We start from the raw sequence: 71768 nt of genomic DNA on the forward strand, positions 1-71768 counted from the left end.
CTTCTCCTGGGCTATTGCTGTCACCTTCTAACTGAGTTCCCTGCCTCTACTCTGAGCCACACTCCACACTGTTGCTGCAGTGGTCTTTCTGTGGCACACATATAATTATGATGCTGCCCTCAAAAGTTTTCACGTTCCCCACATGATAAGGTACATACTCTTCACCAAGGCAGGCAGAGCTCCCTTTGATCTGGACACTGTCCAGCTCTCCAGCTTTCTCTCTTACTTCACTCTTCTAACCTCTTCACTCAGCACATGGTATCATGTACCTGCTCTGTGCCAGGTGCCATGTAGGTGCTGGAGATAAAGCACCTCACACAAAGCATCTATAAAATGAAAACAATGATGATATTGTAGGGAAGGCTTAACTTTACCTCTACCCATCTTACATTTCATCTGTGATTCTTGTTTATTTATATATTAGAGAGAGAGAGACAGAGAGAGAGAATCTTAAGCAGACTCCATGTTCAGCACGAAGCCCAACTCAGAGCTCGATCCCACCACCCTGGGATCATGACCTGAGCTGAAACCAAGAGTTGGACACTCAACTGACTGAGCTACCCTCGAGCCCCTCAGCTGCAATTTTTAAACAAAAAGATTAACAAGAGATAAACAGTTTATTAACATGTGCAGCACACACCACACAGGAGAAAACTGAACAAAAAGTAACTCAAAGCAGTGGCTTAGAAATTTGGCTTCTCTAGCATCTTCAACAAAGAACTGTACATCTTTGGAGAAATGAGAGGACAAAGGAAAGCAGTGTTAGGGGGCGGAGCAGCCTGTGACAGATAAGTATATGGGAGGGAACCAATGGAGTAAGATTTATTTGCAGGTTCCTCTGGGGCCACCTCTGGGCTGATCAGAGCCTGTCTCCAGTAAAAGGAGAATTTATATCTTGGTCTCCAGTAAAAGGAGAATTTATATCTTGCCTTGAGGCAGAAAAAGAGGAGTTTTTATCTGAGTTTTTTTCTTCTTAATTGCCTTTAGCTCAAAATAATTTTTATATCAGAAAGGCCTATTTGGGGGTGACATATTCTGGTTTCCTTCAATGTCAACTTCATACTATTGTATTGGAACATGGTGTCTGGTCCATTGAGCACCCAATAAATATTAGCTGCTATAAAAATGATAATGACAATGGTAGGAAGGGAGAGTAAAATGATACAGGTGCTGTGGTGGTTTCTCACAAAGTTGAACTTTTACCACATGGCCCAGCAATTCCACACCCACATGTATAGGCAAGAGAAATGAAAATATATCCACACAGAAACCTGCACCCATGTTTATAGCAGTATTATTTGTAACAGCCCAAAGCAGCAACAACCCAAATGTCCATCAAGAGATGAATGGATAAACAGATTATGGCATATACACACAAAGGAATAACAGCTGTAAGAAGGGCTGAAGTTCTGAAACCTGCTACATTGTGGATGAACCTCAAAAACATTATCCATCAGATACTCGAGGGGTGAGTTTGGGTTTATAGAAAACAACCATCTAACAGTTGATCCCCAGTTAATGTCGGGGAACACAGACTTAAAGTACTAGGATCTGGGTGAAGAAGAAAGTGTTCCCCCAAACCAGCCAGTATGAGAAGAGGATCAAGCAAGTGCTGGGGAGGATGGTGAGTGGGTGCGGACAGGGCAGAATGATTCTTGTCTTCCCTGCTCAGAAAGTGGGGAGCATGGGGAGAGAAGGGGTAGGGCAGTGCTGGGGCTGCCAGGGTGCATGATCCGTGCTCTGGGGAGGGGCCCTGAAGCCAAGGCAGTGAGTGAATACTAAGACTCAGAACAAAGGGTATTAGGAAGAATGAGGGGCCATGATTTAGAGACCTGGGGAGAAACAAGGCAATTGTAAGGAAGACTTCAGGTATGAGAAATGCAGAGACAGTGTGCCATGTGAGGCTGAACTGAAATGGTCTATGTGGTTTGCTAGAATCTGCACCTTATTAGGTGCAGGCAAGCTCCATGAGCCAAAGGTCTTGACAGTCCACATGGAGATGATAGACAGTAGGGTGTCTTATAGGGAGAAGGTGGGGCCGTAGGAGGAAGCCACCAGACTCCCTTACTCAGAGTGTATCTCTCAGTTTTCCAGCCCCTACTGTCCACAGGGCATTCCTCCTTTGGGTTCCTGCAGCCTATGGCACCTGCTTCAGTGTTATCTTGGCCTTCTCTCCCCGTTGACGAGGAACATCTTGAGAGCAAAGGTTGTGGTTTGGTCACTACAATGTGGGCAGGAAGCATTCCTTCTCTGCTCATTTGGTAGAATAGAATCTGATTGTTTAGGGAAGAGGCCCATAGTGTTCCTGACTTGCCTGGTGGGGAGAGGAAGTAGAAATCACTTCTATCCTCTAGAAGAGCAGTATATAAGTCCTGGGAGAGGTCAAAGGGTCTTTTCCTTACCTCCAAGCTCCTGCATTTTTGCACACAATGGTACATTCTGGTGGGAAGACTGGAAAGTCTTTTCTTGGGCAATGGGATGTTTGAGATGCAAAGGGATAAGGGCATGTAAGGAGACTTGATATGTGATGACAAGAGAAGGGATGAGAAAGAGTTCAGCTTGCCGGACCCATTGCACAGACAGGCCAGGCCACGCCAAAGGCATCAGTAGCAGTGAGGTTGTCATAAGGGAGTCTTCACCTGGCTGGATCTCTGCTGCTCCTGAGAGGCCCTGTGCCATCCATCTGTAGTTCAGGGCTGTGCTCAATGGTCTGGTTGAAATAGTCAGTGTTATAGATGCATTGTGGCTTCACCTCTGGATTCTATGTTCCCAGAGGGCAGATACCACCTGCTCTTCAAACTGATGCTACTTGCCTGATAGGGCTTTTCAGACAAATTCTTCAGCTTTCCATGTTAACTCTGCTTATGACTATTCATCCATACATGAAATCCAGGAAGGTATTCAGAACCTGCACAGACTTGCTGAACATATTCCCAGCTCTCTATTGTCTTTGTTGTCTTTCTGTAGCTCAAATATCTGCAGTGGTCTGTATCGTTGCTACCCAAAGCAAGGTTTGAGGACTGGCAGCACTGACATCACCTGGTAGCTTGTTAGAAATGAAGAATCTCAGGCTCCATCCAGACTACCGACCCAGAATCTGCATTTCAACAAGATCCTTGGGTGCTCTGTGTGCACACTGAGTTGCGGGAAGTTTGGAAGTCTGATTGACACGAGACTGAGGTTAGTATAAGTCCTCAGCTGAATGCACATCATTCACTGGTCCTCTAAAGGAATATTCACTCTGCAATATCCTGGTCTAAATCAGCTTGGTGCCCTTAAAAGCTTTCTCCTAACATATGTGCTCTGGCTCTTCGTCTCAAACTTCATTCTTATTTTTGAACACAGAAATATATCCAGTATGTAATTTTCCCATAACCGATTTCTCCAAAGATGCTGCCTTTATTTCCCATTTTTTCTGTGTCCCACAGCCAATCCCATGTCCTGAAATTCCGGAATGCTAATTCCAAATCAGAGCCCAAAGTCCATTTCTTGGCCTGGGAAGAAGTTTGGGAAGCCTTCAGAACATGCCATGTGCATTAATTCACACTTCCGTATCTTTGCTCAGTTGAGGTCCCTTATGGAAGTTCTTTCACCCCTAGGCCCATGCTTTCAAGGTCTAGCACAAGCCCCACAACTTGCCTAAAGCTAGAGACATCGAAAGTATCAACGTCACAGTGTGTGCTCCTTCCAACTCTAAGATCACTTATCTGTATGATCTGGGCACTAATCCAAAAAATCTTTGCATTATTGTGACAACTGGTCTATAAGTTTAGTAAGAACCAACATGGTTTTCTTTCTTAACTTTAAAATGTGAAATAATTTTAGACCGACAGAAAAGCTGTCGAAATAGTAAGAGGAGAGCTCCCTTATATCCTTCATCCCACTTCCCCTAATGCTAAGATCTTCCATAACCATGTGCAATGATCAAACCTGCAGAATTAACTTTGGCACAATACTATTAATGAAACTACAAGCCTTATTAAGAGATATTTCCCTATTTTTCCCACAAATGTTATTTTCCTGTTCCAGGATCCAATGCAAGATCCCATCTGAATTTAGTTGTCATATGTCCTTAGTCTCTGTCAGGCTGGAAACAATGCTTCTGTCTTTTCTTTTCTCTCTCATACTTGACACTTTTGAAGATTTCTGGTCAATTATTTTGTAGAATGTTCTTCAATTTGATTTTGGTGTTTTCTCGAGGCTAGATTGAGGCTTTGAATTTTTGGCAAAAATAAAAGAAGTGATGTTGTGTTCTTCTCATTTACGTCAGGGAACATGATATCAATATGTCTTATTACTGGTGATCTTAGCCCTGATCACTTGGTTAAGGTGGTGTCTGCTGAGTTTCTCCAATGTAAATTTACTATTTGTCCCTTTGTAATTAATAAATATTGGAAGAGATACTTTGAGATAATATAAGTATCCTTTTCTCAACCATATGCCCTCTAATTTTAATATCCATTGGTAGATATGCCTGCAAAAAATATTCCTGTGGCACACACCATCTACATATCCATAAACACTCAGTTGTGTGAGATAAGTAAGCCCCTATTTAAACCATTGCAATAGGGCTTTCTATTAACTAAACCTTCTTTGAACTTTCTAACAGGGCCCATTATAAAAGGGTTTTAATCTGACAAATGGCACAAATCAACATAACAGTCCTTCCTTCCTTCCTTCCTCTGTCTATCCATCCATCTATCCATACACCCATACAATATTCCTTTTTCTTTTTGTAAAAAAGATTGAAGTGCCAATACTCATATTTCTCCCAGTTATTTCCTAACTAATGCCCCCTACTCCCTGTTCTGTTTGAATTGTCATGTGAACTTGCTGTTATGGCCAAGCACATAAGCCAAGATGGAAACCTTAATTTCTTTGAGCAGATGGTTGTCAAAATCAGTCTGAAAAAATAGGTGCCAAATTGTTTGCTGGAATGTGCTATCACAGAAAATGACCGTCATGGACATCTGTTGTTTTTGCCATCTCAGTATCCCTCATTTCTCCTTCAGGTTGCAGCACCCATATTTCCTTCACAGCATCTGACCTCCCATGTTCTTAGCCCATGCAGTTTAGTGAAGTCAGCTTACTGGCTGGTACCAAACATAAACACATGTCCTAGGCCAGTACAGAGTGTGCCCTCCCTCTGGCTATAGCAGTTAGCTGACACATTGGCATCTGGCTCTGGATCTAGTTGGGCAGTCAAAATCTCCTCCAAGATCCTTGATGGAATTAACAAATAAACTCACTACATGGGGCACCTGGGTGGCTCAGTCCAACAAGCATCCAACTCTTGATTTTGACTCAAGTCATGATCTCATGGTTGTGAGATCAAGCCCCAAGTTGGGCCCTGTGCTGGGTGTGGAGCCTGCTTACGATTTTCTCTCTCGCTCTCCCTCTGCCTGTTCCCCTGTTCGAGTGCCTCCCCCCACAAAAAAAAAAAAAAACACACAAAAAAACCCACCTCACTCTTTCTGCTCCCTACCGGGTACCTATGAGAGTGGGACCTAAGCTGTAACTTCCACTGGACATCTTTGCCACCACGTGGGGGAAGGACACTGATAGTGAGGCCAGCACAACAGAAGACAGTGAGGTAGTTGAGGGGGGATATTCCACATGATGTTAATTGATGGCTTGGATCTAGCTTGTTCTGAACCAGAGCCACCTCAGGACTTTCCAGGTGCATGAGATCATCAATTGCCTTTCATTGTTTAAGGAAGCTTGAGTTGAGTTTCTGTTACATGTGAAAGCATGTGCTCAGGGCTCTTCAGGATTCAAAGATGATCCAGATGTGGCCCATGCACTCAAGGAGCCCTCAACCTAGCAGAGAACATGAGATTAGTGCACACATACACACAGGAAAGAAGGCCCATGCCCTCAGCGTGATCCACACATGGGAAGCTTGGCTGCAGTACCAGAGTGAAGTGGGTGATGGACACCAGGTGGGGACAATCTGGAGAACTGAAGAGAAGAAGGATCATATTCCCAGCAGAGACAAAGACTTGTGCTAGGGGCCAGCTGTGGAAAGTGTAGAAAGCTCAGTGTGTATTTTGAAGTTCTGTAGGTCACCCATAGTGACAGAAGGGCAGAGGTTAGGTTAAAAAGTAAGATGTGGGGGACATAAAAACAACAACCAAAGAAAATATTTGTTTGAAAGAAATTGTGGGGGCTTTGATTGGCAGTCTGTGGGATTTGACTGGCAGCAGGAAGGTAGAGAGCGAAGTGTAGATGATTGCGTTGGCAGCCATGAATGGAGTTGGAGGGGATGAGCTGGAAGGTGAGGAGGCCAATGCAATTGTCCAGCTGGACCTCAGTGCAGGGCTGGGAAGGACCAGATGGAAAAAGAAGGCTGGAGGTGGATGGAATCCCTGCCTCTGAGAACATTCTGCAGAGCAGCTTTGGCCATATTTGCTCAAGAATCTTCCTTGTGGTATCATTTGAAAGCCATATTTTTTGTTTTATGCTAAACATTGTCAGAAGGAGCAGTGGCAGATTCATCCTGACCGTGAGCCAACTGGCCTGGCATACACACTTTTAATGGCATTCCAGACCTCAAGGCCTGGCAGATTCTCTCAGAGCCCTGCCCCTGCACTAGCTCCTGCCTTACACAGAGTCAGGAGGGAGCATCTCTCTTCTTACTTGGTGACCTTCCCAGCAGAAAAGGTCCAGAATGACACTCCAACACTCCCTCTCATGAGGCATGTACAGCTTGACCTGCTTAGAGATGCCACTGCATTGGCTTCAGACTCACTGCCATTCTGATCACACCTGTAATCCTCTTCTCTTGGCCCCTCACTCCCAGACCTTGAGCAAGTCCTGCCAGCACCACCAATGCTGACCCTGGTCCAAGTCACCACCATCACCCACATGCATTATTGTAGTGGTCTCTCCAGTCTCCCTGTGTCTTAATTTTGTTCCTCGACGGTATGTAGTCCACAAAGCTTCTAGAACAATCCTTTAATATCGCAAACCAGATCCTGTCTGTAATCCATCTTCTTAAAACCTCCTGATGTCTTCCTGCCTGATTCAGGATGAAATCCTAAATCCCTACAATGCCCTAAAGACTCTACATGATCTGGCCCTTGGTTACCTCCTCAACTTTATTTCCTACCACTCCCCCATTCTTTTGAGCTTTTACACTGGCTACTCTCCCTGCCCTGCTGACTGCTCTCTTTGTCTTCATGGCCCATAATATGCCTCATCATGATAAAAGCTTGCCTCTGTCAGGAGAGGCTAAGTTATGCTGTAGTAACAAACTACTTCTACATCTCGGTGGCTCAAAAACAATGCGATATTCCTCATTTACCAGGCATGTCTGTTGTGGGTTGGCAGAGTGGCTCTGTCCATCATAGTTACCCCACGCTGACAGAACAACCACCATCTTGAATGTTTCTGGTTGCCATCCTGGAGGAAAAGAGACTCTTGAGTGTTTCATAACAGGATTTGTTTTTTTAATTTAAAATTTTTTAATGTTTATTTTTGAGAGAGAGAGAGAGACAGACAGAACGTGAGCAGGGGAGAGGTAGAGAGAGAGGGAGACATGGAATCCAAAGCAGGCTCCAGTCTCTGAGCTGTCAGCACAGAGCCCAATGCAGGGCTTGAACTCACAAACTATGAGGTCATGGCCTGATCCAAAGTCAGATTCTTAACTGACTGAGCCACCCAGGTGCCCCTCATAACAGCATTAGGCTCAAAAGAAATATATGCCACTTCTGCTCACGCTCTTTGGTCAGTCACTGGCTTCAGTCAACCACAGGGGAACCCAAATATGTAATCTTACCACATAACCAGGAGTGGAAGGGATGCATAATTATTTGGCGAACAGCCCTAATGAAGACCACAGTAGCTGATTTATTTTCTGTGTGTGTAGCATGAATTAGAAGCCCTCGGTGTATCTCCCAGCCCAGGAATTGTGAGCTATGGCAGGGTTGGCCAGACAGGGTTAGGATAGAGGGTGGGAGGACGGTGAGGACAGGGGAGGAGTCCTGGTCACTTCAGCTCAAGCTCAAGGAGGAATGAGAACGTGGCTGAGTTGGGCTGCTTACTGAGTCAGTCCAATTGACGCATTCAGGAAAATGTGGTGGCCATTTGTTAGGTCCTTTAGGCCAAAAGTGCCTTATCCTGATGGTGGGCTGGAAAGATCCCCCTGCACAGAAATAACACCATCTGACATCTGCAATTCTTCCATTAAAGAAACATTCCTTTGCTTCTAGAACTATTTGTCAAATTTTGTCCAGTAGAACACTTCTATTAGAGGTGTCACCAAATGTTCCTTGGTCTAATAAGATTGTGAGTTGCTGGGTTAAACAAAATTATACAGGTTTTCCTCTGCAGGCCTTCTCAGGGCCTGTTTAATATGCTAATATGTATTATCTCTTTCTGAGATGGAACCAAAATATGCAGCATCTCCCCATATTTTTAAAATTAAGAAGCCCTTATATGCATGAATGCCTCCTTAGAGTTCAACTGGGCAGTTTGGGAAGTGTTGGTCTGGAAGCCTTTTTGGTCCTGGTGAGTCCCCTGTGGAAAGTAGCTGTCTTTGGAGGGCTTTTTATGGGAGAATAAAAATGGGACAGACAAGGCTTTGAGAGAATGAGGCTCAGACCAGGGTTTGGGGAGACAGGGATCTGAAAGGGTGAGATCAGGCGTGGAGGTCAATGTGATCCTTTCCCGAGGGTGGATGCAGAGCTGGAGCCCAGCAGAGGGAGAGCTCTCTGTCCCTCCACCCTTCACCACACCTAGCCTCACTCTTTCCTTCCCTCTCATGCCCAGGAAGGATCATTAGTCCTACTTTCCAAAGCTCTGGCCTTGACCCTTCTCCACCTTCCAAGCCAAAAGTACACCAGACTGTTTCGACTCTTGTTGGCTTCACTACCAGCTCTCAAGTCCCTTCTGTGTGGAATGTCCTCTCTTCCCCCAACTCTAATCTGGAAAATTCTTACTCATCCTTTAATAGTACACTGAGGCATCCACCTCCTGGAAGCTATCCCTGATACCTCCCCGCCCCACCCCCAACCTCTGCAAACGATTCTGGATGTATGGTCCATCCTTGAAGCTCCTGTAGCACTATGTTTTCCTTATCATTGTCCTCATCATGTATTTTATACTTTATTTCTGCTCCTCTGATCTGGGGGCCCCTTGAAGGCTTTATCTTAATATGTTTTTATCTTTATATCCTCCCCTGATAGGAGATAGGTGCTTAATAATTAATTGAATGAATGAAACCCAGGCACATAGCCAGACGTGGGTTAAAATTCCTTACATACACCACTTTAAAGAATTTCCCTACTTAAAATAATCTATTCCACGTGTTTAACAACCTCATCCTTATTTGTCATGGGTCAACTCTGCTGGCTGTCTGGTTTCTTGGAGCCTTATATCTTCTCTCTGACTTTCTCGCCTTCTGTCTGACCAGTTCTTCCCTCCACTGTCGTCTCCTTGCTGCCAGTGTGCTCAGGGCTGCCTAACTCAACGTTGTCTTCTCCAAGGGGGTCAATGAGTCTTGGAATGTTGCTGGCCTGCCCTTATATTTGTTTCCCTGAGTAGGATGCAAATGCAAATATCCTGAGAAGACAATCTAACCTGAAGAGTGGGAAGAACGTTTTCATGATTGTTGTTGTGAAGACTGAATGAGATAATATATATAAAAGTTCTTACCAGGCACTCGTTATGATGTTCACAATGAGGGTGAACGATAGGGTGAGAAAGGGAAACCCGGAGGGAAAGTGTAAGCAGAGGCCACGGCACGTCGTCTGTTATTAGCGGTGCGCTCAGGGCTGTGTTACTTTTGTGAATCCCAGGTGCTTTTCCCTTTGTGGGCCCCTTCTCCGTCAAAAATATTAAAAATTATATAACCACATTGCTTTATAAAGAGGATTATAATCCAGACTGGATTTGTAATTATATGTTCAATACTATTCAATTTTTCTTCTGGTTTAAAAAATGTTAAAATTGATATTTAAGTAAAAGGGCCTCTAAAAATCTTGTGGCCCCTAGCCGAGGTGTCTGCTGTGCCTAATGGCCAAGTCAGCCCTGAACACCCCTCCCCCCTGCCCCCCCTCCCCCTGTTGCTCACGGCTCCTTGAATGTACAGTGCCCTTCCGTCCTTTTGGGTCGCACTGTTCCTTTAGCCTGGGATGTGTGTCCCTCATCCCACCCCCAGCCCTTGCCCTTGTTCACCTGACAGATTCTTGCTCATCCTCAAAGCTCAGCTCAAATGTCACTTCCTCTTGCCAGGGGTAGCAAGCTAAAATACAGGGTGCCCAGCTGAATTTCAGATAAGTGAGTAACCATTTTAATATAAGGATGTCCCAAATATCGCAAGTCCCAAATCTTGCATAAAGACATAGTCATATTGAGAAATTGCACATGTTTATCTGAAATTCAAATGACCTGGCTTCCCTGCTCTCTAACTGTCCCTGATTCATTTTCCTTTCAGGTTTTCTCCTCACCTGCTGCTGGCAGGGCATTCCAGCACTCTCTGTGCACCTGTCCCCACACATCCTCCACCGTCTGCATTCTCATCACTGTTACCCTCACCTGCCTCGGGGCCAGGATGTGACGGTGCATGGCTTGCCGCACATGAGTAAATGGGCACTTTCCCTTTATTACCCCAACTAGCTATTTATGTTCAGGGATGACTTGGCAGTATTTGGTGTTAATTTCATTCAGGATGTGATGGGACCAAAGTTGAGTTAACTGTTGCATGCGATCACAGTAACCATTCTGTTAGCAAAGCTGTGTCCCAAGAAGACACTCTGGGTTCAGACAGTTCATTACCTGATGGAAAAAAGCACCAGAGCCTGTGGCTGACACCCACATCCCCTCCTTGCCCTCGTGCTCTGAGGTGGACAGTGTGGGGTCTTGGGCTCCCTCCTCCCTGAGATTCCAGGGTCAGATAGCAAATCAGCCTCCACCCAAGTGCGACTTTGCATGTGAAGGGAAGGCAGCTGTGCTTTCTGTTTTTGAGACCTAATAGGTTCAGGAAATTCTGATTTTCCACCTTTACCTTGAGAATGGATTGATTCCTCAAAAAGTTCTCTTAAACCTTTGCTTCACTCAGCGCTGGCCACACAGGAGGAAATCAGTGTGGGCTGCTCACACGAGACTGTTGGAGCCTGGTGACGGGGCTCCTAGTGCAGTGTGCCCACACTGTTCTCGGCCGCAAGAATTCAGAGCCTGGAGCCCCACAAAAGCAGTGTTCCCTCTGAGGACCATTGCAAGGGGGAATCAATCCCTCCAGACCACAGAGCAGCCAAAGCACTTGTGGTTCAAAACAACTCGAGCCCGGTGAGGATTTTCAGTAAGCACGGTGAAAGTTCTCTTTTTTATGGCTAGGAATTTCCCAGCTTTCAACACATTTTCCCTGACATGGGAGAAACTCATTTCACATTCTCCCTTTGGAAAGGAAATTTCCAGCGCTGACCACTGGTTAATCATGTTGAGCAAGAAACCACAGTATCTACATTGTGTGTGTGTGTGTGTGTGTGTGTGTGTGTGTGTGTGTGTGTAAGTGTCCTTCCTGTGGGAGCCTTTTCCTGATGCTTACAGGAGTAGGCAAAACAGCCAAGGTAGTTTCAAGGGCTGGTGGGCAGGTGCTCTGACAAAGACAACAAGGGAGCAGTCAGTGCCATGGCCACACCCACCTGGGAAGTTCCATACACCACGCCCCTCCTGGACTGTTACAGTGCTTATTGGTCTAATCAAGGCTCTGATAAGTTCTACACTTCTCTTTTTAACTTTAAAAAACTGTTTGGTGTTATTATCTCAATGTTTTCCAAACGTATCTCCAACGTTTTCCAAATCAGAGAACTGCCCCATCCTCCTTTTGTTTTTGAAGAGCATCTCAGCCAATTAGCCATCCTGGGAGCAGACTTAGGGGAAATGACTCTAAAAAGGGAGCAGAAGCAAGTGAGAGTTTACAATCTTTGCATTCCCTTTGCAAGTCACTAACTTCATACCAGAGTTTGGCTCACAGAAAGCGTGGCTGGCCTCAGCACTGCCCTGGGAAAAGGACTCCAAACACTGGAGCCCACAGTGGGGCCTGGAGACACTGTGGCATCTCGGGCAGGGGACCAATGAGTGTCAGGAAGGGAAGGGCATTTCGGGCAAAGCCTGGCACTGCTCAGAATGCTGTCTGTTGGAAAATCCAAGCTGGCAGACACTTAGAATGAGTTTTAAGAGTGTCAGTTTTGTTTGGGGTTTAAAACAGCACACAAGGCTACCTTTCAATAGTCACAAGGCCACCTGTGACATAACACAGGGCGTGTGTCATCTGAGGGGGAGGAAGCATGCTCTCATCCCCAACCCAGGGCTGTGGCATTTCCTCTCTTTGGTGCATTTAGCTTCAGAATACACGAAGCTCCAGCTCCAGGGACTCTGCTACCTTGTCATACAGAACAAAGGTGGATGGTCACCCAAAGTTGTGCAGCACGGTGGCTCCATCCTCTTTTCCTGGTTCAAGGTTTTGTCAAGACGTTCCTTATTTGCAGGCACTATCTGTTTCTTAAGTCCTGCCTCAGTGTCACCTCTGATTAAAGCAGGTCCCTTTTCTTTTTCTATTATCATAGCCTGTTTGTATTCTTTATAGCATTTATCATTGCTTGGATCACTACATATTTTTACTGTTTTGAACATTGTCAGTCTCCACTACCATAAAATACCAACTGCACGAGGGCAAAGATGTTTGGTTTTGGCCACTTTGGGATGGCTGGTGCCTCGAATAGTGCCTGGCAGAGTGGAGGCACAGCTAAATATTTGTTGAATAAGCGAAGAACAACTTGGCAAGTGTTTTCTCCCTTGGGTGGTGATTGGTTGTGGAGAGCTGATGGGCAAGGCCAATGACCAACCAGTGGGCTGTGTGGTGGTGAAGGGGATGGCCTTCTAGCCAGGGGCCTGGCTGATAATAAGTGCATGGGACGACTGTGCATCCTAGCTGCGGTCCACCCGCATGAGCAAGTACAAAGGACAGGGAGCAATAGAAATGAGTTTTTATTTGTAAAAAGTTACAAAATGATATTGTACAAAAATAAAGTCTGTAGAGAACTTTGGTTGTATAACACAAACGACTGGGACAGATCAGAGAAGTTGGAACTTCCAAAGAAGTGCACTCCTTACCGAATCAGATGGTAATCGCAATGATATAGAAAAATCACAAACTTTACCCTTTTGTGGATTTGGAGTGATTTGTTTCAGTTAAAACTTGCTCGTGGTGTGTAGGTGATGCTGGGAACGAGCTGTCAGCATCCACGATATCCTAGGGTGCCTGCGGGCAGGGACTCTCCGTGGGAACTGGGATAGTGGGGAGTATGGAAAACCGAGCCTGACACCTGGGGACACTAGCCACCAAATCTGCCCGGATTCTCTGAATCAGAGGATGGATCCTGGGGCTGCATCAAATCGTGCCTCATGAATGACCAGGCGGCCAGGTCTGTCACGAGTTTTGAGCAGGCTGTTCTTCACAAGGTCTCGGCTCTGACCCTAGGAGAGGGTGGGAGGGAGGTCCTTTCCCTTTATTTCCAAGTCATGCAAGTGGAGCAGAAAGGACAGCGAAGGACAGAATGAGGGAGAACTTGGGTTTTCGGGGGCTTGGGAGAAGGGATATCTGGTAAATGCCATCTCTTGGTTACTTTGTAAAATTAACATGATTATTTGAGGGAGGCCAGTAGGTCATTTGATCGCTAAATCTGTCATACTCTGGGGCTAATCGCCACTCAGGTAGTGATCAATGATTTCCTTGATAAAAATTCCTTTTGTGACACATGCAACAAACGCTCATACAGGGCCAGGGCTGCCAGGCAAACACCTCCGGGACTCGTCTGAGACGCCGCTCCCGTCCTATGCCCCCAGCCCCCAGAGGCTTCCAGCACACAGGGCGTGCATGTTGTGGGCAGGAGACTTGGTGCGTGTATGTGGCTGGGCTGGACACGTGTTCCTCGTCCTCCCTTCTGAGCCACCTTCTTCTGACAGGGACGGCAACTGTTGCCCCACAAGGTCACGGCCAAGGGGCTTTTCGGTCAACCAGGTGGATGCCATTTCTGGAAGGCCGGCTTGCACTGGGCTTCAGCACGTCTCTTTAGAAGATGGTGGGTGGATGGGAGGATGGAGGAACAGTGCCTACGAGTCCGGGCAGGACCCTGGTTACCTGACAGGAGTTTTATTTTACTTTTAGGTCAACACTGAATCCAGGACTACCTACTAAAAGGACTTTAACTTTTCCTATATACGGTATGCGTATCACAGATAGATATATGTGGAAGGGAGTGACAGCTTACGTACAACAGGAAGGGGAGCGTGTGGTGTGTCTGCTCAGTGAGGGAGCAGTGACGAAATGAGGCCGGCGCGGAGGGCCTCTGCACGCTGCTCCTGGGAAGGGGGCCTGTCAGAAGTGCTCCTTCTGACACATTCCTTTTTCTCAAAAATAAAAACAGGGAAGATGCTGAAACTGGGGAGATTAATGAGGGCTTTTCTTAAAAAGGTAAAGTAAGTGATTTTTGCCTGGCGAAAAACTTATTAATACTTTGGAAAGCATGGACCCTTGTTCCCAATTTAAAATTTCCTTTGTCACCTTTCTTTGCATTTTGCGAGCACATATACTTTGGCACCTTTAAGAAGAAACTTTAATAAATAAGGGAAAAAAAAAGAGAAACTCATTAGTGAATGGTAATAAATAACAATAACTTAAATCTCAATAAATATCTTCTCTATATTTCTGTATCTGAAACAGATGCATTGCATCGAGTAGCTTCTCTGGTCACTGGTGACCACGCATGAACGGAGCTGGGGTGTATGTAACATCTGTCTCTCTGTAAACCGACAGGCCCAGCGGGTCTCCCTGCCCCGGTGCGGCAGGGGGGGCCTTCCCCACTCTGCTCTCCTGCAAGAATGCTGCCGAGAACCACAACTGGCTTCCTGTTTCCAAGGACATAAAGGAAATGGCTTCAGGTTTGGTTGGAGTCACGAGGACCGCCTTTCTGGTTCCTAGCCAGCTTCTTCCCACCCCATGCACCAGGTTCAAAATCAATCACCGACCCTTCACAAAAACACTGGCTGCAGTGAACCTCGGGCCTCAACTTCCCAATTCAAAGGCAACGATCTCTTGTGTCTTTGCTGCTGCTGCTGTTTCTCCTTCCTCCCCTGGGGTATGTCTCCGCCGAGTGACAGAAAAACAAACCTTTCTCGCTTTCAGCAGTGAAACCTTAATGACAAGGAGTGACACCAGGATCACCATTTCCCCAGGTGTCTCCAGACGTGTGAGAATAAACCACAGGAGATACACTGGTTTGGTTTCAAGTGCATCCGCAACTGTGCCCGTGACCGGTGGTGGTGGGCTGTATCAGATGAAGGGAAACGCCCCGCCAGGGACACCAGCCCTGAGCTTCTGGTGACGTCGGCTGCCGGCCGGAGAGGCCGGATGGCTGTTTTCTCTCCCGTCTATTTCTCTGTAGCTGGATCTCCCTCTACCAGGCTCCCCCAATGGCTGCCTTCCTCCTCCTCCTCCTTCTCTCTCCTCCTCCTCCTCCGTCTCCTTGGTCCTCATCTTCCGTTCTGGGCAAACATTTCCTGGGAACCTTGGTCCCTTTCTTTGCACTGTAGCAGGAATGCAATACACAGCGGTCTCTGGAGCCCGAGTCAGATACATCCACACCTTTTAGCGGAATGCTTTCTTAGAATATGGTAAACCAGGTTGTCATCTAGAAACGACAGGTCGTCATCATAGGCGATGGGTCTGCAACATGCCTGCCCTACTTTGTCACTCACCAGCCTTCTATTTTTGGATAAGTTTTTTAATATTTTGTCGTACATTGTCTCCGCTGCATCACAGGAGCCGCTGCAGTATCTAAAAATCAGTTCCTCCTTGGTTTCGTAGCCCAAACCCAGGTCGGTGACGTTTAAATGTATCGCAGTTAAGACACAACCCCGATTTCTGCCCCTCTGGCCTCGCCGACCTTTCCCTCTGGAATTCTCCGGGTTCGCGGCCGCTGCCTGCCGATTCCGCTCCCTTCTAGGTGGCACGGCCATTTGTTTCTCCGGTGACCTTTTCAGTCTTCTGATGGTGGCTTGAATAAAATCCATGACGTCGTCAAACTGATCAGGATAATCCTCTGGCATATTTGCTGTTCAACAAGGAAACAGAAAAGGCCACATGAGATGACAGTGATCCTTTCAAGCAGTCTGCTACATCAAAGTGCCTCCGAAAGTCAGCCAGGATGGGACCCACAGAGAAGCCACCAGCCAGTCAGGCTACGTGACCACTGTCCTCTCCTGACAACAGAGGCTAGAACGCACCCAAGGCTCCACGAAGGAAACGTATCCAATTAATAGGGGAGACTAGCACTGGAGGGTGACTCACTTCCTTGCAGAAAACACATCCTTAGCAGCGCATCTTTCATTTGAATAACATCTGCCGTGTGGAACAAGTCTGTATTGAGGTTGCTGGGAGCAGGCTGATCCTTGAAGGCCATTTTTCGTGGCTGCTAATATGAGCTAGAGTAGTGGCTCTCACATTTGGGCGTGGATGAGAAGGTGCGGGGACTCTTGCTGAAATGCAGATTACCGGCCCTACCCTGGGTGGAAGGCGTGGGAGGGGGCCAAAGAATCTCCATTTTTAGTTAGTTCTGATGTAGGTGACCCACAGACCATAGTTGGAGAAGCCCTGTCTTAGAGGGTGAGGATCGGGAAGGATCCTCCAACACTGCTACTTGCATCTGCAATACTGACTGCTCTTCCCTTGAACCCATCCCGACTCACACCTCTGCACGGCTGAGTGGAACCAGAACCATTTTGATAGAACAAATGAAAAGCTCATGGATTCAACTATATTATATGTTAAAACTTCCTTTAAAAACTTCCTGAGAAACAGGCTACTTATCACTGACAAAGAGACTACCGTTTCCTCAGACCAGCATGACTTAAAAAAAAAAAATACAGTAGGAGAGACTGGATGGCTCAGTCTGTTAGGCATCTGACTTTGGCTCTGGTCATGATCTCACAGTTTGTGAGTTCAAGCCCCGCACTGGACTTTGTGCTGACAGCTCAGAGCCTGGAGCCTGCTTCAGATTCTGTGTCTCCCTCCCTCTCTCTGCACCTCCCCTGCTCACACTCTGTCTGTCTCTCTCAAAAATAAATAAATTTTTTAAAAATTTAAAAAATACAGTAATACCGTAAGAAGACATTTAAACGTATCATCATTCAGTGAGATGAGATGCTGGTTGTGGAGAGAGGCAGCCTGACCCCGGGGTGGGGCTCAGCCTCTGCGGCCCTGCCCACGGCCTTTGGATGCACACAGGACAAGAGATTTGCTCTTTAGGGAGATCACATGGAGGAATGGGGAGGCAATGCTTCTCAGATATCGGAGACCTTTGGGTAAAAGCATGAATTCCCAATTCCTTAGTATTTTCTGCTGTTGTAGCATTTGCTTTGGCTGAGCAGGTTAGAGAAGATGAGCTACTGGAACAATTAAATGCATTTCTAAAAGAAGAAAGCCATTCAGACCCCTGGTGATGAAAGGTCCTAGAGCTTTTATGCTCCCTCCATATCAATTCTAGGTCATTGAGCCTGTTTAAGGTTATACATGGCTTTGAAAAATATACCTCAAAATAGTCGTTCACAAGAGTGAACGTGTTTTGCCAAGACCATGGTAAAGCACACAAGGTTACGTTGTGCTAACTCATGGCACACTTCTTCATGAACTGATTGTTAAAACAAATATCAGGTATCCTATTGTATAAACAAAATCCAGCAAAGGCAACTTAACTACGTCTATCTATTGATTGTTTGGTCAACTGAGAGATCTATATTGATAGATACTGATCTATTGAGGTTATATTATATATGTATATGTATATATATTCTAGGATACATAATAATGAAGAGAGTGGAGATGGTGTGGAATCCCCAGAACACCTCATTGTCTGACATCTAAAATTTGGCTTTAGATGTTTTTGCCAAAACATCTAAATGTAACGCCTTCATGCCAGCCTTAGCCTTCAGTCTATTTTCCATTCAGCAGCCAGAGTGATGGTCCTAAAACTGTTAATGCAGGTCATGTCCCTCTCTGTTCCAAACTCTCCAGCGGCTCCCCATTTCTCGTGGAGTAAAAGCCAAAGTCCGCACTGGCCTAAGGCCCTATCTGACCTGGCCACCCCTTCTCCTCCAGCCTTTGTTATGTCTGACCTTATCTTCTACTTCTCTTTTCCTTTTTGCCGCTCCTCCAGCTTCCCTGGCCGCCATCCCGTTCCTCACACGCAGGGTTTCTCAATTTTAGCCCTACTGACATTTTGGGAAAGATCATTCTTTGCTATGGGAGGCTGTCCTCCTGTGTTGTAAGTACTGAGCAGTATTCCCGGCCTCTACCCAGGAGGTGCCAGTAGTAACCCCGCACCCTTCCCTACACATCGCCTAATGTCCCGGGGGAGAACCATCGTGGGCTGAGAACCACAGATCAGACACAAGCAGGAGCTCAGGGCCTCTCTGCTGGCTCTTCCCTCTCTGCGTGTACCACTGCTTCTGCACAGCACCCACTGGCTGATTCCCACATCCCCTTCAAATCTCTGCTCAAATGTCATCACCACCAAGTCCTAGCTGACCTCCCTGTTTAAAATGCAATCTGTCCCCAAGCCCAAATTCAGACCCTCCCACCTTGCTCCCCCCACCACCATACCAACACACTGTAGGACTTATTTCTTATGTTTTTTTAAAATGTATTGTCTGTTTCCTCTGATAGAAAGTCAAGTCCAGGAGGCAGGGGCCTTTGCTTGGTTTGTTCACCAATGAATTCCAAGTGCTTAAAATAGGATCTAGGCCCTCCATACTTTTTGAATGAATTAGAGCACTTTAAAGCATAGAAGAAGGAGTCCTTAATTTTTCAAGGGGACACTTGGACTTCAGCTGAGAATGACACCATTATGAAATAAAAGGCTCCAAAGGAAACAGACACTGTCACACAGGAAGCCGTGATGATGCCCCGAGTGGCAGCATCATTTTCCACCTGAGAGGTAAATATCCACCTGCAAGCCGACTTTCCTTTCCAGATTCCTGAAGCCCTCAAGTGCTATCTCTCAATGTCCACCTCATCCTGAGTCTGGGAAACGGCTCATGCTCCGTGGGAGGGACACCTTCTCAAGATGTCTGGTGTGGAAGGGTATACTCTTGAGTTTGCCACTTCCTCTGAACCACTTTCTAACTGGACTTCCTTAGGAAGTTTTCTCTTCTTAAAACACAAAAGCCTTGAAATCATCCTGGTTTAAAGAAATGAGCTACTTATTTTGAAAAAGGAGCTGCTTATGCTATTTGTGATTTTTTTCAATAATAAGCTGTGAAGAAGAAATTAGATTTAGTTGTGCTCAGTTTCAAAAAACCATGCTTGTACAGGAATCTGAACTTCTAAAATTGATATATTAGGGGTGATTAATCAAAGTACAAAAAAGTCTTCATGTTCCCCCAAAGACTCTCTGTTTTACAAAAGGACTCACATGAGGGTGCCCCTTCCCAACCCCAGGCTCCATTCAAGAATTCCTGAATGGGTCAGTAACTTAAGAACTGGGGGAACACAGAAAGTTAAAATCACTTAGGAATCAACTGAAGGTTAATCAAAAATGAGGATGAAACATTACTAAAATTTTAACCTAAACTCATGGGAAAACATTTGAGTTGTAAAAGTTCACTTTACACTGCTTTAGAGACTTATTAATTTATGCAACAATAAATTACATAATTTTATATTACTGGAGTTATAATAACAATTTGAATCAGTATATATAATGTTCTTATTTATTGCCTGATACTTTCAAAGTTCCCCGAAAACCTTTTCTGTCCTTTTTACGACATTTTGACTGCATGGCTTTGTCCACGGGTTTTGCTTGCCAGATAAAATGCAGAGTACCTAGTTAAATGTGAATTTCAGATAAATAGCAGATAAATTTTTAGGATAAGCAGTCCTAAATAATGTTTGCGACATACTTTGTGATGAGAACACTTAGTCCGTTGATTTGAAATTCCATCTGGCTTTTTCAGGGTGATGTGTGTAGCAGTGCGAATGTACCAATCACCCATTGTTTTGGACGATGTGGTGAGTAGATCATTGATCCTGAATTAAAAGGCTTCCAGGAACATGGGAAGTAGTCAATGAATGTTCAATGTTACACCAAAGGGTGTATAGCTAATAAGAATTTGTCATTTGATGGAAAAATCTCCCTCATACCTTCAATATTTATTGAAGCCCCAGGTTCATGCCAGAGGCAATTCTTATCAAATTGAAGGTTTCCCCCCACTTCTCTTTTTTCTTTCTTGAAAAATAGAGCAAAAAATAAATATTTATTCTGCAAGTCTTACATGGATATGAATTTTAGAAACCAGAAAAGAGTAACATTATATTTTCCAAACCACAGAGCAAATAGGCCTGTCTCTTCCAACTAAATTACTCATTCCAGGCCTGTTGATGCTGACTGAGTTCACTTATAGAGGGCACCTTCATTTATCAACACTAGGCATTTTGGAGGTCTAAGGAGCCATACGCCTCACTGCGCCCATCCTCAGAAATTCTGCAGAGCCTCGAACACGGCCCCGGCAGACCCACAGCTGCCTGTATCTTCCAAGAATTCATGGAGCTGAGGGGAAAGAGAGGGGCTGGGTTTTGGATTAGTTCCCTAGATTGAAACTTAATGGCATATCACTTCCTCCATCCTATAAAGGCCTTGGCAGAATGTCCGCTATACAAATAGCCCTTGTTAGTATTAACTTTGATAGTAAAGTACTTGCAAACCACAAAAGAGGAGCGTCATTTTTTTAAAAACTAGGTCAAACACTTGCTCATTTCCCAGACACACTTGGAGGATGTATCTGGGAAAAACACGTCCATCTAAAAGCTAACGTCTTTGAAAAATCAAGATGTTCAAATGCACTTAAGCGATCCTTTAATATGTAGCCACATATTCTGGCATTATTCTCTTTAAAATACTTTAACTTTGATGTGGCCTTTGTATAAACAGTGTTGTATTTAAACAAATGAGACCTTGTACTGGGACATAATTCTGGGAATAAACCATTCACAGCGAGACTTTGCCTCCCCAGATTATGGGGAAAATATAGTAAAGTCACCTCAGGAACAAAGGTCTGGGATATTGTCTGTTTTTTTAAAGGCAATTGAGGTTTTACAGAAACAACAGTGAGGCCTCAGAATACTCCTTGTGATAGCCTAACTAAAAAGTACAGAATTCAAAATAGTATCTTAGATGAGTAGGCATTGAATGGACAAAGCAATGTCCTAAATGTTAGATTTCTCTTAAAAACACTACGGGTTATTAACTATATTTTAATCAAAGAGGTCATTTTATATTCCTGTCAGGTTGTCCCCCCTCCACCCCCTCCCCAGGGGTCTAAACCAGCCTTCATTCAGCCTGTCTTGAACCCATGGGCCCCAAAGGGAGGCAGCATGAAGTTGTCTATGAAGCAGTGAGGAGAAAAGGCCTCACCCAGAGTAGGAGTGGGCTCTGAGGACGGAGGGAAGGTCTCTGAGGCTCTGAGAGTTCCCAGCTAAAGGGGGCTGGAACCTAGAAACCACAGTACTTCCTCTTAGAGGAACTGTCTTCCAGGCCAAGTAAGCCTCAGGGATGCGGGGGCCCCAACTAGTTCTCGCTCTGGGGAGGACCAGCTTCCGTACGTCGCTGTAAAGCATCCGGCACCTATGGGCTAGAAGGCCAAGGCCACACAGGTCCAAAGGGGCGAGCTGCTGCTTTGGCCAAGGACACACAGATGGGGGGATGCATCTGGACCCAGTGCCTGAATGGCTTTACTCCGGGTGGTGCCCTGTTCCAGTGTGAGGCCATGCAAAGCCAAAGCTGGGGCTGTGGAGTGCTGGACAGCCTGTCCTCACACGTGAGCCTCCCCTGAAAGACTGTCCACAGATGGGACGCAAGGGGAAAAAACCCTGGGGGTGGGAGGATTTAACCTGATAGTCTTTACCTGCCTGTACCCCTGGTAAAGTATGGACTGCTCTGCAGACCAAGCGTGTGTACGTAAAACAGAAGTTCCACCTATCCGCACACGTGTATACATACATCCCTGTGTGTACGCACATGCACACGCATGTTTATATGAAAAGAATCAGTCTGGTTGATTAACTTCTCAAGAAAATTCCCAACTAATGTCATTCTTTAGAATACATTATTTTTACTTGTCTTTAAAAAATTTTTTTAAATATTTATTCATTTTTGAGAGAAAGAGAGAGAGCAAGCAAGAGCCTGCAAAGCGGAGTAGGGGCCGAGAGAGAGGGAAGAGAGAGGACCCAAGCAGGCTCCACACTGTCAGGACAGAGCCCCATGTGGGGCTCGAACTCACGAACTGTGAGATCATGACCTGAGCCAAAGTCGGACGCTTAACCAACTTAGTCACCCAGGCGTCCCTATTTTTACTTTTCAATAAGAAACAAACCTGATTTTCGTCACTAATACTGAAATATTATAAGAACTACATGGTGAAATCTTACCTTTAAAATTCCTCACATTACAAAATTTCATCATTCTGCATTTAAAGAACAACTTCCTTGATGCATTTAAAAAATCTTACCGATATAAAGGTGGGATAGAGCCTACTTTCACACAACGTTAACTTTAAGGCCAACAACATCTCTGCAAGGTTAAAGCAGGGATTGCATATTATCTGACTTTATAGATCAGGAAACTGAAGCTCAGAGAAGAGGACAAAAAAAAAAAAAAAAGCCCACATGCCTCATAAATGTGGACTCAGTTTAGTTTTAAAGTGCAAGGTATGCTGATTTCACCTGTACACATTTACCAAATTCAGATCGGGAAGGGAGAAACGGACTTTGGTAGGAAAATCCAGTATGAACTGAGTTACATGAAGATGAAGGAGATTCTAAAGTTCGGCGGCCCTGGGCCACAGAACATAGTAGGCTGTCCCTGAAGAGGGAAAAGCCATGCCTTTCAGGGACATCTCCCACGCCTTGGTTCTTGCATATCACTCCAAGGCAGATCTGGCAATTCCCCAGTGAAAACCGGAAAACCAGCAGCCAAGGGCGGTGGCATGGCAGATTCAGACAGAGAGGCCCCATCTCCGGAAGCTTCTCAAACTCACTCTGGCACCAAATGAGGAGGCTCTCGCTTCAGAGCTAGAGAGAACAGAGCCTGGAATTCCAGTCTGGGGTCAGTCCCTGACCAGCCTCTGACCTTGAACTAGTCGTTTAGCCCTCCTGAGGTTAATGAGAACTTCTCTGTCCACCCTTTCCCCAGGTGCTAAAACCTGAGATGAGGAATTCGTTTTCGGTCAACCCTGTCAGGGAGAAGCCCCCCTCTGGCTGATGCCTCCAGACCACTCTGCTCAGGGCCCCACAAAACCTTGTGGGAGGTATTTTACAAGACCAGTGCTCTCACCCCTGAGCTGTGGGGCCTTTTCCTTCCACGGAAGGTATTTTAGGTTCTAGTTCTCAACCTTCAGCTTACCTCTTGCCTAAAGAGGCAAACTGCCTCCTCTCGTGGGAGGCATCCTTACACCTCAGTCTCTATCTGTAAAAGTAGGGATGGAGGCGATGACCTCTGAGAGGACACAGTTCACCAGTATGCCATCACCCTTCTGTCTCCATCACCTGACAGTCAAACAGTAATCTTGCCGTTTTCTTAAAATCTCATTTTTATCCATTTCTGTTTTCGCTGCTTCAAGTGCATTTGGGTCCTACCCGGCTGATGATTCCAAGGCTAGAATTGCCCACGGTGACTGCTACCAAATGCATCATGGACCCAGCTTGTCTTAGAAGCTGTTGAGTGTTGTTCTTATCTGCCCCTCAGTGACCTCTGAAATGTGTGTGTGGTGTTAGTCCACGAGAATGTTCCAGTGCTCTGGAAAGTTCTACAGAGTTTTGTCATCTACTATTTATAAGTGTTACTTTTATTCACTTATTTGAATTAATTAAAAATAAAAAGTCTACAGGTCACGAAGCACCAGAATGCTGATGCATCTCACAGTGTGGAACGACCACCCGTGCTTTCCTATACAGGGCAAGCATTCACCCGGTGTGAGCCAGGCCATTCTCGTCATTGGCTACTCTTGGGTTACCTTCAAGAGGGGTCTGGGGCAGCTCTTTCCCTAAGAATAATCAGCACTTGAGGCAACTTACTAAGTCGTTGTGACTACTGCCAGAGCTACCAGTGCATTCTCTCCGTGACCCGTGGTTTGTTGACAAGAGAGCATGACGTGGGTTTATTTGAAAAGTATTTGTGTTATAAAAACACCAGTGTTTTGTTGTTTAAAAAAAGCATTTCTGGACCCTCTCAAAGCAGAAGAAAAAGACCAACTAGAATGCAAACCATATCAGAATAAAGGAAAAGGAGACTTGGGTACACTTTTAAAAGCCGCTTTGCTCATCAAAAAGCCATTTGATTTACTGTCTCCACCTACTTTGACCAGCATTGCACACAAGTATTAGTTATACTATCTTGAATTTTTATCTTACAACTTAACTAAGAAAACTTGTCCTGAGTGTAATGGAAATTATTCCATGAATACAAATAGCCAAAAAACCTCACTCAGGAGGAGACAGACAGTATATTCATTTTGCTATTCAGATTCTGATTGCCCTGTTCTGATTTCCACCTATGTGGTCCACCCTTTTATTATAGTTATGTTAATAATTTTACAGTAATACAGCATGGCTCCACTGGGGGGAAAATGTCCATTCTCCTGCTTTTAAGTCACAAACACACCCCACAGGGTGTCCGTTTGTTAACTAATCCATGAACACCTGGTGTGAGCTAAAAGCACTCCATAGTCAGCAGTAAACGCCCCACGCTAGCAAGCACACACCACGAGCTCGGCTATTGCCTTTATAAAAAATTTATGGGGAAGGGTGAGAAAGTGACCCAGTAAAATTAAGCACACAAAAAGCCAACTGAAAAAATAGTCCCTTATGGTGTTAAACAGAGGCAGGGTGGTTTTTGAGGGGAAACTCAAGAGGAACCTGGAAGCAAAGGAACCTTGACTTCTTCCTTCCCACAAAGCCATGCCTGAAGCCACGCGCAGCAGAAAATTCTGGGGTTCTGTGTCCTACTTCCCTCAGCCCTCCCCAGGGGTCGACTGAGCAATGGGTAAGAGGAATATGCTGAGGGTCTGCGGGACTTGGACAAGAAGAGGAGGGACAAAGAGATGATGAGAGGAAGATAAAGGGGGTAAAAGAAAAGTATTCTCAATCATTTGAGCCAGTTTGATAGATTCCTGTAGTCAGATGTGAGGAGAGACTTTCTACCCCTGCAGTGAAGGAATTTACTGGTATCTCTAAGACTTCATGAAATCAGCTATACGTAGCACTCCACAATGATTGCATTTACAAAATGCCAACACCTGACTTTTCCTGACATGGCCAGAGGGGTTATGTAGGAGTGTCTGAGGCTGGTGACACTCCTACATAAGTACGTGAATGACGTGGCGGTGTGTGGTCACAAGAGTGAGTGCCGGGCTCAGGCTGCCCTTGTCCAGAGTCTGGCTGACTTGCTTAACCCTGTGGAGTCCCAATTTCCCCTTAAAATGGGGACAGTAACACCTTTAGCACCATGGAACAGACTTTTCTGCTCAGTGCCTGGAAGCATTTAACGAATGGGGTCTACAGTCCGTATGGTTGCCTGTGATACTTCTTCAGCAACACCTGCACAGGGGGCAGCAGTGTGACGATCAACTCTGCCGGTCTGCACAAAGCCAGGTTAGCCCAAAGGAGATGCAGACACTGCCCCTTGTTAGTCTAGTCTAGTGTGTTCCACAGAGGAGAGGGCCTGGCAGAGCAGTCTGAGGTCTGGGTGTGGAAGAAGCAGCCCCTGTGGTGCTGCCGCTTCTGTGCACCCCAGAAATGCCCAAAAATTAACCACACAAACAGCCCACAAACGGTATTTTTGTGTCCACTATGGGTATGGGTCTGTCTTCAAACTGAGGCACGTGTCCCACTGAGGCACGCTAAAACCTCCTCCAGTGCTTACGGACAGTTTAAGAGAATCAGTTTCTGCATGTGCTGCATCCTGAAATCGACCTACAAAGGCTCCTGCCGTGGGTTCTCTTTTCCCACATCCCCTCTCATGTCCCCTCTCACGATCAGCCTTCCGGCTCAGCGAGAGCGGGGCACTTCCTGCCCATCTCACTCGGTTCACTGGGAGGCCCCGTCCAGGGGATGAAAGCTGCAGGTGCCGTGTGAGGACAGTTCAGGCACGCGTGGCTCCTTGGGGCTCACTGGTATCAGTGGCTCCTGACGTGAGAACACATCGTCACAAACTTAGTATTCCCGGGACATTTACTCGAATGGCATAACATGGAAGCAATCACATAAATCCAAATGGAAGGGCAGTCTGCAAGGACAGCGGGCAAGACGTCAGATCTTTTCAAAACTGTCAATGTCACGGTAAAAAAAAAAAAAAAAAGAAAGAAAAGAAAGGCTTGGGAGCTATTCTAAGGGAGAATAAAGAAATACGATAATCAAATGCAATCTGTGATCCTTGATTAAGGAAAACAAACTGTAAAGGACATTATTGTCACAGCTGGGGAAATCTGAATATAGCAGTATTATTAAACTTCCTGGGACTGATAACTGAACTGTGGTTATATAAGGTAATGTCCTCGTGCTTAGAAGGTACACGCTGAACTATTTGATATTATGTTTGTAACTAATTCTCAAGGAAAAAAAAACAAGCAAAATGCTAAGAGGTCAGTCTTGGTGAAGGATACATGGGTGTTCACTGTACTGTGAACTATATGTACTGTGAAGTCCCATATGAGTAAACCAAGACACTCTGAAGCGTGTGTTTCCATGTTTCATTCTGGCCAGGCACTCACGTCAAGTCTCTGTGCTTTATCTGTCTGTCCATCCACCCATCCGTCTACTCATCACCTAATTAGGATCCAGAAGGGTGATGGCTGTCAGGGATATATATTAACATGTGTCTTTAAACTGAAAGAGAAGTCATATCTTTTCTGACCAAAAAATCAGTTAATCTGGGCTGATTAGTTTGATGATTTTCCATGCACTGAATAAACTAAATTTGCAGCTCTAAGATTTCGCCAAACCCCTGGAAATCATATCTGGTACAACTATTAAGCTTGTGACTAAAAAATTATAGATATCACCTCGGAACTGAGCAATAGTTTTTCAACATTCTTTCTGCAGGTTTACAAACAAAAAAGTTTGAAGACTTTTAAAACCATGTCTTTCCAGGGGGCACCTGGGTGGCTCAGTCGGTTCAACATCCAATTCTTGATTTTGGCTCAGGTCATGATCTCGCAGTTGGTGAGTTCGAGCCCCATGTTGGGCTCCACGCTGAAAGAGTGGAGCCTGCCTGGGGTTTTCTGCCTCTCTTTCTTTTTCTCTCTTTCAAGATTAATACATAATTTTTTTTTTTTTTAAAAATGGCTTTCCACCTCCATGACCTTATTAAAGTCATGCCAAAATGGGTTTAGTCTCTACTGAGCTAACTGGTCGATTCCCAGTAGTGACCCAAGCTTGGCCTGTGCAGATCCACTCCTGTTCCCACCACGGCAATCACTCTGGATTGGTGCAGTCACCCATGGCTTCCCACATAAATGTCCCCTTTCCCTGGGCAAAACAGGAGTGATCTGAGAATGAGTGCCTCCCAGAAGGCCTCCCAAATGCTGCCAGCCTACCAAACATTCGGGCAGACCTCACTTTGTCCCAAATCTTCAGGAGCTTGCTCTTACTGCAACAAACATCAGTGATATAGAAGTACGTACAGAAATTCACGTATCCCTCCTTAAAAGCTTCTGGTCTGGGCTTCAAAGTAGCTATTAATACTATGAGCCGAGGCCGGCTGCTACCCAAATGGAAATTAAAAAAAAAAAAAAAGAAAAAAGAAAAAGGCTTAAACATAATTTAATATTCCTTGCTTCTATTAGCTGGCTCTTTTGATTTTCTTGAAAATCTGTGTTTCAGGGTTAGTGAATGTATTTTTAGCAAGCCATTGTTTGTGTTTTCTCAATCTACTAATACGGGAACACAGTCTGTGTTAAGCTAAGAAATACTGGCTTTGAGACCAGAAGTCTGAGGTCTGAATTCTGGTTTCAGTACTTAGTAGATTTGTGACACTGAGCAGCTCTCTGGGTCTCATTTCTTATTCTGTAAAATGGGGATAAAAGTATCTCCTCCTTTCCAGTAGAGCTCAAACTTACTCAATTTTAGCATAAGATACAAAACTTACTCATTAAAAACGGAGTTGACTACGTGGATAGCTAAAACGGAGTTGACTACGTGGATAGCTAAAAGGCAGTATGACACTAGCTTTATTATTCAGCTTTTAGTTGTAGTTATTCACTTAGTTGAGGATCAGTAAACTTTGTCTATACCTAGAAACTTTTTACAAACAAGGGCGCAATACTTCCAAATGGAAAATATGCCTCTGCCACAGACTCCACTCAGGAGCAGCCTGTGGACCTGAGTCAGTTCTGCAGCAAAAAGCTTTGCAGCAGAATCCCCCTTGCAGCCACCTGCCTACTTGGGAGGCTCCACTGGTCCCCTGCTGCCATCAGAAACAGCAAACCCCTAGGGCGCCTAGGTGGCTCGGTCCATTAAGCATAGGATTCTTGGTTTAAGCGTAGGTCATGATCTCACGGTTTGTGGGTCTGAGGCCCATGTCAGGCTCTATGCTGTCAGTGTCAAGTCTGCTTGGGATTCTCACTCTCTCCCTCTCTCCTGCCCCTCCCCTGCTCGTATTCTCTCCCCACCCCTCAAATAAATAAATAAACTTAAAAAAAAAAAAAAAACCCTTCTTGTCCAGGATTTTACAGCATCTCATAATCTGGGTATCACCTACGGAGATATCCTAAATTTCACACCACTTCCCGCCACCTGTTCTCAGCACTTGGCGACCGGTCTGGCCTCCTCCGTGTATTCACCACCTGCCCCTTCCCCATATCACAGTCATAAATTTGTCCATGCTTCTCCCAAGTCTGGAATGTGTCTTTTTCCCTTTCCCTTCCCTTCCTAATACCCATCTTTCAAGTATAAGCTCAGATCCTCGCTCTTCCCTGAATCCTTTCCTGCTATGATCTCTAAATCCCAGTGACCTCATTGCTAGGAATTCTTACCATGACCTCAGCTAATGTAAACCCCTTGGTAGACATATCTGTCTGTCTGACTGATAATCCGCCCACCCACCCATCTGCCTATCCATTGTGTACAACTAGATCATAAGCTGTTTAAGTTCACAATTTTGTCTTTTTGATGCCATACAGCACCTAACACACGAAAGATATTTAATACTTGCTTCTTGATTGAGCTCAAGTGACTTATTAAATACATGTTTTAATTGAATGAAGGTCCTATGGGCCATTAAGTGCTAAATAAAATAGAGATGAAAGGGATGTTAGGAAGGGAAAAGCCCTTTTATTTTTATATCAGTGAAAGTAGAATCTTTCGAGCATAATTCTTAGGCTGTTGGATCAGCCAAAGGTCCTAGGATTGGCCAATCCAAATGAAGCCTGAAATAGGTTTCATTAAACAGCAACAGTTTGCTATAGGTCTCAAGATGGGGGCCAGAGTGAGATATTGGTCTCAGATCTAAAGTGAGGAATCCATGCTTCCTTAAAAGGGTCTGACATGCAATTTATTGATTTCAAGAGCCTTGTCCCAAGGGGCAGGGCCCCTTTCCAGCTTGGGAAGTTAATTTATTATAGTACCGCTCATTCATACAGCCAATAAGGCAAGAAAAAGGAATAGGCAGATGCTGCTCATTTATTCCACATTCTATATCCCATAACATTAGATTTGAAAGCTTAATATTTAACTGGCTTCTGAAGCTTCCTTTGCTGGATAACAATGGGCTGAACATTTACTAAAGTTCACTGAAAGAGTTTTGCTAGGTTGCTGAAACAAATCAAATTAAGCATTTTCAAATTAAATATCCAACAGGGATCACTTAAAACAAAAACACTCAATACAGGTAGCCGCCAAACCACAGCGCCACCCCCACTCCGCCCCCATCATTTACTCAAGGGTCTGCCTGCCTTCTCGCCAGCAGGGGAAGAGGGTCTCCCTAACAAGCCCATGGGAAACTGGTGGGAAAAATTTCACAGGACCTACACGGGCTCAGAAAGTGAGGAAGGGAAGGAGGTGTGAAACCCAGGAGGAGCCAGGGGTCCTGTCCCGGGGGGGCAGAATCCCAGGCAAGTTTAGCCTGACTAGTGCTGACAAAATGATGACTTTGGTGACCAAAATAGCCTGCCTGCAAGGCTTGCATTTCTTTCACTGTCCATACTATGTTGTGCTGCTTGAAATTCCACCATTTAGAGCAACATCTTGGCAGAGGCTGAAATGAAAGGGGGAGGTGGGGGAAAAGGCACTCACTGGGCTGTTGGAAAGAAGATAGTGACTAACAACTGCAATACTTACTTATGGGGCATGGATTTCACAGAGCATTACTTCATTTAACCCTCATAGCAACTCCCTGAGATAGTTTTGATACTGTCCCCATTTTCCAGATGAGGAAACAGAGGTTTAAAAGTAATAGCTGGTTATGTGCCCAGGCTGGGGTCCAAACCCTAGTCTGATCTGACTGTGTGAAGCGCAACTCTTGCCTATTGAAACTCCCTGATTTCTTGCTCTATGCCCTCTTTCTGCAGATTATGGGACTGGCACCCAAGAAGAGGCTCTAGCCTAATAATATTGAGAATTATATTTTAGTTATATTATGGCTTACTCTTAGGTTTGCATGGGCCCACCCAGGCACTGGATAGCTTGATTTATAACATTGTTTCCGTAGGAAATTGTGTCACTTGCTACCAAAGTGGTAAAATATAATCCCATCATATTACCATAAATTGTGCATTACCTAAAATTATAATTTAACAAATGCTCACTCTTTCTTCTAGATGGCTTCTTGTCACACAAAAATTCCACCATCCTAGCCCAAGGCAGTTCATGTTTAGTTTAGTTTACAATACTGCTTGAGTGTACCACACTGTACATCTACTAGGATAGTATGTGCCGTGAAGGCAAAGGCGTTCGTCTATTATGTGCACCAGGGATTTCCCAGCACCTAGGACAGTGCCTATGGACAGGCAAATGTAGGCGCACATTAACAATTTGTTGAACAAACAAATGCTTTTGGCTCGCAAATTTTATTTTATTTTTTATTTTTTTAATGTTTATTTTATTTTTGAGAGAGAGATACAGCATGGGCAGGGAGGGGCAGAGAGAGAGAGGGAGACAAAGAATCTGAAGCAGGCTCCAGGCTCTGAGCTGTCAGCACAGAGCCTGACACGGCGCTCGAACCCAAAAACTGTAAGATCATGACCTGAGCTGAAGTCGGATGCTCAACCGACTGAGCCACTCAGCCGCCTTTTGATTGCAAATTTTAAAACACATGCACTTTCTGCTTTTGCTTGTGAAACACACTTAGAGCTGTCATATACAGCCGAGATCTGGCATACGACGATGATTAATGAACCTTTAATACATTCAGACAGCCTTATGCAACAGGGTTTTAGACACTCGTTGAAGACCTTCCTCCCTAGGTAGCAAAACTGAAAACTCTGCATCTCAGTGGTTTGGGGAAACTGGTCCCAGTGTCTGCAGACTGCCTCCCACCGTGGCAGAACTCTGGCCCTCTGGACACGCTGCCTTACCCTGAGGACCACAAGGGGTTAACTTTCAGCTCTACAATGCAGACCTCTGCTAATTTCACCTTTTGTTTCACCTTCTAGGTTCCTCACGCCCGCTCTAATCACATTTTGAAAAAGATACTGACAGAAAACAAAACAAAAGAACAAAGATAGCTAAAGGGACAAATCTTGGATGCCCCAAAGGGAAAACTGCAAGTCCTTGAGTTTAGACAAGTTCATAGTTGCTACAGGAGGCAACTACAGCCCATTTACTTGATAGCCAACCTGTAGGCAAGCAAGTGAACAGGTAGTTCACCCTGTGATGATGCTAGGAATAGAATTCTGGCCGTTCTGTTTACGTTGGGAACAGCAGAACACATACAACCTCAGGAGTGAGTGCGTGCAGTCTAGCCCCCTTGGCACAGGGTGGCTGTTAAGGTGGCATGAAATAGCCTTTGCTCAATCACTGAGCCCCAAGCATTTGAAAAGAAGAGGGAGAGGGACTATTTTCGAATGAAACAAGTGACTTAATGTTTTCTACAGAAGCCTTAACCAGTTGCACGGTGTACAGTGCAAGATATAAATGTCAGCACTGTGACAGGGGCGTGTTGACACCGGCTGAGCGTTCAAAGTCTGCACACTGTCATTATTCTGCCTTCCCTGCACTGACAGCTTGCTACCGAATTGAACATACCTGGAAAGATGTCAACTTGGCTTACAATGCAGCTCAGTTTCTCTTTGGGAATGTTTCCGTTTCAAGTGTCCTCTAGGATCTATTGGGTCTTGCCATGGATAAAACAGAATTGGGTGTGTTCTGCCGGTTCAAATGTAGATAGAGTAGTAGGAATTCTGTCCATTGATGACTTAGCATCGGTTTTGGAAAAGGGAAGTAATGTCCCTTCTCCCACCAGTCCTCTGCACACCCCCACCCTGCCCTAATCAGTAGATTTAATGCTACCCTGCTTGCTTTGTTGCTGGTTGTATCTGCAGATACACAGATTTTCTTAGGGTTTTATCAAATCATAGTGATTCAACCCTGACTGCACAATAGTTACTTGGGGGACATCTAAACTTCCAAATGCCCAAGCCACACCCAAACCAATTAAATCAGAATCTTTCATGGTGAGACCCAGCATTAGTGTGCCATTAAAGATCCCCAGGCGATTAAAGTGAGCAGCGGTTTCTCCTTCTGAGTCTTCCCAGGGGACAGTTAGGGACAAAATCTCATAGCCACTGGTGTTTTTGAGTGGAAAGCACCCCCTCTCCCCACCTGCCCACCTTACTGCATGGTTGTAAACTGTTCACTGAGGTCTAAAGTAAGTAAGTAACTTGTCCAAAGTCAGAAGTAGTTGAAAGCAGAGCCAGGACCAAGAGCCAGCATTAAATCAGCTGAGGTAGACAGGATTCTAATATGCTAATTAAATTTCCATGAACTAATCAGCTTCATAATCAGGCGCAGTCATACTTCTCCTGAATATCCTGGCTGGGGAACTATTATCTAACACTGTGTTCCTGTTCCTTTGGCCTAGGCTGTTTGAATGAATGACAACCCACTTACTCAGCTCTCATGGGTACTATTCTGAAGACAGTGGCACTAAGGGGCATTTTAAATTAAATTTCTATTGGATAAAGATTTATATACAGTAAGGTGGAAATTCATGGTTGAAACCAAAGCCTTTAAAAATAGGTTTATGCAGGGGCGCCTGGGTGGCTCAGTCGGTTGAGTGTCCGACTTCAGCTCAGTCATGATCTCATGGTTCGTGGGTTCGAGCCTCGCATCGGGCTCTGTGCTGACAGCTAGCTCAGAGCCTGGAGCTTGTTTCAGATTCTGTGCCTCCCTCTCTCTCTGATCCTCCCCTGCTCATGCTGTCTCTATCTCTCTCTCAAAAATAAATAAAATATTTAAAAAAAATAGGTTTATGCAGGAGCGCCTGAGTGGTTCAGTTGATCAAGCATCTGACTCTTGGTTTCCGCTCAGGTCATGATCTCACAGTTTGTGGGATTGAGCCCGGAGTCTGGCGCTGGGCTGACAATGCAGAGCCTGCTTCGGATTCTCTCTCTCTTCCTCCCTCTCTCTACCTCTCCCTCACTTGAGCTCTCTCTTTCAAAAATAAATTTTAGAAAAAAGATCAGTTTATACCACTAACTGACAGAAACTCTTAGAACAGTTACTTTCATTTGAAGGGATCAACCATGTTCTTTTCCTAACCCTAAGTCACTCTTGAAGTCTTAATTTGCCTTTAAAAATGCACCTTTTCCCCTTTCTTGGGACTTCTGGAAGAAGATGCTTTTATTGTTGTAATTAAGCATAAAATGAGCACATCACATTTCTTGCACTGTTTTTAGCTAAAGGCCACTAGGTTTGGGGGACTCTTAGCATACAGCTGACTTCTGCTGTGCATATGACTTCAGTTTGTTTTCAGTGCAAAATAGCTAGAGGGAGTAGCCAGGGTAACATCCTGGCTAGGCTCACCATTGCTATATTTTGGGGTTGTGCCAAATTTTCTCCTGCTACTGCTGTTACATACTTTCCCAATAACCTCTAACTTGTAATGTATGCACATACCTTGCTTTAAGCAACAGATAAAGTTTTGAAGAGCAGAGGGTAAATTATATCGAATCATAGTTGACACACCCTAATAGAGTGCTATCTAAAACATTGTTGAGGGGGAAATCACATACATTTATTTATTTATTTATTTATTTATTATTTATATGGTCTTTTCTTAAGAGTTAATACTGTCAGGTGTGGACTGAACTACAGCTTCTTTCCCTAGTCCTAGCTAGCACTCTTACTGTTCAGTCTTTCTAGAACCGGAACTTTTCTTAACAGATTTGACACTGCCCAGATGCTTGCTCTGGAAATCAAGGCCCTTCTGTGTTTTCTCTGACTCTGGCTTGGCTTTGGAAAACCTCAGCCTCTTCCCTTGCAAGGGCAGTTCCTTAGGATGGAAATGCAATTGTTTTCCAGAATTCAGCACAGCCAGGCACACCCAAACAGATAAAGGGCTTTGGAAGAAAGAAAAAGAAGGAAAAAAAAGGGGGGGTGGGTACTGTGTATATATGAGGACGCTGAGAAAAGGGGACGGCTGCATGCTTTTCCTGTGGTGGTGGTAGTGGTGGTGGCGAAAATATCTTTTCGTCGCAACGCTAAAAGGACAGCATAAGCATCTGATACCCCCTGCGCTGTAAGGACTAGGCGGCGGGGCCTTTGGGCAGCCACCGGCAACCTCGCCCTGGGAGGGGGCTTCCGCGCGGGCGTGGGGGGCGGTACAGCAGTCCCCGCCAACTTGGGGTGCGTGCGGGCGGCGGGCAGGGGTGCGGGGGGGGGACCGCCGGCGGCCCCCCCGCGGGGAGGGAACGGTTCTTACAGTCACTGCTCAGCGCGAAGGGCGCGCGGCGGCGGCCGAGGGAGCGGTCTTCGGCGGGCACCTCGGGAGGCCTCTTACCGGCGGGCAGCGGGAAGGCGGACGCGGTGTGGAGCAGCACCAGGCAGACAGCCACGACATCCCATAACTTCATCTTAGAGTCCCGTCCGGCGGCGGCACCTGCGCGGGCGGGGAAGAGGACCGGCGAGCGCGCGTTAGGCCGGGGCGCCCCGGACGCGGCACCCCCGCGGGCCTGGTGCCCCCCTCCACCCTCGTCACCGCCCTCCTCCCCGACGGCTGCAGCCCCGCGGCTCCTGGACGTCCCGTGCCCTCCTTCCAAAGCCCGTCTTCGTCCCAGGCGCGGCAGGCTCTCAGCCTCCAATTTACCACTGCCCTTCTCTTCTGCTACCGGATCCCTGGGGTCCGACTTCCCAGCGGGGCCGCTGCCCCTGCTCGTACCAGCGCGACGACAGCACGATACCTGGCCAGCACGACGAAACCAGTCCTGGCGCCCCCACCTCCCCATTCCCGGGGGACGGCGAGGCAGCGGTCACACTGCATCCTCAGCCCTTCCGGGCAGCTCCCTTAGGTCCAGGGAACAAGCTTTCGACCCAAGCACAGGGCCAGCTTTGCATTTTAGGAATAAAATCAAGGTCGCTGTGCCTGGGGTCCTGAGCCTGCTCTCAGCTGGCTGCGGAAGGCTTGGTGCAACCACTCACTCCACCCCAGCGATTCATTCCTCCCACTTATTTATAGAAGGATTTTGTTGCTGAAGAAGAAGTTAGTAGGGACTTGGGGACTTTGGACCTGAACGGAAATACCTGCGCTGTTACTTCCCAAAGCATCAACTCGGTTTAAATTATTACTTCCATCTTCTAAGGTTATGAACATTAAATAACGTATGAAAGACCTAGAGGAGCCTAAAGCAAGAGCTCAATAAGTGCTCCAGCATTGCTGTTAGGTAGGGGTTGCATTTGTCTCGAGAATTGTAATCCTTCGTGATATACCCTCCCACGCTCTGTCTTATTTTAGCAGTTTTGCGAGATTCTGGCCCCAAATCCCTTCACCTCCCAGAGGAGCCTCGAGCTCCCCATGCCCCTGTCACGGTCACTCCAAGACGATTGTACCCCGCCTATGACTCTGCGGAGGCGCGCGGGCTCCCCAAGGCCTAGCCCACGAAAGGGTGCGGAGCTGGGGCTCAGTTCTTCTCAGGGACGGGGTTCCGTTTGGCTTCTCAGTCCCCAACAACGGAGACAGGCGGACTAGCCAATCGCAGTCGGGGGCGGGCGAGAAAAAGGCACTGTCAACTCGGGGCCATGCCCCAGCCGATAAGGAGGTGGAGGAGACCCAGGCACCTCGGGGTGCGAGGTTACTTAGTGACTTCCCAATGCCAGGGTTCCAGTTTCCAAGGGAATTCTCGAGTGGAAACTACGAGATTCATGCAACTGATTATCCCCTCTCCCCCAGATACGATTCTAAGGAAACTCTCCTTGACCTTTTCCCATGGGGGAGAGTAAGCGTTTCCAGGTAAAGGCAAAAACTTCGGCCTTCCACACGTCTATACGTTCCCAGGCTTATCCGCCTCCCTCCCAGCAGCCCTACCTCCCCCCACCCCCATCTCCACCCAGAACTCCCGCCCAGATTGCCTTGCAGGCCACCCGGGGAAGCGTTTAATTCGGCCTCCACCTCCCACCGCTGCGGAGACGAATGCATTTTCCATCCCTCGAGAGTCTGCTCGCTAAGCAGCTGTGGGGCTCGGGGTGTTTGCAGGGGCTGGGAACTCCGGGCAACCTGTGGCTCCGGGCACCTCATGCCGCGCTGGCTGGTTTACAAACCCGCGGGGGGGGGGGGGGGGGGGAAGCAAAGGCTCTGGGTTCTGGCGCAGGGGCCCAGACAGCACTGCACCCACGCCGTGCAAAAGGAGCGCACAGGAGAGGAAGGGGGGGGGGGGAGAGCCGAGGCTTCCCGCCCCCTCGCCCCGGTGCCAGCTCCAGGGTGCGTGCGAAATGGCTGGCGGCCCTGAGGCGCAGGGAGCCGCGGGGTTAATGCGCCATTCCAAATCGAGGTGCCCGCCAGCAGGAAGAGACGGAGGCACCAGATTTCCCTTCCGCATTAAGAGGGTTTTTCCTTTTTTTTCCTGTTTGGCCGACAGAGAGCTTTTTAAATTGGATGTGGAGATCCCCAATTATAAGTGTGGAGAAGTTGGCAAAAGAGGAAACAGTGGAAAAGTCGCCGCTTCGCCAGAGGAGGCTCCCGGCTCCCGTTCCCGCCCGCGGCCGGGGGCGGCGCAGGCCCGGAAAGCGCTCTCCCACCTCCCCTGCGACGGGGAGGCGCGTCCTTCCCTCGCAGCCTCGGCCGGGCGGGCCCTACTCCGAGCGGCTCTTTAGTTCCCCGTATCTGCTGGACGAAGGGAAAGGTGGGCGTTTGCGGCCTGAGCACACGCGGTGCTCTACTTAGGACGCTTTTCTTAGAGCCCATCTGGGACCCCCAACTCACCCCTCCCACCTCGCCGCTTCCCCGTTTGTCTTCTTTTAGCTTTCTCAAAGCACAGCTGCGGGACGTGTTTCCGCTGCAACCAGCAGCCTTTGCTGCGCGCGCGAATATTGCTCAACGCGCTGCCCGGTGCGGTAACCACGCTTTCCTCCCGAAGTCCGCTCCGCCAGGTGCCCCCGCACGCATTTTTGTACCCACAGGCCGCCTCCCCGCTGCGCCCGGCCAACGCGCCCCGCAGGGAAAGGGCGCGGCGCGGGCGCGCGCACCAGGTGGCCCCAGGCCCGTGGCGGAAAGGGTGCCTGCAGAGCCGCAGTGCCCGCAGAAGCCGCCGCTCGCGGTGGGGCGCTTCTGGGTTCCCAGCACCAGGGGGCACCAGAAACCATCCGAGTCCTGTAGCGCCCACGCCAATGAGAGGCTGCGGCACATTAAGTATAAAATCGGCGAACAAGCACCCCCGTCCCTCCCTCATTCCCCCCAATTCCAGATTACCCCCGAAAATTCCGGACGTGTTCACCAGCAGGCCTGCTCTTCAGGCTCCTCCCCTCCATCCTCTCTCCAGTTTTCTCCTTCCCACCTCACCTGAGCTGGTTTCTCAGTAACCTTTTAGAATCCCCCCTCCCCCAATTCCCCCGCGTCACCGTGACACTTCCCCGGGGGCGAGTGCCCCCGCCTCCAGTGCCCCCGCACCTTCCTCTGTCTGGCAGGCTGGGAGGTTTGTTTGGACTCCGGGAGAGAAAGGGAGGCGGGGTGGTGGGGGGCGTGCTGTAACTCCGAGGTTTCTTTTTGGGGTCGGGACAGAAGTTGCTGAAAGATGTATTGCTTTTTTCTTAAGTGTGCCTCGTGCCCCAGCCTGACGGAGGACTCATTCCCCCCGAACTGTTGGGCCCAAGACCAAGGGGGGAAAGACGGACGTGTTCTGCGTGCAGTCTGGGGAGAGGTCTCCCTGTAAGGGGTCCGAGGCCGTAATCCAGGTCCGAGGGGCAGCCGAAGCCCTTTCCATAGTGGGTTGGGGACGCTGCGGGTTCCCTGGACACCTGACACTTGCTGAAAAGGCGACCCTGTCCCCAGCCCCGCCAAAGCGAAGGTGTGGCTAAACAGGGCGCGAGACTTGGTCCCCGCCGGGCGGAAGCCGAGCGGCTCCCACTTTGAGGGCTTTGCAAGGAGAGGTGCGTGCGTGAAGTTGGAAGCTGCATCTCTTCCTTGGAATACTTTAAGTGTACATTCAAAATACTCGACTGTGCAAGAGTCGAGTACGCTCTAGCACACCCGCGGCAGGGGCCGGAAGAGTTGTGTTTGTCCCCGCCAATGAGCAAAAATGTTGGGAGCAGGGGGTTGGGCAGCAACCCCCCCCCCCGGGGGCGCGCACGCCGGCTCTGCGGGCGGGTTTGCCACGGCCCACACTAGGGAGGCGCCAGGAGGCTGGGGGGTCCGGTGAGAGGCCGTTCCACTTCCCCGATGAGGGTTCGTTCTCACCAGGTGGGTCTGGTAAGCCAAACCACGGCGCAGTCAGCCCAGAGGTGCAAGGTAATGGTGGAGGGTGTTATTGGGGAGGTGGCACAGTACAAGCAAAAAGAGGTCATTAAAATAATCACTTCGATGGCCTGGCGGAGACATTAAAGAGTTTCAAGAACCCGACTGAGGCGGAGACCCAAGTCCTGGACTGTCCAGGCAGCCCCTCTCCTAACCTCGACGGGCATGGCTAGTTGGGGTTGTGGGGATTATCGAAGTGCAAGCAACCGGGTTCCGAAAAGGGCGAGCTTTGCAAGACGGCGCCTGGACGAGGCTAGCCCACTGCTTTTAGGTTCTCAGCACCTTTGCAGCAGTCCCTTCCACGGTGTGCGCCTTCCCTCGGAACTGACCCAAAACAGCTCAATAGTAAGTTATACTCCAGGCTATGGTACCTCTGCAGCGGCACGTCCAGAGAGGACATTTTCTGGTCGCGGTGGGTTCAAAGATGACCCCAAACCCGCACCGTCCTGGGGCTTGACAGAAGAGCGCCCCGCCGAGTCGGGGAGGGAAACGGACCCTCTCGGGCATTATGGGGGTCCACAGGCATGGGGCACCAGCGATCTTTGCCCACGTGGAAAGGCAATCGGCATCTCTGCAAGGCTAGCCCCTCTCCCGTTCAACTTCTCTCTCCTCTCTCCTCCCGGCGCCTCGGTTCCATCCAGTCTTTCCTCTTTCCAACCTTACCGCCTGCTCTGGGGTCCGGCCGCGCCCCCTCTGCCCTCCGCGCCCAGCAGGCCGCCGCGCCCTCCCGCGACTCAGGAGCCACCCGCCCCCTGCACCCCCGGCCCGCTCGCCCACTTACCTCGGATCCGGTCTCCGCAGACCCCCAGTTGGACATTAACTCCAGGAGCCCGGAGTCCCAGCCAGGAGCCCCATCCGGGCCAAGGGCAGGAGCGCAGAGCCCCGCCCAGCAGGTCTGGGGCAAGAGTTCGAAATCCTGGGGCAGCGAGGGAGCGTTGGAGGCGGCGGCCAAGGCTCCCGCCGCCGCCGCCTCGAGAAGGGCGAGGGATGCCGACAGCTCCTCCGCCGATGCCCTGCACCCCCAGAAACCGAGGTCCGAGCAGCCGCCGCTGCCTTGAGTGGGGGAGTGACACGGCTGCGCGCGCCGCGCTCTTGGCCGGGGCTGCGCGGGCCCGGGGCGCGGCGGGCGGCTCAGCGGTGGCGGCCGCGCTCTGCGCCTTCTCGGGGCGCAGCGCCTGGTAGCACGAGATGGGCCGGGCTGATGCTGCCGCCGGAGCTGAGGTCTGGCCTGGAAATCCGAACGAGACACCACGTCAACCGGCGCGGGGAGTCCCGTGAAGACATGAGGGCGCCAGGAGCGCAGGCTGGTCCTTGAGAGCCCGGGCCGGGGGGCCGGGGGGGGGAGGGGAGACGCGGGGCCCCGAGAGGGGAGGGGTCGAGAGGCGGTTGTGAGGGAGCGAAAGGAGAGCAGCGAGGCGGCGCCCGAGCTCCAGAGGAGAGGGATCGGGGTGCGAGTGGGTGACGCGAGGCGCTCCTCCCCGGGGTGCAGGGAGAGCGCGCTGAGCGCGTGGAGACGCTGTCGGGCTCACGTCTCCTTGCCGGGTAGATCCGGAGGAATGCGGAGCTCCGCGCGGATCAACCGAAGGGGGCAATCTGAACTTGACCGCGGCGCCCGCGCCGGGCTATGCCCCCGCACCCCGCGCTGTGAGGGAGGGCACTCCGTCGGGTGGAGGGCTGCACGGGGCCTTCCTCGCGCCTGTCGAAGGCTTTCCTTCCTTCCCGGGGGGTCTAGCCCTCTCGCTTTTCTGCAAGGCAGAAGGTAGCGGGGAGGAGAGGAGCTGCTTGCTGGAGTCCTCCTAGCACTACGAAGAGATGTGGAGCGGCCCAGTAAGGGAGGCAGAGTGTTTGCCAGGAGACGCTGAGAGAGGGGATGAATTTATAGGGCTCTCACTCAGTGACGTGCCCTCCAGTGGCTTTTCTGATTCGCTTTCTGACCTAAACACACATTAGTTTAGTCCCCATGCTAGGGCCAACACGGTCTCCAAATACCTGCTGGCTGAAGTCAGAGGCTTTGCATATCATGTATTACATGGCAGGCAATGAAGAAGGCTTCTGAGGCTGGCCGGCTCCTCAGTCCTAGGCTCCATTTTCATGCTGTTGTAATAGAATACCAGACGTGGGGTAGGCACATACATTCAAAATCCCAATTCCAGAGGGCTAAGATCATTTTATCAGGAACAGGTCAAGGGAGGTTGGGCTAAACCTGCTTTTATCCAGGTTTTCGAAAATGCGGATGGGAAACCGAAGGGAGTACTCCAGTGGGTGCTGACTTTCCAGTGCGAGCAGGGACTCAGCTCCCATTCCTGATCTCTGTGAGACTTTTTAGGCATTCCTTTTGTTGGTTAGCTTACCACCAGGAGCAGCCAGAGCCTTCTTTTGTAGAGGACATGAGGAGGGCAAGTCCTTACATACACCCTGCGCATGACTCTCCCCATAAATACATTTCATTCACACAGCGCATGAAATTAGCTCTGCCTTTAAAATAATGTACAAAATAAGGTATGTCTTTGCTAAGCAGAAGCCTGCTTTCTGGAAGCCATTGGACCTGAATTCGGTGGGACCTCTTTTATTGTATTAGCTGGGGCCAGGGAAAGGGTAAACAGGCTCAGTTTACATCCATGTATCTCTTATTGTATGACTCATCCGGTTGTTGGTTGTTGGGGAGTATGTGTTCTTCAAGTAGCGAATTCAGACAATAGACAAGGGAAATGTGTGGCAATGTGGGGAGAAGATCATGTATTATTAACCTTCTTAAAAGTCAAGGATCAGCTACTTTGGAGGTTTGTCAGTGAAGCTAGTGTGGGAGGAAAATTGTTCTTACTAATGTTCCTGTGATTTAAGATGAAGCGGAGTGAAAATCAAATCATCCAAACATACCTTAGCTGAAGTTCGGATGCTCACTGTAGTTCCACAGAGTGTGACATTTCCTTCTTTGATAGATTTATGGTAGAAATGTCCATGGGTTTGAGAATGAGAGGGCAGAATAAGCTTAATAGATGCATCTTAGCTCAGCATTGTTTTTGGAATTTGAAGGAGACCCTAGTCAATTCCTACCATGAATGATTTCTTCATTTTCAGAAGCTTTTTCAGTGGGGATGGTCATGCTGTCCAGGCACTTGCAACGATTTAGCATTTGTTATGTGCTAGACCCTGGAATTGTGCTGGCTGGGCCTTTCGGGGTTATAGAGAACAGATACCACTGAGTTTACCCTAAGTAATGGGAGTTTGCTGTGGAAGGAAGGCTGACCGGAATCTCCACCGCTCAGCCACGTGTCTCCGAAAAGCCTTCCGGAAAGGCCACCCAGCCAGGCCTCACGAAAACTGGATTGAAGTTCAGGAACTGGAAGGTCATTCAGGATACGGCTCTGTGACTGGGTTATCTCGCTGCCCCCTGAGCAGCCGGCATCTGCGATCCCTACCAGCAGGCTTAGCCGCCAAGGTGATTCAGATCCTCTCTAGCTGTTTTCCTTTGGTTGTCTCTTGGCTTCTGATCCTGCGACCAACTGCTCAGCTCTCTGTTGATCTCATGTTTTAACTCCTTTAGTGAAAGAATCTAATTGGCCGCACTGGGCACTAACCACGTGCTAGAGTTGGACTCAGCATTTGTATCAGGCCTCCTTTTGGGTTGCTGGACACCCTGTAGATCAGCAGACCTCAGTCAGCTGCTTATTCCTGGGCTAGTCGCCTATGTCCAAGTTGTTGGGGTCGCATGGTACTGAGCCTGGCCACCTTCGCTTCAGAAACTTCCTAGGGGTCCTCCTTGCCTTCTTTCCACTGGATTTGTGTCCGCAGAAAGAATTGTGTTAATGGTAGGCTCTTGGAGTTTAACAAACATCTGTCTACTACAAGACTTAAAGACGAGTAAGATACAACTCCTGGGTCTCCCTCTGCTTACTGTCTATACAGAGAGGAAGACATGCACACAAGCAGTCACAGTATTGAGTGCTAAATGCTCAAATAGAGGTGTGCATGAGGTGCTCACGTCGAATCTTCACACCACCAGGCAAATTCTGGGGAGATTATGAAAACATACTCATGCCTTGGGCCTATTGTAGGGCAATTAAATGAGACTTTCTTGGGGGCAGTGGAGCCCAGAAGTCAGTAATTTTTAAAATGTTCCCAAGTTGTTCTAAGCGCAGCTGGGGTTGAGGTATCAATTAGCTTTATTTTTTTTTTAACAGTTATAATCATTTTTTGATTCTCAGAGCAAAACTAGGAGACTTACCTAGTTTGATAGTACTAGAAACTTCCAGGATTAAGACACTTCCAAAATATTAAATTCCTTTTGGAATACTACCAATTATCTTGAAACTGAACTATGAAGGAAAATGCAAAATTGAATTCAGAGATAAAGCAAATACTTGTAGTTTTGAAGGAACATTTATTTGCAGGATTACAACATTCAGATGACTGCAGAAAAGGGGAAAAGGTCTAAAGCTGTCAAGAATCTTCTTACAAAGCTCAATATTTAAATGTCTTGTAATTGGTATTGACAAAAATCTCCTCAGACTAAGACCTTTATAGACAATGAAAAACAAAATTTCTTCTAAAGTGACTGCCACGAAGCAAGCATTTGATGTCTTAGGGATGAGAAGATGGCCTGATGTCACAATCTCAAAGCTACCAGATTAAGGACCACTTCATAGCTCCATGGCTCCATCTTCTCCTTTTCTGAGGAAACAAAAATAAGTTTGATTTTGAAATTGTTCCTTAGCAAAATCCAGAAAAGAACAATCTGAAGCCCCATCTTTGCTCTGAGTAGGTAGATTGTCCCCTTATAAAGTAACAGCACACTGTTAAGAATCCTTCCATTGGCCGTAGATCTCAGCATTTTATCTGGAAAACTCTGCCCAAGAATCAGAAAGAGAAAAGCAAGTATTGTTCACGCATCTCATCACTTTGAGAAGAAAGGTTTAAAACTCTACTGATTTCCCATTTCAACATTATCATGTTCATTGGAGTTTATTGTAGGTCTCTAACTGGAAGATGTTTAAATGATGGGTGCTCTCTGTGCTCAAGGATGTTATAGTCCCAGGGAAGAGAAAGCACAAACATAAAATGATAAAAAGTAATATAGGATATCAGTCTGTGGGCCAGGACTATTACCATATTTGGAACTCAAACTAGGCTTTCTTGGGGGAAAGTAAGTGGCGGGGGGGGTGGGGGTGGGGGGGAGGAGGGTGAGGGGAGCATTCCAGGCTAGGTGGAAGGGTCTCTGGAGACTCAGTGCTTAGCAATGCAGCCCACAGGGGCAATCAGAGCAGCAGGTCAGCCTTTGGTTAGCCACAGATCCTCCTCAGGGAGCTCCCAGTGGGGCTTTGCAGCTGCTTTGCCTATAAGGGCCAGGACCCGGGTCCCAGGACTCACTCATAACATGGGTCATGGTGGCTGAAACAGAATCCATCACTTGAGCAGGGCAATTTCCTTTTCAAAGTCACCACTTTATTGGGGAGGGATTTGTTTCATGCTTGCTTGCTCTTTAGCGGTCACTTTCACCAATGACACTATTACTCATAAAGAAAAGATAAATTTGCTATCCTTCAGGCCACTCATAAGAAGAGAAAAGAAAAAAAAGAAGAAAAGGGGGAAAATGGACTGCAATGGCCTCTTTGCAAAGTAGTAGGAAGAGATAAATTTTGGGGGTAAAATGGTTTCTCATAAGAAATCAATTCTGACATTGACATGGTAGATTTATCAGGGATTTCCAACAGTTTCTTTTATAAGGATGAGATTGCCTAATTACCCATTAATTTTGTTTGTGGTTCTCGGGACTACTTTATGAGACTCCTCTTTTCCAGAAATAAAACTCCACTCAGGTAAGAGGGCTATGGCAGACTTTGCTGCTATGCAGAGGGTCTAATGGCTTAGATCTGGGATGGACAAACTTTTTCTGTATAGGGCAAGCATTTTCTGTAAAGACAGTAATTAGTTTTGGCTTTGGAGGCCTAAATACTGTGTCTGTTGCCATCACTCAACTCTACCCTTCTATTACCAAAGCAGCCACTGATAACATGTAAATGAATGTGCAGAGCTGAGCTCCCATAAAACTTTTTATAGACACTGAAATTTGAATTTTACATAATTTTCACCTGTCACGAAATACTATTCTTTTGATTTTTTTAAGAACGTAAAAGTCATTCTTAGCTCATAGATCATCCAGAAGCAGGCAGTGGGCAGGGTTTCACCCTGAGGGCTATAGTTTGCTGGCTCCAGCTTTGGCTAAAGTTGTAACTTGGAAGATGTATCAAATCTAGAGGTATAAAATACCAAGGGTGAAAAGGGACCTGAGGCTTCTAATCCAGTCGCCTCATTTTACCAGAAAACGGAGGCAGAGCGTGATTCAGTGACTCATCCAAGACCACTCTTTGAGTGAGTGACATACCCCTACCCTCTGAGAAAACGTGGGATCAAATTATTTCCCTGGCATGTGTGTATGGTCATGTATGCATGGTGGCACACAGGAGCGCACATGGGAGTATTTTATGTCACCTTTATTTCAAATTATGATTAATGTATTTCACTGAGGCAAGAAATGAGTCAAAATATGGAGAAGTCAGTTGGAATCTTTATTGGTGGCAGAGGTTGATGTCAGGCTGAGAGGAAACAGAACTTTGAAAAGAGGCTGATTGTTGCCTTTCAGAGCATAGCAGAGCTCCCAGGCAGAGTAGAACATGAAATAAGTTTTCTTTTTTTCCTCCTTAAAAGGCCATTTTATTCCTATGATTAGCTTTCAGACAGCAACTAGCCAGGATCTCATCACAAAGGCACAGAGATGTGTGTGTGTTTGTGATTGAGAGAGATTTGAGTGGGGAATCAAGATACCTGCATCCGAATTCTTTTGTAGGCCACCTAGTCCCTGCTTCAGAGCTTCTGGAGCCTTCCTAAAGAATTGAAAACACGGGTGACAGGTAACCCAGGTTGACTCTGGGACAAAAACTCCACATTTGGACCTTTAAGCCAAAATATTCCAAGGGACTATTTGCCATGTATGAATTGCATAATAGAGACTTCAACATAGATTGAATTCAGTCCTTCCTCTTACCTAAAATAGATGAGCTATTTGACCATTTACAAGTCGGGCGACAAAGCAATGTGACAGCCTTTCTTCTCTACCATTATTGGCTCCCATATTTTCTCAGTGTGAGAAAATGAATTAACTAATGAATCCTCATCAATATTTATGGGCTTATGAGAAGCAAGTAGTAACTGTAAGTATGAATTTTGTGGTCTTTAGATGGTTCAAACAGCTACCCAAATATCCCTCATATCTTGGTTGAGGCCAGGATAAGCAGCTGGGGCTTCTCATTTTGTGTGGTTGGCTGCGTCACCCTGGGCCCCACCCCTGATTAGCAGAAATGTCCAGGTGAGGGCCCCAGATCCTTAAGCCATGAATAAGGAGGAAGTTATGCCAATGATCAGGCAATTCAAGTTGGACCTCTGCCCCAAGCTGTGGGAAATGGCTAGCATCCTTAGCTTTGCCTAATTTTCTGTTTTTACTCCTCTCTCTCTCACTGGAATTCAGTGTGTGAATAGATGAGATAATAAACCAGATATTCTGAGTTCACAAATTACTCTTTGGGATTAATTTATGTTGCATGTATACTTTCTGGCCACGGGGGTGCTATTTGGTAAATTACGGTTCTCCTGCAGTGCTCTAAGTGACCTGAAAGAGTTAATGCCTCCCTCCAAGTAATTCACTTACTCCTGGGGCATAATTTACACTCCAAGAGGATCTGGCTTGCCATATGTGAGGCGCTTGGAGTTCTTTGAGAGAAAGTCAGCTCTAGAAATGTAAAGAATTAATATTACGAAACACATTTGCAGACCATTCTTTAAGGAATCCGTCATGCAGCTTCCCAGAACAATCCTGTAGGGTAGGCATTGTTATCCTTTCCAGAGTCATTCTCTAACCAATGAAAGATGAGCCCATAATATGCCCAACATGAGGTGAGGGAACAGCATATTTGTAGAATGATTTCACTATTTGAAAAATAATGGGTGAAAGATTGGGAAGTGCATTTTAGAAATAGTAAAACTAAAAGGTAAAAGTAAGGTAAGTACATGTAATAAAATATCTGCTTTACAATGTTAAATAGTAGGAATGCAACCTAAATATAGTGGGTTAATTTTTTATACAAACACAGGAGCACTTGTGTATTAGAATGTGTCATCTGTTTTAAAATGGCCACCCAATGAGACTATCTGCGTATTCTAATAAGCAGCTATCGCTCAAAAACACCTTTCTGATACATAAATATGTTTCTTCATTCATCCAACAAGTAGTTGTGGAAACACCTTGCTACATAAGGACTTGTGTTGAAAGGGCATGAGAAGACATGAGTTGGCACCTCCATATTTGGTGGTGGTAGTTATCCATGTTTTGAAGATGGGTTTACTTTTGGGCAAAGACCAAGCCATCTGAAATAAATTCTAGTGAAAGAGGTGGGTTAAAACCAAGAGAAGGTAATTTGGAGACTGCTCTTCTTATGGCTTAGGGGTAAAATTGCAGAGAGGACCTCAATTCTTCATCTTCATTCTCTGTACCCATGCCCTTTGTCATGTGACTTTGCAAATGCTTTTACTAACCAGGTGGTATCAATTTCCTCATCCCTTGAATCTGAACTGGCGTTGTGACTTGTTTGGCCAGCAGAATGCAGTGGTTGTAAGCATTTGCCATTTTAGAGCTTAGGACCCCAAAGGCTGACGTGTTCCCACTTACTCTTTTTCTTTTATTTTTTTTAAGTTTTATTTTAATTTATTCTTGAGAGGGCAGAGGGGCAGAGAGAGAGGATGAGTGAGAGAGAGAGAATCCCAAGCAGGCTCCACACTGTCAGTGCAGAGCCTGATGTGGGGTTGAACTCACAAACCATGAGATCATGACATGAACTGAAATCAAGAATCAGACTCTTAACCGACTGAGCCACCCAGGCCACCCCCACCCCCTCCCCACTGCCCGCTTACTCTTTTATACTCTGCCATTACCATGAGAACATGCTTGGGCTAGCCTGAGGAAGAGTGAGAGACTCATGGGCTAGAGTAGTGCTGTTCCATTCATTGCAGGCAAGGTCACCTCAGATCTGTTGAGAGTTAGGTCACGTTCCACCCCTAGATGTGTAAGTAAGCTTAGTAAAGATCAGCAGAGCTGCCTCACTGACTGCTCCAGAGAGATGAGCCATAAATGCTTCTTGTTTTATGCTACTGGGATTTTGTGGTTGTTACACAGCATTGTTGTGGCCATTGATAACTAAAAAAGCTTATAAACTGATTTCAAAAGAGGAACTCCCAATGTTGAACAATAACAGCGTTTCTGGAAAAGGTGAATGGTGTCTCCAGGTGACTGCTAAGAGGTGGCAACATACTTTTGGGGATATCGTGTCTGTGTTTTACTGGGATATCATGTCTGTGTTTGCTTCCTCTGTTCCTACTGCACCTTGTACTACAGGCAATTGTTTGTATGCATATTGTGTTGTGTTAGGCCAAATGTTCTGCAGGGGCAGGAATCACATCTTTTGTTTTTGCATCCTTAATACCTAGCGCATAAATGGTATTAAATGATGGAAAGTAGAGAATTTCATTAGATTTTTTTTTAATGCTTTTTATTTATTTCTAGGAGAGAGAGAGAGAGACAGTGTGAGCAGGGGAGGGGCAGAGAGAGAGGGAATCACAGACTGAAACAGGCTCCAGGCTCCGAGCCGGCAGTCAGCACAGAGCCTGTCGCGGGGCTCGAACCCACGAACTGCGAGATCATGACCTAAGCGAAAGTCGGACGCTTAACCGACTAAGCCACCCAGGCGCCCCGGAGAATTTCATTAGAAGTCATAACTTGCACTGTATGCTTTTAGTAACTTCGGTCTATTCACAACATGTGTTTGGTATGTAATATGTAATCTTAAAAATTAATTAATGCAGTTACTTGACACTCACTGGATTCTTATCAATTCTTCCAGAGAATGTGCAATGCACAATTATTAAAATACAGCTTTTGTCTAGGAAAGAAAGAGAATTTTTAACCTTTGTATTTTAAAAGTCTGCACTTTACAATCCCCTTTCTTTTGGATGGTTGGGTCTACTGGTATAGACCTTAGGTTCTTGGCTAGAATGTTGGGAGAGCTATTTCCTCCGGGTTTTTCCTTTTTAATTCAGCAACTTCCCTTCAGCCCTAAGGTTTGAATGCTGCTGGAATTAAGGCAGCTGTTTGTGTTTACTTCTTAGCTTGTGTACTTCTTCTCTCACATGTCAGCCCAGCTCCAGGAGCCTGGTAATTACCACGGAACCAGGCAGCAGCGGGAGCAGATAAACTCAAAACATGGAGTTCTCTGTCTGGGTGACAGGGAGCTAAGAGTTCTAAAGCCCTAAAAAGAACCTTCTGTCATGGAGAACCCATGCCTCTATTTGGTGATGATAGTGGGGTGGGTATAATTTTAATAAAAATTCGTAAAGGAATCTTTTTTTTTTTTTTTTTTAAAAAAAGTTTATTGTCAAATTAGTTTCCACATAACACCCAGTGCTCATCCCCACAAGTGCCCTCCTCCATGCCCATCCCCCCTCCCCCCCACATCCATCAGTCCTCGGTTTTTGTCAGCATTCAAGAGTCTCTCATGGTTTGCCTCTCTCCCTTTGCCCCACCATTTCCCCCCTTCTTCTCCCGATTGGTCCTCTGTTAAGTTCCTCCTAGTCCTCCTATACGTGCACACATATGATATTTGTCCTTCTCTGCCTGACTTATTTCGCTCAGCATAACACCCTCAAGGTAAAGGAATCTTTATAGACTAGCATGTTGCATCTGCTTTAGAACAATACAAAGATTGATAAACTGTGGCAAAACCATGTTGGCATAACCATGTTGGCTGGAATAAAGCTGTCATTGTATCTTTCAAGGCATGTTTTGGGGGTTCTATGAAGTAGTTTAAACCAAAGCCACAAAAATGAGAAAAAACTTATTTTCAGATGAATTTCTGTAGACTGCCAATTCCTAGCATTTATGTGCTAAAGCTGCATACTTTTTTTTTTTAATTTTTTTTAAGGTTTTTATTTATTTCTAGGAGAGAGAGAGAGAGACAGCGCGAGCAGGGGAGGGTCAGAGAGAGAGGGAGTCACAGACTGAAACAGGCTCCAGGCTCCGAGCCGGCAGTCAGCACAGAGCCCGACGCGGGGCTCGAACCCACGAACCGCGAGATCATGACCTAAGCGAAAGGCGGACGCTTAACCGACTAAGCCACCCAGGCGCCCCTAAAGCTGCATACTTTTAAGAAATATCTTAACAATTAAGTGGTTTAAAAATATTCTCTACCCCCCCAAATATTCATCCCCATGATTCATGGAATTTCAGGTTGAACTAATTTTAACAAGTACAAAATATATAGCAGGTACCATATTCTATGTTTGTATGTGTACTTTCTCATCCAATAAAATATAATGCTCATTAAGTATTACGTTGCAGTGATCAAAACAAAAAAATTAAGTAAAATGATGTATTTGTTTTATCTGCTTTTTCTGGCTCATATAATCTTGGTTTGCATAAAGCGTTGCCCATAATCTCTCTGTAGAGGAAGCCTTTTGTATGTTTTATACCAGATTTTGCATGATTCATTTACATTCATGTGATGGCCACTCTCGGAGAGGAAAAACTACTGCAGTGTGGCATGCCTGGGATGTTAGTTTTTTCTTTATGATGGAGGGGCTGTTTCATCAAAACATTGTTTCAAACAGATGTGTTCTGGTGTTTACTGAGGGGAGAATTTAAGCCAGACTGATTAATTAGCAGTTAGTCAAGATGTTGCCCTGCTCCTATCTGGGTAGTCTGGGGATTATGAGGCTGTCAGTAGGTTATACTTGGATGATGAAAAAAATGATGAACGGCAAACAAAACCTCAGATCACTATGCTAGTGTGTAAAATATGGTGTCCTGACCACCCTACGTGGTTTTTACTGGGACACGAGTTTTCTTGAGTGGGCTTGATAGGGCTAGCATGGGGGGTCAGCATACTTTTTCTATAAAAGGGCCAGGTAGTAAATATTTTAGCCTCTGTGGGCCACACAGCCTGTCGCAACGGCGCAGCTTTGCAATTGTAGCATTAAAACCGCCATAGACAATATGGAAACAAATGAGCATGGCTGTGTTTCAATAAAACTTTACTGGAGACATGAAAATGTGAATTTCACCTAATTTTCCCATATCAGGAAATATTACTGTTCTCCCATTCCCCCCACCCCAGCCATTTAAAAATGCAAAAAAAAAAAATACTCTTTATTTTGCTGGTCATATATTTGGCCCGTGGACCATAGTTCCATAGTTTGCTATCCCTTGGACTAAGGCAAAGAGTCTAGAATCAGTTTTAGTCCTGTTTCTATTTTCTTGTTCTTTTCTTTTCTTTCTTCTTTCTTTCTCTTTCATTTTTTTTTATAGAAGACTAATTCTTTCTAATCTTCATTTCTATATTTCTAAAATGAGAGGTAATAGTAGTTTCACTCTCTCTTCCCAACTCACTCTACAGGCTTTTGTGATGGCCGTTCAAACTGAGAACAAGGATCTAGGATCTTCTGATTCCCCCATTCAGTGTGAGGGGCTTTGGAGTCTCACTTCCTGTAGTCAATCTCAGGATTGTTGGCAGGATTAAATGATGTAATGGATGTGACAGTATTTTGAAGAATGTAAAGTGCCATGCTGATGTAAGATATTAACTATGTTATTATCTGTATCTGGAATGCATTTGGTTGCAAGTCGCTGAGAACTGAAGTAACAATGGCTTAAACCATACAGAAATTTAATGTTCACTTACCTGAGTGTACAAGGTCCCAGGATTTGTGCAGTGGCTCCATGATATCATTCAAGACCTGCTGTTTGCTCTCTACATTCTTCTAGTATCCATGTATTGGCGATACCTCCTTTCACAGTGCAAGATGGATGTCACAACCCCAAAAGTCACGTCCTCATATGGCAGTGTCCCAAATAAGAATCAAGAGGGAGGAATGGGGAGACAAGGGATTTTCTTATAGCCCTCTCTCATTTTATGAAGGAGGAAAATTTCTCCTAGCACTCCCCCAGCAGCCTTCTCTTTGCATCTCATTGAGCAGAACTGGTTCACAGGACCATCCTAGCCACATTACTGGCAAGAGGAAGAGGATTGATGTTCCTGGCTTATAAACCATGAGTCAGCTTCTGCTGACCTAATACCACCTAAACAGCGAGGATTCTGCTAGCAAAGATGAGTGAGCAACTACTGGAGGCTGTCACATTATTTTCCTCTCGTCTTACAAGTGTGTTGCTGCCATGAGGCTGGGGAATGGCGGATGAGCTAATTCTCTAAGAACAATCTGAGATGAATCCTCCAGGTGCTCTGCCGGCTGTCTGGTACAATGGCACCGAGACCATCGTAGTTAGCTGCCAGGGTCAGGCTGTGAGCTGAGGCTGCATGAGGGCAAAATCTCTAGATCAACCTGAATAAAGGGGAGGAACTTGATGGTCATCTCTATATGGCTTCTGGAACATACTAGGGAGAACCAGCTTAATGCCCATATATCATTCTATATTATGATAAAATGCTCCACAGTCATGTTTCTAAGGAATCTTTTTCATGTAAAATCTGGTATGGGAGACACATTTGTAGGTGTATCTCATTTTCAGGAAGCTCAGATTAAAAATATGGCCTCTCAGGGCACCTGAGTGGCTCAGTTGGTTAATCATCTGACTCTTGATTTGGGCTCAGGTCTTGATTTCATGGTTCATGGGTTCAGGCCCCACATACTTTGTCAGCACAGAGCCTCCTTTTGATTCTCTGTCTCCCTTTCTCTCTGCCTCTCCCCCCTCAAAATAAATAAATAAAAATTAAAAAAATCTGAGGTCACAAAACACAATTAGGGGTTCAATATTTTCAAGTTTAAAATATTTTTCATCTTCCAGAAGAAAATATTTTGGTGTACTTTAAATGATTTCACTGATGATGACTTCCACATAATTTACATGTGTGTATCTCTATACACACACATCCCTGTTGCATTGCATTAAGCTAAGTAGACCTATAAATTAATTGAAAAGCATGACTAAAACAACCCTTTAGAATAAAATGTACACTAATGTAAGCTAAAGTAAACATCTCAGGGTTTCAGAGTAAGAGCAAATGATGTTTTCTAAAAATTAAAAATACCTACTTCAAAAAGAAAGCCTTACCCAAATAATACACTCTGTTCATAGAGGTCAAATCTCATTATAATGAAGATTCCTACATTATGTGTCCCTCAAAGGTCCCTCAAAAGGTCCTTCAAAACTCTAAGATTCTTTCATTCTGTGAGTAGTGTTTAACCTTGATTTCTCGTTTTCTTAAATACTGCAATTCTCGGTTTACAGTAGAAATATCTTTGTAATCCAGTTCCAAGTTCACAGCCTACCATCCACACATTCACCTCTCCATTCATCTATTTGTTCACATATGTGTGTATGTATGTATTTGTGGATACATACATCTTGTTCCTGCTCTCCTGGAACTTACAGTCCTGATGAGGAGATCAACACGAAACATCTGATTATATGATGACTGTATAACTACATACAGATCAGTGCTCTGAAGAAGGGAACATGGCACCATTAAAGGGGAATGAAAAGGAAGCTGCCACCCTTGACTGGGGGATCAGGGAAGGCTTCTTTGAGGAAGCAATGTTTGATATGAGAACCAATATGTGACTAGGAGTTAATTAGGAGAAAGGGGTAGAGTGGGATGGAAGAGCATTCCTAACAGAGATACAGTATGTGTTCACCTGTCCATCTGTCCATCCATCCATCCATCCATCCATCCATCCATCCATCCATCCATCCTGTCTTATGATATTATAGCAACAAGTGATCATGGGGATGCAAACAAGAAGGTCTCTCTATTTTCTGAGTCTGTAAGTCCATTTAGGGAGACTGGAGAAGTATGTTTTAAAAAATCCTCAGAAAATGATAGGTTATTTTAAGAAACAATAGATGTGAGGCAATTTTAGCACTTATTCTTGCTCTTACTGGAACGGGATTTGCCTGAGTGAACACCCAGAGGCCCCCCCCCCCCCCCCCCCCCCCCCCCCCCCCCCCCCCCCCCCGGGTATCAACCCCACTCTGCTTTTTTCTCTCATGGAGAGGGTGCAGAGGATAAGACCCATTGCCAGAAGCCTAACTATACTCCTATGGAAACTGAAACAAAATCCTGCATTAACAGAGGAATCGATCTAATTTTATAAAGAATTACTTTTTTCTAGTGCTTTTAGGATCATCCACAACCCAAAATTCAATATTTAAAAAAATGAGAATTAAATTGGGATCCATTCTACATAAGGAGATTTCACCATCTCACTGTGACCTCCCAGAATACAGTTGTGCATGCTGAAATCCAGTAGTTTGCAGGCTCGCTTTCAGTGATTAGCAAATTACCATTCACAGCTGTTGTAAATGTTCCACCAGGCTCGCAGAATCTTGGCATTAAATTTATACCTGAATGAGCTTAGAGATCCAATATAATTCTCATTTTACATGAGAAGGAATTGAAAGCCAGATAGATTAAGTGATTTTTTTTTTCAAGCCACTTAAAAATTTATGCCCCAGCTCACTCCGCAGGCTTTGATGATGGCTGGGCAAGTCGAGAACAAGCTGCATCTGGGATCTGCTAACTCAGTTCAGTGTGAGGGGCTTCTGGGTCTGACTCTTTGCACTCAAATCCTTGCCATTTACTAGTCTTGTAACTTGGAAAAATTGTTTAATTTCCCCAAGTCTTGGTTTCTTCAGCTCTAAAGGGGGATAATACTTGTGCTCACCTCACTGCGTTGTTGAAAAGATGAAAATGCACAAGAAGAGTCAGGCCTGCGGTAAATGCTCAGTGAATGCTTTGCCACAGGGCTTGCTGTGGCCAACAGAAAGAGGACAGAAGTGGCCATGGGTTAGATCTAGGTGAGACTTCCACAGGCATGCTGAGTGTCCTCTGCTTTCTTGTGCCCATAGGCTCTACCACGAGACAACCTTTGCCTTGGCAGTCCGTCATCCCAGAGAGAGGAGATGCATGGAACAAATATGGGTTATTATGGATGATGTCACCAGAAGCATTCTTGTGCAGGTCCTTCTATGGGTATATGCATGTATTTCTTTTAAGTACAAATGTGGGAGTGGATTTATACTAAAAGCAGCCAAACCGTTTTCCAGAGTAGCTATACCATTTTATACTAGCAGTGCTTGAGCGTTCCTGTTCATCTGCATCCTCAGCAATACTTGATACTGTCAGTCTTTTTTTTTTTTCTTTAATTTTAGAGAGAGAGAGAGAGAGAGAGTGTGTGTGTGTGTGTGTGTGTGTGTGTGCAAGCAGGGGAGGGGGGTGGAGGGATATAGAGAATCTCCAGCAGATTCCACACTCAGTGCAGAGCCCACGCAGGGCTTGATCCCACGACCCTGGGATCATGATCTGAGCCAAAATCGAGTCAGACACTCAATACTGAGCCACCCAGGCATCCCGATACTGTCAGTCTTAAATCGTACCCATTCTGCTGGGTGTGTGATGATGTCTCATGGTTGGTAGCCTACTGAGTAGCAAAACGTTGCTTGCTTGTTTGAGAACTTCTAATACTAACTTCTAGGTCCTCTGTTTTGTCTTTGCAGATGGAGCACAAGAAATTAGACCAAGCCAGACCCAGACTTGCCAGTCAGCCTTGCTCATCAACACCACCGACTGGGAATTGGCCAGACGAAGCACCATTTACCCCAGAAACACCCAGCCTGCTCACAGGGTAGTTAGTAAACCCTCTAGGCAGCCACATTGCTTCGATGCAAAGCCCCTTCTCCTATGTGACAAGTGTCTGTGAGTGTGACGTAGAGGCATTGAGGGTCTTTTTTATACTTTCTGTGTATTAAATGAACAGCAAACATACTTTAGATGGACTAACATCACACAGGACTCGTGTGGCTCACAGAGAAGGAACCGCCTCAGGACTCTGCCGGGGAGGGAGCGCAGGACGCTGACTGCGGCCAGCCTTCTCAGTCCTCTCTCCCTCTGCGCCCTTCTTTTCCACTGTCTGTTTCTTCCTTCTCCCTTTCTTTCTTCTGTCTCTCTTTTTTTATTTCCTCCTCACTATCCCTTTTCTCCTTGCCCTGCTTGTTTTTCTCCTTCATCAACTAAACAAGCATTTAACAAATTTGAAATCACCAGAAAAACTCAAACCCCCTAAACATCATGTATATGCCCTTTCTAAATTTATTATCGACTTTATTTACTTCCTATATAATTTTAATGTGTATATTATTGAGTTCTATTTTGTCCTGTTATCATTATTTCATGTAGTTATTTTCATATTTATAGATCATGCTCAAAATTGTGATTCTTTTTTTAAAGTGTATTTATTTATTTTGAGAGACAGAGAGAGAGAGGGTGAGCACAAGCAAGGAAGGGGCAGAGAGAAAGAGAGAGAGAGAATCCCAGGCAGGCACCACACTATCAGTGCAGGGCCTGATACAGGGCTCAAACCCATGAACCATGAGATCATGACCTGAGCCGAAACCAAGAGTCAGACGCTTAACTGACTGAGCCACCCGGTGCCCCTATAGTTGTGATTCTTAGTGTCAATATGATAGTCCATGGTATTGACACACCAGCCTCCTGAGCCATTTCATCTAATAGCTATAAACTATTCTAGCATACAGATGCAGCAGAGTTTATCTGACCAATCCTTTTATTGGACATTTATGCTACTTCCAGTTTGGAACATTAATAACAATGCTATTAAGAAATATCCTTTTGAGGCACCTGGGTGGCTCAGTCGGTTAAGCATCAGGCTTCGGCTCAGGTCATGATCTCACGGTTCGTGGGTTCGAGCCCTGCGTCGGGCTCTGTGCTGACAGCTAGCTCAGAGCCTGGAGCCTGCTTTGGATTCTGTGTCTTCCTCTCTCTGACCCTCCCCTGCTCACGCTGTCTCTCTCTCTCTCTCAGAAATTAAAAAAAATATATCCTTTTACATATATCTTTATCTGCATTTCTGCTTCTTTCCTTTGGATTCATTTCTAGATGTAGAATTATAGGGTCAAAGGTAATGAAACTTTTAAATGTTCTTTCTGCACATAACTAGTCATATTCCAGAAAGATCTGATTAATTTTGTTACTAACAGTAACGTTTGAGAATGCCTATTTCATGCACAGCCAATGAAACAAAAAAAAACACCTTACATATTTAAACAAAAATCTTTGTTATTTTTTCAAAATTACAAAACTAGAAGGGTTTTGTAGGCAGCAGGTGAGCCAGGACGAGGGTGCAATAGTGACAATAGATGAGACTTTTCAGTATGTCTTCCTCATTAGCAGTCAGTTGCTGGATGCTTCTCCCTTCCTTTCCCCTCTCTTGGTGGTCATTAGTGCTATTATCCAGATCTTTCTGACTCTTTGACTTCCAGGCCGAGGGGAGGATTTGACTTCCTGGCCCCCTTGTTATTTGGGTGACTAAGGTTGGGCTACATGGCTAGTTCTGGGCAAGACGATGTGAACGGAGGTGATGTGTGTCCCACCAGGCCAAGCATGTGATTGCAGGTGCGAGACTGTGCTCTCCTCTCCCATGTGCCTGACTACACATGATGACGTGCTGGGATGAGAAAGAGGCCTTTCCCTGGCCTTTGAGATTTGAGTAGTGTTTGCTGCCACAGCATAAAGTAGCCTGTTCTGAAAGTGGTCTCTTCTCTTCCCTCCTGACATTTGTGGGAAGTCACCCGTATCCATCATACAGCCACAAGGCCCTTGCCATGAGACTAATGGTTGGGAGTCAACAGGAATGATTTGAGCCTCGTGTTATGTAATTGTCATACAATGCTTAATACAATTACCACTTAATTTTTTAAAACCGTATTTGATGTTAAGTAAACAAAAAGCAAGTACCTTTGTTTATGCAGACAGGTCCAAGAACAAAGACACTGATGGTTGCAGGGTGGGAAGGGGAGAGATATTGATGGCAGGCTCAGGGAGAGACGGAGGTCTGACCCGTTGGGACTGTAGATGCAGAGTCTGTGGCTTTAAGCTTCCCAAGGTAGTATGAAAAAGTTAAGCCCAAGAGCCTGTCATGAAAGGTTTCTGCTCTGTGCATGGGGTGTGTGCAAAATCGTGAAAAAACCACATGCCCAGTGGAAAATCATGCTGAGCAGATCTTGATACAAGGCAGTGTGGTCTTGCTCCTCTGTTTACCAAGAAAGCCTTTCATGCCGGCATGATAAATGGAGGATTTAAACCACCAAGCTCCTTTATGCTAACAGGCCGTTTGTCTCGGACTTTCCAGGTTTCCAGGCTGTCTTCAAGGAGTACACCATTGACTCTGAAATTAGTCGTTGTGCGGACAGATGCCTTCTAAGTCTCTAAACTATGAAGCTGCAGGAACTTGTCACTCCGGCGCTGTCCGCCCTGGAGTCCAGCCCTGTCTTCTGTCCCACGAGGCTGTCTCACTGGCAGACTCGGCTCTTCCGCTTACAGAGGCCGGTGCCCATGCTCCTCTTCCTTGCTTTCCTTAAGCATCAATATTTCCAGCTTCTAGTTTTATTTTGTTTGTTTGTTTGTTTCTGTGATATAGCGAACCTCTCCATTTCCTTGACAGGAAAAATGAGTTCTAGAGGTGGATGGTTTCTCAGTTTGTGCTCAAGGGTTCTTTCGTTTATAGACTTTTCAAGAGTGAAACACTTTGGTTGATGACATGTGTGTGTGCACGTGAGAGATCTACCACCACAGGAGAGAAAGAATCTGTGTTACACCTTTCTCTTTTAAGTTAAAGTGAGGTGTGGTCTTTTTAGAGGGTGTTTGAGAACGTCCTTGAAGAGATGTCCCAGGATGGCATTGCCCAACCAGACACGGAATTACTTTTCTGGAGGAACTCAGGCATGAAACTCTTTCTCCTTCCAGAATATTTTCCTTCTAGCCTGTGTCCTTAATAATTTATCACCTGTATGACAATGACCAGAGTGGTAGTGCCTGTGCAGATTCCTGAGTTAACATCCCAGATCTGCTGAATCAGAGCCTTGCAGGCTGTGAGCTGGGAATCTGCATTAAAAAATATTTTTAAGTGCTTATTTACTTTTGAGAGAGAGAGAGAGAGCATGAGAAGGGGAGGGGCAGAGAGAGAGGGACACACAGAATCCAAAGCAGGCTCCAGGCTCTGAGCTGTCAGCACAAACTCAGGGCTCGAACTCAAGAAATGCAAAATCATGAACTGAGCCCAGGTCGGATGCTTAACTTACTGAGCCACCCAGGTGCCCCAGGAATCTGCAGTTTTAATGGGCAGCCCTGCTTTAGAACCCTTCCTCCTAGAAGATCTCCCACTAACTACAGATCATCTCCTGTCTGTCTCAGAGACAGGACTGGAGGGAGGGAAGATGTTTTCCTGCCTCTTCTTCCAAAGCTCTCTTGTGTGGCTGGGCCCTGTCTGCAAATGAGAAGGTCATGCAGAAAGGTCAGTGAACAAGGCTCAGGAACACAAGGAGTGGAGCACTGGGATGTTGGGGCCTCTTTTGGTCTGGGACTATGGAACTGAACATCATTAAAAAAAATTTTTTTTAATGTTTTTATTTATTTCTGAGAGAAAGAAAGACAGCATGAGTAGGGGAGGGTCAGAGAGAGAGGGAGACACAGAATCCGAAGCAGGCTCCAGGCTCTGAGCTAGCTGTCAGCACAGAGCCCGATGCAGAGCTCGAACCCACGAACCATGAGATCATGACCTGAGTCGGTCGCTTAACCGACTGAGCCACCCAGGTACCCCGGACCCAAGCATCATTTAGTTTTGTCACTCATAGTCCTCAAAAACTTACTAAGTGTTTAGTAAATAAACCAGGCACCATTTTTTAGCTTTTTGTCAGATATGAAAAAGTGAAGCTGAGGTTTAAGTCCCAAACTTTCCCCAAATAGGCAGCACCAGCAAAATAATTAGGAGAATTAAGACAGTTCTCCCTCTGAGCGTGTGTGGTGCCTTTGTGTCACACACATGTAGGTTAGGGATGTTAGTTTACAGTTTTCCAAACATCTGTATGTGATTAATTCACTTTATTACTTCATTCATGCATTTGTTTATTCACTTAGTAAACATCCATCCGTCCATTCATTCAACTAGTATGTGTTGTAAGTCTGCTATGCATCAGTGTAGGCACTGGGAATATGGTGATGAACCAGACAAAGTTCTTGCCTTCATGGAGCTTTTATTTCAGGGCAGGCAATGCCCTTATATGCTTATTACATAAATATTTTGCAATTTATGTTTCTACTAGAGATTGGCAGTTCCACAGAATGCAAATCAGAACACAGGAGCTCTGCCCTTGCTTTCCTCTTCCTGGTTTGAAAATGTTCTTTTCAGCAAAGACGCCTTCCCAGACGTTTCATTACGTGTTTGAAGTATTTATACACCTACCTGGGGAAAATGAGCTCTAAAACTGTGAACTCTACAAGGCACTTAAGTCAAAAGGGTAAGTTGGGTTGCTCAGCTGTGGGTTTTGACTGGTTCCCACCAGGAAACCCCTTTCAAGAAAAATCTTTGCCAGCAACACACTTCAAAGAGGTTCCCAGTGCTGCCGTGTTTAAAACGTGTTAATTGGACCTAATTGCAAACAGCTGCCTAGTTTAGCCACTGTTTGGGTTGGCATTCACCCACTCTAGATCTAGGTCATCTTTTCTGTTATTTTCCATTCATATTGGGATCTTAATATATTTGTTTTAATCTCAGAATGTGTCGCCATCCAAAGGATTGTGAGATACTAAATAAAAACACAGAGCCAACATATTTGTCAAGCCCTGAGGTCACTGCCAAGTACAAAAGTACGTATGAGCAGATGCCCTATTAGATAGACTGTGTGGGGTCATGGTCCTCACTCAGACATATGGGAAAATTTCCAAAACTAACAACAAAATCTCTGGTGTTTGCTGGCTTTCGTATGTGGGTGAAAGCATTGAATGATCTTTTACTGTCTGTTCTCTTCCACTTAACTATTGTATTTTAATGCTATATTATAGGAAGGAGGAAACAATAAATATTTGTTAGTTTCTTAGGTGAAATTGCTGCTGGGTCTCATTTTATAGAATACTGATGTTTCTCAAGAAGCACTTCTGGGGGCAACTTACTGGTTAAACATGAAGGGTGGTTTTCAAAATGTTTAGCAAGTGGTAAGGCATGAGCACTGAGCAATTAGAAGGCATATTCGCTGGCCATAGTAAATGGCATGGATGGACTCATGCATATTTGTGTACTAAGCAAAGGATTCATTATCCAACAAGTTACCACCAAGAGTAACTATAATGTGACCCTGCTGGGATTCCGTGTAGACCGTGCACCCTGGAGTTATCTTAGCGCAGGAGTGACAGGGCTGGGACATTTAAATTCCCATCTGATGTTGGTTGAAGGGTGCATCTTGGACATTAATTCTCTGGCACTTCTGTTCTGCCATTCCAGTGGCAAAGTAGGCTCCGTAAGAGGGTGCCCTTATGCAAAGAAATGCTGGCAGTTGGAAGTCAGGCTGCTGAGTGGTGAACGCGTATGTGCCAGGCATACGGGTGGAGATGTGACCTGCTCTTCAGAAAATGGGCACAGGAAGGCTTTGGAATTGGGGCCACTTGGGCAGGAAAGGGGTACAGCCAGTGGAGGGATGGAGTACAGGGTCCAGGGGCCCTCTTTCCCGAGAGAGGGGAGCAAGACTACTCCTCTGTGTCTTCTTTTTTAGAGCTCACTTTCGTATTCTCTCTCTCTCTCTTTTTGACTTGATCTTCTTCTGAGGGCTTTTTTTTTTTTTTTTTCCGGAGGAAAATGTGGAATTCAAACACTCCACTCATTGGACAGAGGAGAGGGTCAGTTGAGGTGACAGATGATAGATATTCTGGGACAAGGAAGAGCCGGATTGTGGAGAAAGAGCCGGGGACTGCTCTCTGGCCCGGACAGGCCTCTCCATGTTTGGCAGCTCTAGTCTCCAGAGGGGAACATGCTCTGTCCTGACATCATGGTGGGCTCCTCCAGACTTCTGGAAATGGATGAGACATCAGTATCAGATCTTCAGCCTATCACTTCTCTAGCCACGACAGCTCAAAGCTCTGGACATACTCCTGACACACACACATATGCCACGCTTGCCTCCCCTGGGTCAGGTTATCCTGGGGGGAGGGGTCAGAAGAGATCTGACCCCAATAGCACATGCACATGCTCTGTGCATTCCCCTCTCTCCCTCAGGGGAGATAGATAGTTTAATGGTTACTAGAATTAGGACTAGGCCCCATGCTCAGATGTTCAGTAGATGATAAAGATCTTTATTAATTCAGTCAGTACTAATTGCATGTCTATCTAATGTTTGTGTTCCCCCTTCAGGTGATTACTGTCTCCTGGGCGCAGGTAACGGCCAGCAGGTGTGCCTGTTAGGAAATCACCATAGATCCAGGATGGTGAGAGCTTGTTTAATATGCTGACTTTAGCCTAGTGGGCGGTGACGGGAAGGATTCCGCAGTCACACTGAGGCTCACTGAGCAAGAATGATGTGAGTGTCATGAGCAAACCCAGCTGACAGACTTACCAAGGCGTTGCCACCATGGGGACTCCCAGGCTGGAGATCACATGGGAAATGTGGCTGGACCTCAGGAGGTGTGGCTCCTGCGAGGACCGATCGGAGCTCAGGCAGCAGCACCTGGCAAGGACAGCACATAGCAGACCCTACCAGCCACGAACGTCAGCATCCAGGCCTTCCAGGGAGGACCCAGAGGATGGGACAGGGACCAGCACATATGCATCATGCGGGTGGAGGCCCTCCCTCCCCTTTCATGCCGGCACCAGGTAAAGTAAACTCTTCCCCTGGGGACCACCTTGGAGAGAGATGGGAAAGTGGGGGAGGAAAACTGCAAGATGGAAATATCTAGGAAACTTTTTAAATAACTGGACTGGCGGCTATTTAATTTCCCTCTCTCCATAGTAAAGTGAAGGGCTCAGGAAAAAGATCAGATCAATTAGAGAAACTCATGAAGCTATATTTTCTTTGTGTTATTAAATTAGGGTACTTTTGAACTTGCTAAAGTTGTCCTTGCCCTGCATCTGCTCCCCTGTGCCTACACGCATAGGAGCACCTGTGCACCACGCCTGTGCGTGCACACACACCTACACACACGGCCCCTTTACGGGGTTTCCGTCCCACTACCTCTCCCTAAGAGTCTGTATCCACAAGCGCGTTAATGAGAACTGTGGACTTCACTGAGGTTTCAAGGAGAGATGGAGATGTCATTGCACACACCCTGCAGCAAACAGGTGTATAATCCCCCTTCAGTACTGTATTTCATATCTGTGATGCACCTTTTTCACATTTGAACATTTGAGATCTCTGAATGAGAATCTGCTGTACCGTGATGGCATGTCATAGTATAATCGGCACATTTTCACAGCAGTACAAAAAATAATGGGGTTTCTTATATTTGGTGAAATCCTTGGAGCTTTCTGCTTTGCTGTCTTTCCTTAACTGTGACGGGAGGCTTGCTCACTGAGGCAGAGGCATAGAGGGTTCAAAGCACAGATTCTGAGTCAGACTGCAGACTGCTGCTCACTAGCTCCATCGTTCCCAAGCCAAGTGACCTCGGGCAACTTACTGAACCACTCTGGGCCTTTGTTTCCCCGTGTGTGAAATGGGAATAATATTACTAATTACTTGTTAGGGTCGTTGTAAGCGTTAACTGAGTGATACACATAAAGAGATCAGGACAGTGCCAGGTAGAGGCAAGCACTAGATAGTCTTACAGTTAATACTCTTTTGTCCCTTCCCACGCGGATCCAGCCTCCTGACACCTATTGGCTTTTCCCTCCTTCCTTAGTTTTTGAATAGTGGTCCAATGACCACTGTTTGCTATCGGAACAGCCCTAGAGAGCTTGCCTGTGGTCCCCAACTTGCTTACTTCACTGTTTCCTTCAAACAGATCTGTTTTCTCTTTAGAGAAATTCTGAGAGATCAAACTTGCTATATGTGGAACTGTGTTTTGATCATTGTTTCTGAGGCGTCTGTGGCAGATGGAAGAGATGGTGGGATAGGACCCTATCTGGGGTGGTGTAGCATTAGGGGATAGGATGGGAAAGATAGGTTGGAGCCAGATGGCCATTTGAAGGATCAGTAGGGTATTTCTTCAGTACATCTCCCCACACCCTTTGTGTCTGACAGCAGCCTTCCATGCTACGGACGCCTGGTCACGCTAACCAGCCACATGGGGTGAACTGGGCTTCCATGCTCTCTTCAGAGCACTCTGTGTGGTGGCAGGTGCTTCTTCTCACGTAGAAGGTGGCTCTAGAAGACAACTTGGTGGATGTCAACTGAGAGATTAATTGGGCTTAGGTCAAAAGTGGAGACTCAGAAAAAAAATTTAGATACAGAAGCCTTAGATACAGATAGACAAAGACAAAGAGACACCCAGCCCATCTGGATCCAAGGCGGGTCCTGGGCCTGAATGCTCTCATAAGATTTCCCAGACCCTTGCTGCCAGAGTTTGAATGGCTGCAGCCCTGGTTTTCTCTCCCGTGAGGCTGGACAAAATAATCAAACTCTAGCAAATGGAAAATTTCTACTGTGTGGGGTTAGCACTTTCAGCTGCAGAAACCAAACACTGAAAGCAGAGTGTGACTTGGCATAGGGTGTCCAATACCTCAATTGGCCAGTAGTCTCCTCTGTTACTTCATTTTGTTGGTGACCTTGCCTAAAACAAATAGCTCCTAGCTGGTCACCTCTGGACCAAAGTAATGTTGAAAGGGGCTTAAAAAATATTTGGGGGTTTCTTTTTTGGGGGGTTTAATGAGTCATTGCTTTATTTTACCATGAATGTTTATAACCAAACCTAAATGTGCGTAGGGTCTTAAATCTCCTCCCACAACTATTTCCTATTTGTTCCCAGAAAAATTCCAACGCCAGATTTTGTCATAGCAACCAGAGGCAAATATCAAGACAGCAATAAAGAGCAAACTCAAGAAAGGGTTTCCTTCCAATGTGGCTTGAGTTTTTGTAGGGAATCCACCATCTGGGTGAAGCCCTTTGTGAACCTCAGTGGTCAGCCCCAGGGTCCCTCGTAGGGGATCTAATGGAGTCCAGCTTTACTGACTTCCGGGACCCACCAGGAAATGTGTCACTCAGTTTGCTGAGTCTGGAAAAACTGACTTGCTTACTTCTCAGGCTTTGCACCTGTTGTGTGTTGATCTTTACTTTTGTATGTCCAAGTTTTCAAAATAAAGTGTATTGAATTCTTATCATTCCATCATGCATTTCTTCTGAGGATTTTAATAAACAAGCATATTGTTTATTCCCTAAATTGTCCCCTCAAATGCTTCCCCTAAGAAGGCGGGGTGTATATGAACAGGCAAACAAAACAACAAGACATAAGAGACTGCCAGTACCTGCTCACAGTGTTCCTTGTGCTCGTCTTTTCTTCTTTGCTCATCTTGTCGTGGTGGTGCTGTGAGGTCAGACTCCTCACCCACAGGTAAAATCGTCTCTAGTTTTCCACAATGCAGCCTTCTTGCTGAAGGCACTTTTGATTTTTGTTTTGTTTTGTTTGTTTTGAGAGAGAGAGAGAGCACGCACACACATGTGAATGGGGATGGGGTGGGGGGGCGAGTCTGAGAGGGGCAGAGAGAGAAAGAGAAACAGAGAGAATCTCAAGCAGGCTCCATGCTCAGCACAGAGCCCAAGGCCTGGCTTGATCTCACCACCCTGGGATCATGACCTGAGCTGAAATCAAGAGTCACTGATGGACTGAGTAACCTAGGTATATCAAGTGTTGACTCTGAGTAGCGGTATGTTGGCAGCTGTTTAACAGCTGGATCTCAGACTGGGGTGCCTGACTGGCTCAGTCGGAAGAGCATACAACTTGATCTCAGGGTCGTGAGTTCGAGTCCCATGTTGGGTGTAGGGATTACTAAAAAAAAAAAAAAAAAAAAAAAATTCATTTTTAAAAAAGTTGTCCTAACAACTGGCTCTCAGAAGTAGAATTGCCTTGCATTGTAGAGTGTGCTGATGTCTGTGGCGTAAATACTCTCCCAATGGCCAATTTCAAGCTGCTAATGTTATCCTATGAATGAGGAACTGGAAAAAGATGCATACAATCGACTCTGGGGAGCTGGCTGCACCAAATAGTACTGATTCTGTGGACTCTGCCAGGAGTTCTCAACCTTGGTACTGTCGACACTTTGGGCTGGACAATTCTTTGTTGTTGGTGGCTGTCTTGTGCACTACACAGTGTTTAGCTTCATCTCTGGCTTCCACCTACTAGATGATAAAAAGATACCCCTCCCACCGCTCAAGTTATGACAAAAATGTCTCCAGAGGTTGCCAGAGGTGGCCTCAGGGGCAAAATCGATTCCCAGCTTTGGGCCATTCTGCAGGGATGGTGTTCAGAAGGTCCGTTTAGCAGATAGTTGACTTTTACCAACTGTTCTCCATGAACCATCCTTAACGTGCATCTGAAATGTTCTCTCTTGGCCTTTTGAATGTGGTATTTTAAAAAATCAGACTATGGTTCTTCAAGGAGTCTTATGAAGAGTGATGTCATGAAAAATTAAGGCACCAAGACAAAGCATGGCCACTAGGGGAGGGCCAAGATAATCCCATGTACTGGATTCAAGAACAGAATAGATTACAATGGACTGTAGAGGTCCCCTTGTCCAGGCTTGTCTTGACATGGATGAGGACAGACACTCAGAGGTGAAGAGTGGCTTGTCCAAGCGCACAAAGCAAGCTGTAGATGTGCTTGGGAGGGCAATGTGGTAAATGCCTCTGTGACATGCTGGGAATTGGAACTGACACCAGCTTGCAGCTGTGTCTTACAGGTAGGCTTCACAATCTTGGGTTTTGATGGCCATAATTGACATCTCTTTGTCCCAAACTTTCCTCCCCCTGCCCTGAAATATCTGCTCAGGCAAACCACATTATGATGAGGGACTTCTGTTTCAGGCAGAATTAAATTCCCATCCGCTTCAGAAGGGAGTAGTAGATTCAGAAGTTCTATTCAGGAGCTGCTTGTCATTAGAGAACAAATGTTGAAGATTGTCACTGATTTCTCTCTCCTTCCTTCCACATCTGCTCTGGGCCTTCTCATTGATGAAGTATCTCAGGCCATTCTGAAAGTGATTTAAGGAAAGGACTTGTAGAAGAAACAGACTTTCAGTAAAAATGTTAAAGCTGCAAGATTAATGTGATATGTACTAAGAAAGCCCTTCCTAGTTAGCACTGAGAATGTATTTGCAAGGCACAGAAGTGCCCAGTGAGAGAGGAAGTGTTAGGGAGGGATTATTTTCATCAGCAGAGTTCCTTGGCTTTGGAACTTCCAGGGAAATTAGGGCAATCATATACTAGTAAGTTAGTACACTTCAAGTGCCAATAAATTGAGCTTAATGAAGACAGGGAGTCTGCTTTTATTAGGAGATTGAATAAAAATGAAAGGAGTGCTTTGAATTGTAGATCTTTAAAAACACATCAACATTTGAAAAGAATTAAGATTTGGGGATTTTGTATGGAATAATTCATCACTTCACTCCAGATTAGTTTTTTTTGTTTGTTTTTTGTTTTTTGTTTTTACAATATGAAGTCCTGGCTCTCAAGAAAATTTCCCATAACCAAAGTTTATTGTCATCACCTCAGTCTTCTCACATTGTCTTTTGTCACTCCCCCACCAGGTCCATGGTGATCATCCAGACTAGCTCCATGGGGTTACCTTACACAGTCCTTCAGGATTCTCTGGGTAGTGTGGGCCAATTGGATTTTTGCTTTCTTTTTCGAGAGGACAATTCAGCCTTAGCATCTTAACATAAGGATATCAATAGTACAAGAGTGTTAGGGGTGGGTAAGGATAGGAGGGAGAGATATTTTGGGTTGTGGGCAAGATTTGATGTGCCTCTGTAGGGTACACCCCACTAGCAAAGGCCTCATGGGCGATGGGAAAAAATTTTTCTTTCTTTGGCATGGCTTGTGAATTGACATAATCTTGTTTTTTGTTTTTTTTTTAATGAAGAAGCTATCTACTTAGCAACTGATGATTTTTTTTCAAGAGCAATTAACACTTAACAGTATAATTTTTGGAAATGTTTTATGCATACATTGTCAGGAACTTTTCACAAGGCTCATTATGCATCTTGCCAAATTACTGTCCAGAGGAACATGCCAATATACACTCCTACCTACTGTATAGGAGCTTCTTAATTATTGTAATTAAAAAGTCAATATGTTAGGAAGTGATTTCTCTTTTATTTATTTATTTATTAGAATTTATACAACTCTAATGAGGTTGATTACCATTTTGCATGTTGATTTTTTTTTTTATTTTTATTTATTTCTAGGAGAGAAAGAGAGAGAGACAGCGTGAGCAGAGGAGGGTCAGAGAGAGAGGGAGTCACAGGCTGAAACAGGCTCCAGGCTCTGAGCTGGCAGTCAGCACAGAGCCCGACGCGGGGCTCGAACCCATGAACCGCGAGATCATGACCTAAGCGAAAGTTGGACGCTTAACCGACTAAGCCACCCAGGCGCCCCTGATTTTTTTTTTATTAGGACTTTATGTTTCTAGACCAGTTTTAGGTTCACACACACAAAATATTGACAGGGAGTTACAGAGATTTCACATATACCCCCTTCCTGAATATATGTGTAGCCTCCCCCATTACCAACACCCACACCAGAGTGTATATTTGTTGCAATTGATGTACCTAAGTTGACACATCATCATCACCCAGAGTCTATAGTTTATAGTTTGTTGTTAGTAGTACAAAATTTTTAGATTTGGACAGATGTATAATGACATCTAACCATCATTATGGTATCATACAGAGTGTCTTCATTGGCATAAAAATCCTCTGTGCTCAGTGTGAAGAATGAATAATGGGTATACCACTCTACTTCATCCATCCTTCCCCCTCTTAATCTCCGGTAACCACTGTTCTTTTATGATTTTTTTTTCCCCTCAAAGTAGAAAAGGTAGGTGCCATAACTTTCAGTTCTAAGGAAAGGTGCTAATAACTTTCAAAAGCCCTAGGAACCAGGGGGTACAAAATTTGAGGAGAAAATAAAGAATTTGATCTACAGTATTTGCCCCTGAGCCAACATCTGATACTTCTAGTCCTTAACGCTGCACTCTTGCAATGTTACCTACGCTACAGCAGCTTTACCAAGAGATGTCAAGACATGAGAAGTCTTGGTCACTGGAAACAGTTTCCAAATATCTGTCTTGCTAGATTATTCCTTCTAAAGGCTAATTTGTGCCAACTACTTATCTTTGTCATATGATCCTTGCTGGCTCTGCAACACAGATACGTGAAAAGTGAAGAAAGCATGCCTTTAGATTTCATTTCTAAAAGTAGAAAAGACAATTAACTTTGGGACTTTTACAGTCCTAATACTATTCCCTATATGCCATAGCCATATGTAGAAATAGATCTAAAGGATGGTATATATGTGTACATAGCTTCTTACCGTGAAGTGGCTAAAACTGATAGGCTTCAGGCTGGGTTTTGGGGGTTGATTGGGCACATGGGCCAGAATCTTATCCTCAGTTGTAGACTGAGTGCCTAGCTTTAGTCCATTTATTGAGTAAATCAGGTGTTGGGGGAGCCAATCACCCCATCTACACCCATAAGCCTATTTTATTCATCAGAACAATGGCGGTACTATGAGTCCCTTAGGGACAGAAATCATAGCTTTTATTGTATCCTCAGTGCCAGGCCTGTAATAGGTTCTTTTTTTTTTTTTTTTTTGTTAAGTATTTTATAGCTTTATTGAAGTATAAGTGATGTAGAATCAACTGCACATTTAAAAAGTTTTCCATTCGATGAGTTTTGATACATGTATACACCCATGAAACCGTCACCACAGTCAAGATAATGAATATATCCATTGCTCCCAAAGTTTCCTTTGCAATTCGTCTTCTCTTCCTTGTACTCTTCCCAGAGAACCAAGGTTCTGCTTTCCACCATTCTAGATTATTTGGTATTTTCTAGAATTTTATATAAATGGAATAATATATCATTTTTATTTTTTTGTTGTCTGGCTGTTTTCAATCAGCATAATCATTTGGAGATTCATTGATGGTGTTCCATATATTAATAACTTACTCCTTTTTATTGCTGAATAGTATTCCATTGTATGAACCACAATGGGTATTTAACAAATGTTTGTGGCATTACACTGAATTGAAAATTAATTTTAAAAATATAATTGGGGGAAGAGTGAATAATCGGGATACCACTCTATTTCAGTTGAATACATCCAGGAAGTCAAAATAGAGATTAGGAGGTGAGTTGGCATGGTAGAGACTTTTATTGTCTTCCAGTATCTGCTCTCCCCCCACCCCCCCTTTTTTTCTTTATAGCAATGGAATGCCTGATTTGGGACAAAATTGTCTGGAATAAAGATTACATTTCCCAGCCTTCTGTGTGGCTAAGTATGGTCTTACTACTAAGTTGTGACCAATATGATATAAACAGGAGGGTATGTGAAACTTTAAAAAGTCTTCTTAAAGGAAGGGGAATTCCCTTCTCTTTCACCTTCCCACTGTCTGGCACACAATCATAATGTCTGGAGCTCTAGAAGCCATTTTGGATCACAAGGGGTCTTGAAAATGGAAGCCACTCAGGGGGGAGTAGTAGGTAGAAGAAGCCTGGATCCCTGAAATCATAAGAGTATTGTGCCAGCCCTGGACTAACTGCCTCCAGACTGTGGGAGAGAAATATATTTTGATTTCGGTTAAGCTTTTAAACGTCTCTTTTGTGTTTTCTGTTTCTTGCAACCAAAATAGTCCTAAATGATATAGTTAATAAGGATAGAGTTTGAACAAGAGGGAGTTTGATATTGCTGAAAGGTCAATTACATCATGCTAATGTATCCATCTTCATTCTTAAGGATTTTTCTGAATAGAAACATGGCATCAGCTATCGGAATCTCTTTTGGTGAGTTCTGGAAAAACACTGAGAACAATCATTGTGACCCATTCTGCTTTTTCCAACCGTGCAACTCACTAGCATCGATATGTATCCATCATTAACATGTTAGATTTCTCACAATTATAACTTGTTTTATATTTATTTACATTTAACTTGGTGGGTCTCTGGTGAGACATGAGGTTAACCTAATCTCATTAAATTTTTTTTTTTTTTACAAATCATACTTCGGGTGGCTTATTTGGAAATGCTTTCTATAGCTGTCTAGTCTCATATATCATGTATGAATTCTTGTTATGTTTAATTCCTAAGGATGGTTTGACTTGTGACTCTCCTCCTTTTTTTTATATTTGAGATATTTCAAACACACGGAAAAGAGTGTATGTCCAGATGTCATTTATCTGGCAAACATGACTCTGTAGAACAGTAGCTGTCACTTTATTTATTGATTTAGCAGTAGAACCTTCTTTTCAAATGGTACTGTATGCAGAACTTCATTACATAAAACATATATCAGAACTTGTCTGGTTGAAGTGGGAGGGGAGGGCTTGGAGCCTTACTGGGTAAACGTCTCTTTGCCTGTTTCTTCCCCCTACCATGGGGGCCCCTGAGATGCACTCACAGACCATGAAGACCCTGTGTGGGTGGCTGAAAACCACAGATTTAGGATACATTCAAGATCCGGAAAGTAAGCTAGACGCTATCCTCTGATCAGTCAAAATACATGACACAATGCCCAAAGTTCAAGCCCATACATTTGGTTCATAAAGAAGCCTATAGGACCACCATTCAAATCTCTGTGCTCTTTTTCTACTCAAAGTTATAGCAAGCTTTGTAATCTGGTTTCCCAGTCATGGAAGAAGAGAAAAACTCAGAGGCAGCAGATAGACAGCAATCATGACT

General features: G+C 45.6%; 1 protein-coding gene across 3 annotated transcripts; it reads right to left on the reverse strand.

The window, feature by feature from the left end:
* Positions 1 to 15630: 15630 nt before the first annotated feature.
* Positions 15631 to 37513, reverse strand: GDNF (glial cell derived neurotrophic factor). 3 transcript variants are annotated; one of them, XM_039250514.1, is made up of 3 exons: positions 37461 to 37513; positions 34968 to 35144; positions 15631 to 16115 (listed from the first exon to the last, which is right to left on the reverse strand). In XM_039250514.1, the coding sequence occupies exons 2-3, from the start codon at positions 35116 to 35118 to the stop codon at positions 15631 to 15633; spliced, it is 636 nt and encodes a 211-aa protein (XP_039106445.1). In that variant the 5' UTR covers positions 35119 to 35144; positions 37461 to 37513. The 3 variants fall into 3 exon arrangements, with proteins under 3 accessions (XP_039106445.1, XP_039106446.1, XP_039106444.1); XM_039250515.1 differs by lacking the exon at positions 37461 to 37513 and adding an exon at positions 35915 to 35938 and having other exon boundaries at positions 35046 to 35145; XM_039250513.1 differs by lacking the exon at positions 37461 to 37513 and adding an exon at positions 35915 to 35938 and having other exon boundaries at positions 34968 to 35145.
* Positions 37514 to 71768: the final 34255 nt, after the last annotated feature.

Source organism: Hyaena hyaena, unplaced genomic scaffold (genome assembly GCF_003009895.1).
Source record: "Hyaena hyaena isolate Hyena2069 unplaced genomic scaffold, ASM300989v1 scaffold_372, whole genome shotgun sequence".
NCBI classification, from domain to species: domain Eukaryota; kingdom Metazoa; phylum Chordata; class Mammalia; order Carnivora; family Hyaenidae; genus Hyaena; species Hyaena hyaena.

Bases quoted from the DNA above. Each gene is read 5' to 3' on its own strand.
- GDNF (XM_039250513.1), bottom strand. From the start codon at position 35,938: ATGCAACCCCTACCTAACAGCAAT. The intron at 35,146-35,914 runs GCTGGAGCACTT...CCCGCCCGCGCA, and splicing joins AACCCCTACCTAACAGCAAT to GGTGCCGCCGCCGGACGGGA. The intron at 16,116-34,967 runs GTAAGAACCGTT...CTTGTTGAACAG, and splicing joins CTTCGCGCTGAGCAGTGACT to CAAATATGCCAGAGGATTAT.